This window comes from Lycium barbarum, chromosome 2, assembly GCF_019175385.1.
Source record: "Lycium barbarum isolate Lr01 chromosome 2, ASM1917538v2, whole genome shotgun sequence".
In the NCBI taxonomy this organism is placed as follows: domain Eukaryota; kingdom Viridiplantae; phylum Streptophyta; class Magnoliopsida; order Solanales; family Solanaceae; genus Lycium; species Lycium barbarum.
Genome location: NC_083338.1, coordinates 96326202 through 96398290, shown reverse-complemented (window position 1 = coordinate 96398290; position 72089 = coordinate 96326202). Strand labels below are relative to the sequence as shown.

The 72089-nt window shown below is 38.0% G+C and overlaps 2 protein-coding genes across 3 annotated transcripts; both read left to right on the top strand.

Annotated features, from left to right (window-relative positions):
* Positions 1-26490: 26490 nt before the first annotated feature.
* Positions 26491-48477, top strand: LOC132626672 (phospholipase D zeta 1). 2 transcript variants are annotated; one of them, XM_060341622.1, is made up of 20 exons: positions 26493-26895; positions 27950-28051; positions 28191-28306; positions 28410-28551; positions 30010-30180; positions 31258-31431; positions 31640-31882; positions 31974-32090; positions 32848-32987; positions 33086-33235; positions 40305-40461; positions 40539-41042; positions 43313-43423; positions 44793-44939; positions 45021-45218; positions 45606-45707; positions 46894-47025; positions 47101-47166; positions 47357-47418; positions 47509-48477. In XM_060341622.1, the coding sequence occupies exons 1-20, from the start codon at positions 26653-26655 to the stop codon at positions 47756-47758; spliced, it is 3327 nt and encodes a 1108-aa protein (XP_060197605.1). In that variant the 5' UTR covers positions 26493-26652; the 3' UTR covers positions 47759-48477. The 2 variants fall into 2 exon arrangements, with proteins under 2 accessions (XP_060197606.1, XP_060197605.1); XM_060341623.1 differs by lacking the exons at positions 47357-47418; positions 47509-48477 and having other exon boundaries at positions 26491-26895; positions 46875-47025.
* A 13803-nt stretch (positions 48478-62280) lies between these two features.
* LOC132626671 (CST complex subunit TEN1) lies at positions 62281-66552 on the top strand. Its single transcript, XM_060341619.1, has 5 exons — positions 62281-62435; positions 62528-62745; positions 64010-64148; positions 64628-64778; positions 65728-66552. The coding sequence occupies exons 3-5, from the start codon at positions 64051-64053 to the stop codon at positions 65827-65829; spliced, it is 351 nt and encodes a 116-aa protein (XP_060197602.1). The 5' UTR covers positions 62281-62435; positions 62528-62745; positions 64010-64050; the 3' UTR covers positions 65830-66552.
* The last annotated feature ends 5537 nt before the right edge of the window (positions 66553-72089 follow it).

The window sequence follows — 72089 nt, the reverse complement described above, 5'->3', positions numbered from 1 at the left end:
TACATCTTCTCCTATCGAGTTTCATGCCATCATCCATTTCTACTCAACAACACTGAAAAGCGCTTTCATGTGTCAGCATCTGCTGTAGTCTTATATTTTTAACTATAGACTAACTTCATCATTTTAAGAAAATATGTGTATACGTTTCTTGACCGTTTATATTTCGTCTTCTTGATGTTATTCCTCATTATTTGTGTAAGACGTATGTGTCTAAACTTATACCCAAAGGTATAAGTTTTAAATCTTTTGGTTTTATGACTTCTTTAGCGGTTTATATGTTCAATTTAAATTGTTTTTTTTCCTGAATTTCTCTTCTTTAAATTTTCTCTAAGCGTACCTTTACCATTTTCTGAACTTATTATCATTATTTAAATGTCTTTTTTTTTGTTGCAATTTTCTCCTACTTATTCACGTGGACCTCACCTTATTTTTTGGGGGGGGGCAATTGTCTTCTACATCTTCACGTGGGCCCCACCCATTTTGTTTTTGCAATTGTCTCCTAATTCTTCACGTAGACCCTACTTGTATTTTCTCCTAATTTTTCACGTGGACCCCACCTTAATTTTTTCCTACTTCTTCACGCGGACCCCACCGTATTTTGTTTTTGTGGCAATTGTCTTCTACATCTTCACGTGGGCCCCACCTTTTTTTTGCAATTGTCTCTTAATTCTTCACGTGGACCCCATCTTAATTTTTTTTATCTCTACTAATATAGAAGAGTGGGCCTCACCTTAATTTTTTTTTTTTTTAATTTCTACTATCATAGAAGAGTAAGCCTCACCTTAATTTTGTTTTTTAGTTTTCTACTATTATAGAAGAGTGAGACCCACTTTAATTTAATTTAATTTTATGATTTACTATACTATTATAGAAGACCGTTTATATTTCGTCTTCTTGATATTATTCCTCATTATTTGTATGAGACGTATGTGTCTAAACTTATACCCGAAGGTATAAGTTTTAAATGTTTTGGTTTTATGACTTCTGTAGCGGTTTTTGTGTTCAAATTTAAATCATTATTTTTTTTCCTGATCTTCTTTAAATTTTCTCAAAGTGTACCTTTACTATTTTCTGAACTTATTATCATTATTTAAATGTCCTATTTTTTTTTGTTGCAATTGTCTCGTACTTCTTCACGTGGAACCCACCTTATTTTTTTTTTTTTTTACAATTGTCTCCTAATTCGTCACGTGAGCCCCACCTTATTTTTTTTCTACTATTATTGATGCAATCCAAATTACCACGGTGACGACTAAAATGTTCAAGCCGAGGAGACCCAAATTGAAGCCCGAAAGGATGTGGATTGAAGCCCAAGATCTGAAAGAACAGGTCTAGCAGCCCAAATTAGGACTTCTAGAAGCTCTAGTGTGAACATGAGGGGCTGGACTAATGTGAACGATGGAAGCTTCCCTTTTTGTATTTTCTAGGCTTATCAAAGGCTATTTTGACTTTCAATATGTGTAGTGGCTTTCTAGGCTTCTAGGAGTATGCATTTTGTAGTCTTCTATGCACCTAGAAGACTACACTTCCATTTATTTCTTTTGACTAGTATATTTTAAGAACCTTATTTAAAGGTGCTTGTAATTCATTTTGAAAGGAGAAACCTATCCTTGAATATTGAATATTATTGAAACCCTTTAGTCTTGAATGACTAGTGTTAATTTGGTGGACTCCAAATTGTACAACCCCCGTTTGATCTAACAATTTGCTAGAGATGGCTATTCTCTTGAGGATTGTTCGAATAGGATAGGTGCCTTTTGATCCTTTTGGGAGGTAACTAGGACTAGTTCTTCTAGTTATTGTCCAATTGTTATTCAAATTGTGTCTTCTTTCTATCTTTGTTATTTTTCTTGCATCAATTATAGAAGAGTAGGCCCTTCATTTTTTTATTATAGAAGAGTGGGCCCTTAACTATTTTTTTTTTTAAATTTCTACTATATAGATACATGAGTTTCTATATAGGAAGTGGGTCCCTTGGGGTGGACGACGATCCTGTATAGAAACTCATGTTTCTATATAGTAGAAATATCTACTATAAGACGGCCTACCCAACACTTTAGATTATAGTGCATCTATGTGTATATAGTTGTCTTTGAATAGTGATTATATATATATATATATATATATATATATATATATATATATATATATATATATATATATTATGTTCAAAACACGATTAATATAACAGTGTACTTTGTGCTCCGTATCTAAAATTTTATTATATTAATGTTTGCTAAGAATACAAAATCGGCAAATCTATTAATATTTTTTAAAAGAGAAGACTTGTTTAAAAGGAAACTATTTTTTTCTCTTTGAGATAAAACAATAGCAATATTTAAGCATCAGTTGATACTTTCAATTTTAATTCGATTAATTTAAAGGTGTAAAATACTTATTATTTTTTTATCAAATTTTGATTGGGATAATTCTAATTTAAATTATTAAATTAATTTACATGTTTAAAACGAAACAAAGTAGAAATTGATTTTCTATTTAAACGAAGAAATACTATTTTTTAATTTTTGGTAAATATTCTCGGTTTAGCTCATTTTACTTGTCATGTTGTCTTTTGCATGGTTTTTTAAGAAAACGTCGATTAAAATTATAATTTGACTAATTTACCTTATTCATTATTTGATCTCCATTTGATATATTTTTTTACGACATTAATCTCTTTTCACATTTATTAGAGTAAGAATAAAAATAAAAAAAATAATTAAATTCTATCTTATTTTAAAATATTAATATTTTAAGTATATTTATTTTAGTGAAGATAACAAATAAATGACATGGCGGAATAGCAAATACAACAGTTTAATATCTAGATTAGATTTCAGGCTAATATAAAAAAAAAAAAACTGTAGGGTTTGAGTTTTGACTACTTAACTTTTTGAAGAAAAGCAATTTCATTTGCTCCCACTAATCGATTGATACGCACGTGGCAATGAATCCATCATTATTGACTTAATGAGATACTTTGGAAATTACATGAATATTGTTTGATTTTTTAATATGGAGCGCACTTTTTTTTTTTTGGACATTATTAATTTGCACTATTTTATGCATATATATATATATATATATATATATATATATATATATATATATATATATATACACACACACACACACTATGTTCAAAACACGATTAATATAACATTGTAGTTTGTACTCCGTATCTAAAACTTTAGTATATTAGTGTTTACTACGAATATAAAGTCTGCACTTTTTTTTGACATTATATTTTTTTTTAATATGAGGTTCACTTTTTCTTTTTTTTAATATTTCTTGATTTTGTTAATATGGGGTCCACTTTTTTTACAGTGAGTTTGGAGATGGTGTGTTCCACTTTTTTTTTTTTTTTATATATTATATATATTGCTTGATGTTGTTTAGTATGAGGTCCACCCTATATGCGGTGCACTTTTTTTTTTGGACATTGTTAGTTTGTATTATTTTTATGCATATAATATATATACATATACTATGTTCAAAACATGATTAATATAACATTGTAGTTTGTGCTCCGTATCTAAAATTTTATTATACTAGTGTTTGCTACGAATACAAAGCCAACACTTTTTTTTAATATTATATTTTTTTTAATATGGGGTTCATTTTTTTTATATATATTGTTTGATTTTGTCAATATGGGATACTATGTTCAAAACACGATTAATATAATATTATAGTTTGTGCTCCGTATTTAAAACTCTATTATATTAGTGTTTGCTACGAATACGCACGTGACAATGAATCCATCATTATACTTAATGAGATACTTTGGAAATTACATGAATATTGTTTGATTTTTTAATACGGGGTGCACTTTTTTTTTTGGACATTATTAATTTGCACTATTTTTTTAATATTAGCTGTTGTTTAATATATTAGGGGCCCACATTTTTTTTTATATATATTAGTTTTTGTTTTTTAATATCTATGGGTGGGGCCCACAATTTTATTTTTATTTTTTTTATATTGCTTGATGTTGTTTAGTATGAGGTCCACCCTTTATGGGGTGCACTTTTTTTTTTTTTTTGACATTATTAGTTTGTATTATTTTTATGCATATAATATATATACATATCCTATGTTCAAAATACGATTAATATAACATTATAGTTTGTGCTCTGTATCTAAAACTTTATTATATTAGTGTTTGCTACGGATACAAAGCCAGCACTTTTTTTTTAATATTATATTTTTTTTAATATGGGGTTCATTTTTTTTTTATATATTGTGTGATTTTGTCAATATGGGATACTATGTTCAAAACACGATTAATATAATATTGTAGTTTGTGCTCCGTATTTAAATTTTTATTATATTAGTGTTTGCTACGAATACGCACGTGGCAATGAATCCATCATTATTGACTTAATGAGATACTTTGGAAATTACATGAATATTGTTAGTTTGTATTATTTTTATGCATATAATATATATACATATACTATGTTCAAAACACGATTAATATAACATTATAGTTTGTGCTCTGTATCTAAAACTTTATTATATTAGTGTTTGCTACGAATACAAAACCAACACTTTTTTTTTAATATTATATTTTTTTTAATATGAGGTTCATTTTGTTTTATATTTTGTTTAATTTTGTCAATATGGGATACTATGTTCAAAACACGATTAATATAATATTGTAGTTTGTGCTCCGTATTTAAAACTTTATTATATTAGTGTTTGCTACGAATACGCACGTGACAATGAATCCATCATTATTGACTTAATGAGATACTTTGGAAATTACATGAATATTGTTTGATTTTTTAATACGGGGTGCACTTTTTTTTGGACATTATTAATTTGCACTATTTTTTTAATATTAGTTGTTGTTTAATATATATGGGGCCCACAATTTTTTTTTTATATTAGTTGTTTTTTTTTATATCTATGGGTGGGGCCCACAATTTTTTTTTAAAATTGGAAACGGACGACGAGAAAGTGAGCCCCAACCGGCTCTTCTTAATAGTAGAAATATATATCATAAAGCTAGGCATAGACAATCTTATGTGGCACGTGTCTATAACCTCCATTGACATTTATTTGTTTCTCCTTTTTTTGGATTTTTTTCCTCCTCCATCCTATAAGTTTAGCTTATATTAAATATTATAAAATTAAAAGTCTCTTTCCTCCATAAACATTTTTTAAAACTGAAAAATTAATATGTAATAATGACTATGCTTTTCATCTTCTCTTCATGTCCTACGGATTTTTTGGTTTTTCCCATTTATTTGCATTGAAAAAAAAACTATATCATTTATTTGTTTGTCTTATGGTCATGACCTTTCCAATTCCATTCAACAATTAAATATTCATTCCCTGTAAACAAAAGGTATTTTGGTGCCGGAGTAGTCTACTTGCTCCTCCTGTCCTTTTTTTTTTGGATAATGCTCCTCCTCTCTTTCAACTGCAAATGTTTATAATTGTAATCTCAATTGTGCTTTGGATCTTTGTTAGACTTTCTGTTAGTTTGTAATAATTCTTTTATCCTTTTTTGTTTATAACAATTTTCACGTTTTATTGACTTTAGATTTTTCTTTTTGCAGCTTGGTGATATTTGATGCATTAACCATAACTTTTTGAGAAGAGTAATTTGTTTCTTATTTCTCCTTGGTTTTTATTTTTATTTTTCCTTTCTTATTTCTTCCTGAATTTTCAAGCAGTAGAATTTTTGTGTATAAAATAATATTTTAGATGATGCATTGTTTGAAAAAAGAGAACCATTGAATGATTTCTTGTTGTGAATTATGGTCAATTGTTGTAGCTTGTGCAAAATAATAGAATATTAATAGAAAAATAAAATTGATAATTAACCATGATGTATTTTTCTTATAATCGTTCCTTTTCACTCATTAAACTCTTGATGTTCCCATGCATTCAAGAACTACATGTGAGAGATTTATTGATAGCTTCATTAAAGATTGTTTTTTTTTTTTGAAAAAAAAAAGTTTTATTATAATTTGGTACTTTTGATTTTGGAAGTATGTTTTTGTTGAAAGCCTTGAAATATTTATTTTTTGTGCGGCTAGAGACTTTAACATTTCTATAATAATATTGAGCTCTATATTTATGAATTCAGGGAATTTGAGATAATAACGTTTACTTCTTTAATAATGATGTGCATGTGCTGGAAAAAATTACTTGCAGGTGGCTAATACTAAAAGAATTAAGCAGGAGGACTTTTATAGATTTTTTTTGCAAATAACTTCCTTTTTTTTTTTTTGGTTTCCTACCCGGTGGCCCGATTTTATCCTGTCTTCCTACCAAGGTTTTTTTTATATATACACAAGGCTCGAACCTGAAACGTTTGGTTAAGGGAGGAGCAACCCCATCCGCTGCACCACATTTTTTTATGGTTCTATCTTCTTCATATAGCAAAAGTAAAACTACATGTTTGTTACTTTAACGTTTAGTGTGCAATAGCATGACACTGAAACTTATTCATCATTTCTTTTGTATTTATTAGTTGAAAATTTTAGGCAAGTAAATACGTTTAGTTGCTGGTTTTGTTGTTTGATATAAAATATATTATTTATGCTCCATTAATGTTTCATTGTTTGAAAAATGATGTATATTTGTCTAAACGGATTATCCTTCAAATCTAGCATTTTATTTTTCCCGACGAAAATTATAGCCATTTGAGATTATTAAAATTTAATTTATTCCAGAATTATTATGGACGTTCTTGAAAAATTAGGATCTTCCTCCATGAGTTTTAGTTATTGACATTGAAATGTTTATATATAATAATAACCAGAGCTAGATTATTCACAATTTTTTTAAATGTGTATGTAATTTAATTAACATCCAAAAATACTTTCATATTGCTTATTCATCTCCAGTTTTTTATATAATAATGACTTTCTTTTCATGAATGAATGACATTTGTGTATGAATTGATGGTAATACCTATATTTGAGTTACATTGGTTCCTCAATCTAAAACGTTAATTATTTTTCCTTTTGATCAATTTCTAGGGTCTTAACTTATTGTGAGAACTCCTTTTTTTTTTTTTTTTTTTAAGTAACTCTATTGTTGGTAAAAAATGTCTCGAGGCTAAGCAAAAAAATTTAGCATTTTATCCCCACTTAATTTATAAAAAGTTATTATACCCGCAAAGCGCGGTCACATTCACTAGTTGTAGTAATAAGAGGTACACCCGTGAAGTATTCATGGATTCATATAAAAAGGCTGAAATAATTGCTTGCAGAAAAAAAAATTACACAAAATAATTGTCTAGTCAATAATTCTAATCTTAGACGAAAAAAAGGTAAAAACACTTCGTACATAACCTAATTGTGTCCTACAAAGGAGAAAAGATCAACCTTAAATAGGTGACGAGTAGGGTGGAAAATATTTGGAGTGTCTTAGTCTTTAAGGGAGATACAAAATTGTCAGTACTATCAAGCTCTCGACCAATCCTTTTGGCTACTAAAAATCTGGTCGCAGATTGTTATGGAAATGCTTGGATGATTTTACCCTTCTACTTTGGAATTACCTTTTCACCCGAATGAAAGAATTGACCCTTTCACTATTATAGGTATGGTGAGCATCTCTTTTGAAATCTTAATTTGTTCTCAACTTGTTAAGATAAACGCAAGGTTACTAGGGAAGTAAGGTTGCCCACAAAGATCCTCGGGATGAGGAGAATGCGTGCTTTAAGGCGCTTGTTCCACAAGTAAAAAGAATTCAGGAAAAAAACTGATAAGCATATGTATTATGATATGCACATGAAGGTGAAAGGTAATGGCTTCAAGAACAAGAAGGTTCTTATGAAGAGCATCCATAAGTCCAAGGATGAAAAGGCAAGAGAGAAAACTCTATCTGTTTGAGGCAAAGCTGTCACGACCCAAAGTTCCATTTGTGCTGTGAGGGCACCTACCCTAAACCCGTAGGCGAACCCCAAATAAAAACAAGTTTCAAAACAATGTAAATGTGGAAAATAAAGGAAAACAACCCAAAATACTTAAAATAGTCTTGAATAACTTAAATAGAAATAAGTCTAAGTCAAACTACTCCCCAATATCTAGAAGTCACAAGTACAAGAGCTACAATCCGAATACAAGTCAAGAAATACTACACAGTACTGTTTGAAATGAAGAATAAAGATAGGAAGAAGTCTAGAGTTTTGGAACCATCATCGACTCATCATAGACTCCAAAAGTAGCTCGCCTTAATGATCTCCTGAACCTCGAACTCCACTCGTGCTCGTATCCGAACCTGCACACAAAAGGCGCAGCAAGTATAGAGTGAGTACGGGAAGTACATGTGCCCAGCAACATCGTTGACCAGCCAAAACTATAGCGATAATGAGGGTTGGTACTTCCGATACTCATCTCCTTGCTTTTTTAGTATCAAGATTCATAGTTTATAAGCAATCAAGTAGTTAAGGTAAGGAATCCACAACTCAACCGATTCATAAAGTTTGTCCCTTTTTAAGTGCAGTCATACAGATTCTAACCTTTTCAGCATTCCGAACAAGTATGACATGAAAACAAGTAATGATTGTATGAAATGCAAGTGAGTGGTATGCAATGAAATGGACATATGCACCGGTATACACACGTTCCTGCAGTGACCCATGGGGAACTCATGAGGTCTATATACCCACCCAGAACACTAGATTTCCCAGATTATATCGGGTACCAGCCAATAGGCTATAATATCATCATCACTCTGTCCTTGTACCATATCTAATATCCGGCCTCTAAGACCCTTTTTTTTTAATCTCATCGTTCAGATGTCAACAATATCATGAATGAATGTGATGGATATATGTATACCATGCCAATGCATAATATTAATGCAATTTATTAAGATCAAATCCTCTTTCATAATTTAGACGAGATGAGGCGTGATAAAAGCAAGACAAGTCGATATTCATAAGTATCAATCAAACATGGCTATCATAGCCCAAATAAGCAACAGCCATACCAACCCAGTGGATTTATCCACCACCTCCAAGGCCTGAAGGCTAAACGTACATTCTCCGTCACAAAACACAATTCTTCCATATTTTAGTTACCATATAGATACACGTGTACCCGCACACGTGCTCATAACCTCACGAGTACTGGACCCCCAATTCACCATTACACCCTTTAATTACATTAACCAACTCATAACACTACATAAAGGGTCTAAAAAGTCTCAACATGCCTGAATCTGAAGTCGAAGAGTCACTCCGCGGCCTTTCCTTTCATTTGAGCTTCCGAACGAGCCCAATATTTTCAAATGCGGTATCTACATAAGAATATGAATCTATTGATACCCATATTGTCATATAAAGAATTTCGGTTCAAAAAGTCAGCCTAAAACCCCATACCGAGCCCCGAAGGTCAAAACTAGAATTTTATCTTAAATTCATCGTACCCTTAGTCTAAATAGTCATAATCCTAAAAATCATGAAGCAATCATAATTGAACCCTCAATTTCATTAATTTCTGCTAAACCCTTATCTACCACTTGAAAGCATGGAAGAATTGATCAATAATGGATGAGATCATGAACAAATACTTGAATGATGGTTAGAAACTTACCCCTTTGAGGAATCTTGAAGGTAGCACTTGGAATCACTAAAATCCGATCTCTCTAGCTCCCAAAAAGTATTTAGAAAGATGAAATTTGGATTGGGAATTTACTTCTGTCCATGGCAGAAATTCGCGTCATGGCCGCAAGGCCCAGCTCGAGATTGCAGTCCGCCCTAGCCTAGCTCAGCGCTATCGTGGCAGGCCTATCACGACCGCGATGGGCCAGCCCAACTCGGCCTAGACCTGTCCCCTCTTCGCGAACGCAAGAGGTCGCGATCGCAGTCCTTCCTATACGATCGCGTAGAAGGACACCAGAACAGCTGAAACAAGATTTTTCTAGTTTTCCCAATTTTTTGATCCACACACGAAACTCATTCAGAACCCCCTGGACACAAACCAAATGAGCATTTCAGTCATAAAACACACCACAAACTCGCTCGCACACTCAAAATTCCCAAAAAAGGTCATCTTGACCAGGTGTTGACCAAGGTTAACTCCAATTCCTCAAAATAATATAATCTCAACCAACGACCCAAATCTCACCCGAACCAACAATCCAACTAAGTAAAAAATTACATTCCGGGGACCTAATGGAATCGACGAAACTTTGAAATAAAGCAATTACCCCTCGATGTTGACTTTGGTCAAACATCTTCATTTTCGTAACTTAGAAAACTCCAATTTCACTAAAAGCAATCCAAAACTCACCCGATTGCCTCGGGAACCACACCACCTATCCCCACAAGTCATAAATATCAAAATAAAACTACGGGAAGGGTACTTTGGGGAAAATAAAGCAAACAGTTCAAAACGACTAAATAAGTCGTTACAAAAGCGTACTAAGAATAAGGCAAGCTGAGAGAGGAAGATACTTTGGGGTATGAATTTTGCTTACACAAATTCTCTAACTATTCAGCAAGGAGTTTGGATGATGGTTAAAAAAATTGATTCAATGTTAGAGATCAATTTTTTTTTTTTTTGGCACATATGTTATCTAGTTTGCTCTTCTTGCCACGAAAAATATGGATTAAATTGTGTTTGAACTTTGCGAAGATTTCATGAAATGACTTCCCATTCTAAACTATATGGAGGATTCATCTGGAATTAATATGGTCATTTTGGACTTCACGTGTTTCTGACTTAAAAATGATCTATTGTATCAATTTCGTGTATGAAATTTGACTTATCAGTAATGACTTACACTTCTGGTAGTAAACAATATGGTTGGTAGTGTTTGTTTGTCTAGACTTTCTATTCAGTCATGTATTAAATGTCAGGACGGCTCTATGTATATAACTTACTACAAGAACTCTCATCCTTGCTCAGAATTGCTGGCATTCACAGTTCATTACATTAATTATCTGATGATATCTCTAACTTTTTGACTATATGTCTTGCATATGTATAGGGATTTGGGATGAAGGCACTATCAGCAACACTTTTGTCTGAAATTGCTCAGTAAGTGACGGGTCGTTAGTCTTTATTTTCTTCATATTTTTGCCGTGGGCTTGAAGGTGATTTTTATTTTCTTTCAGAATGGTAACAAATCGAAGAAGTAAACAGAGACATATGTAACTCTCTGAGAAGAGACTTCAAGAGTTGGTTTGACAAGAAAAATGTTCAACTGCTTGATGATTCGTATCATGAGGTTTTCAATCACATTATTATGACCGATTTTCTTCTCAAATGAGTTCAGATTCTTTTATAAATTCATCATTTTTAGTTTTTTGACCTTCCTCTTTGTGGATTAGTTTTCAGATCAGTTGAATCATTTGTTTCTTCCAGGAAATTTGGGCTGGAAGTTTGATTTGAATATTAGATGGCAACTAAAATGACTTTTCTTCCCCATATCACTATGTGCCTCATCTTAAGTATATGTGCTTTCGTTGTCTTATGGACAAATACAACATCTTGAATTTACATAGGATCTCCATGAGAGTGAATTTTTTTTCCTTATGGCCTAGCTAATTCGGACCTGTGATAGACTTTTCGAGCTCTTTGTCTCATTCCATGCAGAAGAAACTTAATGTGTTTGTGCAGGACGAAGGTTTGTGATATTGTCCAGCAAAATAAGTACATCCAGCAACATAGCCAAGTGCTTGTATATCAGAGTTTTTGAAAGCAAGACTGAAAATATTATTAGTCTTAAGTTTAATGTATATCTTTCTTTTACCTTTTTGGTGCAATATGTAAGATGTGAATGATGTGGAAGCATTATGACCTTCCATTAGTATTTCTTAAGGTCTATAAGCTGGTTTCTGCAAATTGCTGTATCATACTTCACAATCTTTGGGCATTCAACATTAATTTTTTTAAAGAAAATTAACGGGATTTTATTAATCTTTTAAATACCAATATGAGGGCTTTGAGGGAGTTGTTCTATAGTACTAACTCTGTTACTTACAAAATAAGAATAGGCATGCCTATTCATTTCTTGAAGAATAGGCCGCATTAATACAACCCATTTTACTTATCAACCCAAAAAAAGTGCCCACACAACTGATGACTTATTTAGACAGTAATTTTTGAACTCGAACCCATGGTTTGAATTATGATCTTTCTCCTCTTAGAGATTAGTGCATTCACCATCTCGATCGTGAACTTTTTGAACATGACTTCTAACCGTTAAGCAGGTGATTTATTATCTTCTTAAGTTGAGGTAGGCTTTACCTGTAAGATGCCTTCGGGCTAATAACATTCTTGTATACAGTATATTATTCAATTAATTACGCCTCAATTCTAGTTTAGCGATATAAGAGAAATCATAATAGTCAAACTTATTTTACCCCTAACATTTAAGGGTTGGAAAACGATACTCTCTCCACATATTGAAAGGCAACGATAACCCTCTATAACTCAAAAGTCTGAGTAACTGTTATAAAAAATAAAAATAAAAAAAGTAAAATGTTAGAATCTTTTTTTTTTTGGACGAAATATTTTTGGCGCTATTTGTTTTCCCATATTTTTAGAGCTACGTTAACTTCATCACTTAGAGAAATAAGCAAAACTTTCCCTTTGACGTTTGGAAAACCTAAGCCATCTGGAAATTAGACAAACTTTTGAGGGTGGGAATTATTTTCTTTAATATTATAGTGTTACTTACTTCATATTAGGGTGGGCGTTTGGTTCTTCGGTTTGGTTTTTTCGGTTTCGATTTTTTGAAAGTGGACACCGAACACCGCACCGAACTAATTCGGTTCGGTTCGGTTCGGTTTCGATTTTTCTAATTCGATTTTCTACTTGTAAAATGGACTTTCTTTTTAATTAAAAATGAGCTATTTCGATTCAGGAATTTCTCCATTTGAACCTCGGTGTGCAATGTTGTACGCTTGAAATGTTTGTAAAGGCTGTTTATTCCTATCTTTTCTTCTACAAGGAAGTGGATAGAGAGGTCTGGCCAAGCATCCAACAAGAAGTAGCAGAAACTTTCTGTGATGTAAGGGACAACTACCTTCAATCCCACGGTAGTTGGGTTGCCCACATTAATCCTTTATATTCCTTCTGTGATATAGTTAACCCCAGTTATATTATGCACCATCATTATATAATAAAAAAATTACTGCATCACAGCAATTGAAATAAGTAATATCTGGCTGAACTTTCAATTTTATCCAACTAAGAAGTAACTAATTAAGACTGCTCCCCTTTTGATTTGGAGCTAAGATTCCCTATTTGAATATGATACACAAAATTATAGCAGCATTTTCCAAATTTAAAAACTAGTCTTCTCTTCCCAATTAATACTAACAAACATGCATCTCCAAGTGTGCATTTAGAGTAGGCAGTAGCAGCAACAGTAGGCAGTAGCCTTAAAAAAATCATAACAAACATGCATCTCCAAGTGTGCATTTAGAGTAGGCAGTAGCAGCAACAGTAGGCAGTAGCCTTAAAAAAATCAGTAGCTAACAAACAGTAGCAAGGCAGCGAGTGGAGTGGGCTTAGGAATTAGGATAGTTGGATATATTAATTTGAGTCTTAGGGATGAGCTTCAGGGCTTGGATAATTGGACATATTAATTTGGGCCTGAGAGAGTGGAGTGGGCTGAGTGATATGAGGGTTGTAAAAATTATTTAGTAAATTTTCGGTTTAACCGAAGAACCGAAAAACCGGTGAACTGGAACCGAAAATCGAACCGAACACCGAATTTGCTATTAAAAAAAAATCGAAACTGAAAAACCAAATTAATTCGGTTTGGTCTGGTTTTTTCGTTTTCAGTGTTTATGCCCACCCCTACTTCATATCAATAGCTTAAGGCTTTGTATTCGTGCACCAATGTATATATGTAATTATACGCTTTCTATTAGTCTTGTAATATTATTTGTCCAATTTTATATATGTTTCAAAGGACAAAGTAAAATTATTAAAATAGTGGAATCTAGCATTGATTGTATCAACCTGTTTTGTTTAGAAACCATGAGTATTGCTGGGGGATGCCATATCTCTCTCAAAAACTATTTATAGTGCACGTTAGGGATTCTCGCATGTTCTATCTCACGGAATTATTCTTTACACTTTTTATTTTCACTCTTATATCTCATTCTGTGAAGTGATTTTACAAATGGGTATTTTTCAATTGTTTGATCCAATGTTTTCCCTTTTCATCGATGGCATGAATGAATCCATAATCCTTCAATCAAATAACAAGAAATTACACCTCAGAGCCTCACTTTTTTCGGTCTATGTTCTCTAAAGAGATAAGGATAAAACACAACTCAAGTATCATGTTTTTTTGAGTTTCCTATCTGAACTATCAGGTGTGAGAGTTTCCTACCTAAACTATCACCAACTAGTTTGCAAAACACACCTCATCTATCATTTGTTTACATTCCTACCTGAATTATCACCAACTAGTTTGCAAAACACATCTTAACTATTAGTTTTTCACTTTTAATGAGGTGTGTTTTGCAAACCAGTTGGTGATAGTTCAGGTAGGAAACTCTCACACCTGATAGTTTAGGTAGGAAAATAAAAAAATAAAAAAATGATACTTGAGGTGTGTTTTTCACCCTTAACTCTTCTCTAATCTTGGATTCTTAGGTTCCTTTTTATTTGCTTCAAATGGATGCAAATACGTACAAAAAGATTTCATCTGAAAAATTTTTATATTCCTCGAGCTTAACATGGCATTTCATTAAAAGGCGAAATATAATATGTTCATCCAAAACAATACTTTAGACTGTTGATGTATAATTAGAATCCAAAAGTTTAATGCACATATAGTAAAACGAATGCTACATAGCTTGAAATTTATTAACAGATTATTCCAAATAGTTGTTATATCCTAAAAGAACTACATTATTTTTAACGAAATAGGTGAATGGGACAAAAATAGGAATTATATATTTTTGTATTTTAATTCTAGAAAAAGGGAAAAAAAAGATCTCTATTCAAAAAAAGAAAGTTCTCTACGAAGAATATGTGAAGAGTTATGTATTGCTATTCTAGTCAATTCTTTATTGGTAATGCACAGCCAAAGTCTTTTTGTGGGTTCTTTTCCTTACTCATCTGTTCTCCTCTATGAAGTGCAAATGTCCCACATAGGTGGAGGAAAGTCTTTCTTTCCTCATTATATTGAATTGTGGATTATTGGGTTAGTAAATGGGCTAGAACAAGAGATGGGTCTCGCATACATGAGAATTGGGCTCAGTAGGCAAAAGAGATGAATTTGCACACCCCCCCCCCCCCCAACCTCGCGCGCGAGGTATACGTGAGGCCTAAATTAAATCTGATTTTGCAAAATATTATTTTTTGATATTTTGGGCTTATTCGAAATTGTCCAAATACATCCTTACCAGAAACTAACCAAATATATCCTTACCTTAATGTGTCTAGATTCATGCCATGGAATTGATTATTCAGATTTGTAACGTATACAATTATGTGAGCCATTATGGTCATAACCGTTGGTTGATTTATTTCCTTTTATTTGAACGGTCATTTTTTATACCTATATATTTGGAGGTCTACCTTTGGTGAGATATACAACAAAAAAAAATATATATCTTCTTCTCTTCTTCATACGTCTTTCTCCTTCTAGCTTCTGGGCAACAGTTTTTTGCAAGCTCTATACTTCCAACCACTAGTGCAGGTGTTCGGGAGTTGTTGTGGAACCTTGGGAGCATACCGGGCTAAACGATTTGCACCATGGTCGGTCCAGAAATCGCTTTCAAGGCAGTGGCTTGCCACGACACAACTGAGGTTTCATAATTTGTTTTCTTATTTTCCTTGTAACTGATCTATATTGTTCTTTATTTTTACTAACAATTTGAAAGAGATTTTTTACAATACTGATCAGATGGCTATTTCTTCAAAGAAAACTGTCACGACCCATTTTGACTAAGTCGTGCGGGCACTTAACTTTCCCACTTCGGTAAGCGAACCCTCAACCCAACGATAAGTAAAGACATGAATAAATAAATCAAGCAAGCGGAAAAACATAATTACGTAAGTCTAACAATAATATATAATAGACATAGTGCGGAAATAAGGAAACACCCCCGGGGTCTGATCTAGGTCATACAAGAGCATCTAAAAGAAATAAATACAAGTCTGGAATAATATAATAATACATCAATCAGTCTATGTCTCGGAGTAGAAAAGTAAGACATAATAATAAGAAGAGTCTTCAAGGCAGCGAACGACTCGTGCTCACCCAGGAAACTCGATGCTAAGCTGAAGACGACTGTCAGCCTCGGGAGACGGAGGAAAACCCAACCTGGTACTCTGCATTCATAAAAGAATGCCGCAAGTGCAGATCAGTACAAAACCACAGTACTTATAGGTATCATAGGCCGACTAAGTATAGCTAACATAATTCAGATATTAAAGCAAGATAGGAAGATAAATCAACAAGTATAAAACAACATAATCGAACCAAGTACACATCATCGCCTAAGTAGAGCATCTAATACCAAATATGCCAAGTCTCAATATGTCCAATCCAAACCCAACATCACAAGTAACAACACCAAATCATCTCAATATAAGTCATGATGCAACGCAATGCAATAATGTATGAATACAATGCAATGCCATGCAAATGCTGTGTACACATGTACTCCGGACGGAAATATCGACATCTCGGTAGCACAACCCAAGGTGACTCGCGAAGTCTAAGTGCCACTCGTCCCGGATCTTTGCCCAACAGACAGACGAGACCCGGATCTTTGCCCATGAGGGTTCTCACCGGCACCACCTGGGGGACTCGCGGAGTCCATGCACTCACTTAATCCACGATTTCGGGACTAACATTGGATATCGAACTTTCACATCACTCTCATTTAAAAACCGAGCCAAGCTCATCACAATGTTTCACCAAGTACCAACAGTGTCTCAACAGTATATCATGAAGAATGAGAATGAGTGAAATGTATGTGTCAACATCAAGAATCAGCTCAATATCAAAAGTACCAACATGGGTACGCCAACAATATATCAATGTCACAAGTACCAATATGGGTACGCCAACAATATCATCAACAGCTACACAGGTCATACGGAAATCTATCCTCATATCAACATCAAAAGTAAGGTACCACCATATCACAATCAAGATGTAACAACAGTTCCCAATATCTATTAACAACACGTGGCATCAAGCCAACACAATAGATCAATCACGTCACAACACAACGGGGTGGCTAGCCCCAATCACGCAACAGGGCCCAACCTAAGACAATATCCAACCCAACTTCATATCCGGATGTTTACATGCTTTCTCTGGCAATATAATCTAAATATATGCTTCACTATAAGAAGTTTCACCAAAGGCAAGTCATAACCTACCTGGATGGCCGAACAACAAACACCAATCAATCACTCTTTAGCCTTGCCTTTCCGCTGAGCCTTAATATCAAAGAAGTCTAGGCATATTCGAAATCTAGATTAGAAATCATGAAGAACGATACTAATATTGCTATCATTCAATTTAGGTCAAATCTAACCCCAGAATTTGGGAAAACGGGGCCCACAAAGTCAAAACGAAAAATTCAGGAGTAAATATCAAACTAAGCACTAGGTGATCATAACCCAACAACTGGTTGCTAATTTAATTCATAGATTCCCCTAATTTAGAAATTCAAGCAAAACCCCCAATTTTAGGTATAAACCCCATCTCTTTGATTCAAGAATTCAACGCTAATAATGGAAGATATATGATTAACAACCTTATATTCATCAAAATCTAGCATAAACTCCATCAATTTCATCATTAATAAGCCTAGATATAAAATCTATCAAAACCCACTTTTAATCTTCCATTACTAAGGAACTACTAAGCAAAGAGGAATTTATGATGATTAGGAACAAGCAATTAGTAAAGACGTTATCAAGACTTACCACCAAAAGTTTTCTCCAATAATCTTCTAAAACAATCCCCAAGAGCTCAATTTTCGTAATGGGAATAAATGATAGACTGAGGGCTTATTTAATACACACTTAATGAAATAACAGGCCCGATACTGCCACGGCGGCATCGGGCCCGCTACAGCGCCACCGCCCCAGCTTCTTCAAGGGACCGTCGGGGCGGCTTGGGAAGAAATAGGCTTAGCCACCCCAGCGGTGCCGCTGGGACAACACTGGTGCCGCTACGGCGGACATCGGGTACCAGAACCCAATAATTTTTCTAAGTCTCAACCAAAATCCCAAACCACTCCCGAGGCCATCTGCTCATAAACCACATACATAAACCCATACAAAAATGCGCTACGAACACACCCGTGGCCTCGAAATTTCCAACGGAGGTCTCGTTGACCGAGTCAACTCCCGATACCTCATTACTAACTTCCCAACCCAAGTTCCAAAATGCATTCGAGTGCATTGGGAACCGAACTAGATATACATACAAGATCTAAATGACCATCTGGACCTCTCAGTATCGACGGATTTCTGAAAAAGATATGTTTACCCAAAAGTCAACTTTAGTCAACATTTTTTTTGCATTAAGCCCAAATTTTACAAAAAGTTGCCCGAATAAAATCTAGACTCCTCGGGAAGTGCGTCAACGGTCCCCTCGGGTCAAAATAAGCTAACACAACTCGGAAAAGGGGCAGAAATGCCGAAAAGACTATAACAATTGGTCGTTACAAAAACTCTTTCAGATTTGTCAAAGCTTGAAACTTTGGATGGAAACAATTTTAAATGTTGGTTTCAAAAACTTTTGATTTTCTTTGAACAATTAGAAGTTGACTATGTTTTGTTTGACAAATCGCCTGTTGATGTTCCAAATGTTGTTACTGATGTTTCAAACACTGCTGATAGTTCTGCTACTGTTGTTGCTGATGATGCTACTAAAAAGAAATTTGAAAAAGATAACAAAACTATTAGAGGACATTAGCTGAGCTATATGACTAACCCTCTGTTTGATTTATTTGTTACTAACAAATCTGTTAAGGAAATATGGGACAGTTTGGAAAAGAAATATGGTGTTGATGATGCAGGGAAGAAAAAGTATGTTGTCGGCCAGTGGATTAAATTCCAGATGGTTGATAATAAGCCAATTATGGAACAGGTTCATGAACATGAGAACTTGACTACGGTTGTTCTAACCGAGGGCATGAAGATGTGTGAGGTTTTTCAAGCCAATATTCTGCTTGAGAAATTCCAGCCATCTTAGAGTGATTACAGGAACCAACTGAAGCATAAGAAGAAGGACTTGACCCTTCAGGAACTGATCAGTCACATGAGGACTGAGGAGGCAAACCGTCTCAAAGATAAGATGGAAGCTCTTTCCCTTAACTCTCCTAAATCTAACCTTATGGAAACTTTTGGTACTATTGTGAAAGACAGGTTCAAAGGCAAACAGAAGAAAGTCCCAAAAAAGGGAAATGGGAAGAAGAAGAATCACTTCAACAAGCCGGAGAGCCAAATTCAGAAGTTCAAGGGACCTTGTTTCGTCTATGGGAAACTTGGTCACAGGGCTGCTCAGTGTAATCAAAGACAAGGTCAAAACTCGAAGCAGGGAGGACAAGGTGTGGCCCAAGCTAATCTTGCTGAGGGGAATGAAGTTATTGTTGTTGTGGTAGTTGAGGAGAATATGGTGGCTAGTAAGACTGATTGGGTGTTGCACACGGGCGCTTCAAGGCATCTTTGAGCTAATAAGGAGTTGTTTCATAATTTTGAGGAGTCTACTGATGGCGAGTGTGTCTACATAGGTAACTCCACTTCTGTTGGAGTTATGAGTAAAGGAAAAATCCTACTTAAGTTAACTTCTGGAAAAACTTTAGCCTTGAACAATGTTCTGTATGTACCCTCCCTTCGTAGAAACTTAGTTTCTGGAGCACTTCTCAACAAAGCAGGCCTTAAACTTGTTTTTAAAGCTGATAAAATAATTATTTCTCGTGGAGGAGACTTTGTTGGGAAGGGGTATGTTAGTGGGGGTTTATTTGTACTGAACATTGTTCAAAAGATTATCAATAATGAAAATGTTTCTAGTTCTGCTTATATTGTTGAGTCTGTTGAATTATGGCATGGTAGACTAGGTCGTGTTAATATTGCTTCTATTAAAAGACTTAGAAAAATGGAATTAATCTCTGTGGTAAAAGTTGATGAATTTTCTAAGTGTCCTGTGTGTGTCGAAGCAAAACATGCTAAGAAACCATTTAAATCCGTTACTAGTAAAAAGACAGAATTACTTCAACTGATACATTCAGACTTAGCTGATTTCAAGAACACTGTTAGTAAAGGTGGAAAGAAGTATTACATTACTTTTTGTTGATGACCTTTCTAGATACACTAAGGTATATCTTCTTAAGGCTAAAGATGAAGCAGAAAACATGTTTTTGAAATTCAAAGCAGAAGTAGAAAACCAATTAGACAGAATAATCAAGAGACTTAGATCTGATAGGGGCGGTGAATATAGTACCAATACTCTGGAGGATTTTTGTGAGAAAAATGGTATTATACATGAATTTAGTGCTCCCTATACTCCCCAACAAAATGGTGTAGCAAAACGCAAAAACTGAATCCTTAAGGAAATGATGAACTCCATGCTTTTAAGATCGGGTCTGTCTGATAACATGTGGGGGGAAGTTGTTTAGTATGCATGTTATATTCTTAATAGAGTCCCTTATAAGAAGTTAGACAAGACTCCATATGAGTTGTGGAAAGGGTTTTCCCTTAACTTGAAATTTCTGAAAGTGTGGGGGTGTTTGGCTAAGGTTGGTCTACCTGATTTCAAACGATTAAATGTAGGATCTAAGACTTTTGACATTGTTAGTGTTGCTTATAGATTTATGTCTTTGAATGATTATTCTATTTGTGAATCTAGAGATGCAGAATTTTTTGAGCTTGTTTTTCCTTTGAAAAATAATGTGCTTAGTGATGTGCAAAATAATGCTTCTACATTTATGTTTGTTAATTCTCATGTTGTGCCTTCTTCTAATGTTCTTGATAATGAGCATGAAATTGAACTTAGAAGAAGTAAAAGACGTAAAATTGAGACTAGTTTTGGTCCTGATTTTATTACTGCTTTCTTGACTAAGAATTGTGATATTGATATTTTAAATGATGAATTACTGTCTATTTACTTAATGGAGGAAGACCCTAAAACTTATGACGAAGCAATGAGGTCAATAGATGCTATGTTTTGGAAAGAGGCTATTAAAAGTGAATTAAACTCTATAGTTTCTAATCACACTTGGGACTTGCATGATTTGACTAAAGGTTCTAGACCCATAAATATCAAGTGGATATTTAAAAAGAAATTGAGACCTGATGGTACAATTGATAAATATAAGGTTAGACTTGTAATTAGGGGCTTTACCCAAAAGCAAGGTGTTGATTATTTTGATACTTATTCTCCTGTGACTAAAATAGCGACCATTAGAACTCTTATTGCCTTAGCCTCTATTTATAATTTAGTGGTATACCAAAAGGATGTTAAAACAGCTTTTCTAAATGGTAATTTAGAGGAAGAGATCTATATGACTCAACCTGAAGATTTTGTGGTCCTAGGACAGGAAGATAAAGTATGCAAATTGAGAAAGTCCTCATATGGCCTAAAGCAGGCACCTAAGCAGTGGTATGAAAAGTTCAATGGCACATTAATGGTTGATGGTTTTGTTATTAATGCTTTTGATACCTGTGTTTATTCTAAAATGATAGGATCAGATTGTGTGATTATATGTTTATATGTGGATGACATGTTAATCTTTGGCCCTAATGTGAATGTTGTTAATGAGACTAAGATTTTTTGTATTTTAAGTTTGAATGAAAGACCTTGGAGAAGCAGATGTGATTTTAGGCATTAAAATTAAAAGAAGTGTTAATGGCTTTTCTTTGAGTCAGTCTCATTACATTGAGAAGATGTTGAAGAAGTTTGATTGTTTTGATATTGCTCCAGTAAGAACTCCTTATGATCCTAGCATACACTTGAAAAAGAATTAAGAATCCAGTGTTTCTTAAACTGAATATGCTAAAATAATTGGGAGTGTAATGTTTCTCATGAACTATACTCGGCCTGATATAGCTTATGCTGTTAGTAGATTGAGTTGATATACTCATAATCTAATAGTGAACATTGGAATGCTCTTCATCATTTGTTAAGGTATTTGAGAGGTACTATGGATTGGTGTTTGCATTTAAATAAGTTTTCTGCTGTTTTGGAAGTTTTTTGTGGTGCAAACTGGGTAACTGACTTATATGGTTATGTGTTTACTTTGGGTGCAGGTGCTATTTCATGGAAGTCTTCCAAACAGACTTGTATAGCACGTTCTACTATGGATTCTGAGTTTGTTGTTCTTGAGTTGTCAAGGCAAGAAACTGAGTGGTTGAGAAACCTTTTGGCAGATGTGCCGTTGTGAGGAGATAAGCTTCACCAGTCTCCTTACATTGTGACTCACATGTGGCAATTGGGATTGCTAAGAACAGTGTATACAATGGAAAAAAGAGACATATTCACATCAGACATGGTGTAGTTAAACAGTTGTTGAAGCATGATGTTATCTCATTGGAATATGTAAGGTCCAAAAGAAATTTGGTGGATCCTTTAACCAAGGGTTTAGCAAGGAAAATTATCCTTGAAACGTCGAGGGGGATGGGGCTAAAGCCTATGGATTGAGGTAATATGGTGAATACCCATTTGTGGTCACATGAAGCCACATAGGCCATCAATAAACACTAAATTTCCTATCCCTATGGTGTGTAGTAGTGCTTATAAGGTTGAGTTTTTTTTTTGCTTTTAATGATTGCATAGCCTTAAGGTGGTCTATGAGATAAACTTGATGGAATCACCTGTGTAAGTGTAAAGGTATGGTCACCTTTTATGAAAGACTTAGGCCATCTTTCTAAAGCACTCATTAGACCCAAGGTGTGTGCATGACCATAAAAGCACTTTTGTGAGTATCGCGGAGTTTACATAAAACTAAGGATATAGTATGTGTTGTGGGGGTCTCAACTCATGTCCATTTAGTTCAAGAGTACTTCACTTTTTGGATATTTGTTATTGCCTCATTTCACTACGTGTTAATTCAAATCAAAAGATATTGACACTTAAGTACATGTTCCTTCTTTTTCCCAGAAATTATTTCTATTATTTATCTTTGCATTAGTGGGGGATTGTGAGAGTTATGTATTGCTATTCTAGTCAATTCTTTGTTGGTACCAAAGCCAAAGTCTCTTTGTGGGTTCTTTTCCTTACTCATCTTTTCTCCTCTATGAAGTGCAAATGTCCTACATAAATGGAGGAAAGTCTTTCTTTCCTCCTTATATTGAATTGTGGGTTGTTAGTTAGTAAATGGGCTAAAACAAGAGATGGGCCTTGCGCACATCAGAATTGGGTTCAGTAGGCAAAAATGATAAATTTGCCCCCCCCCCCATGCGAGGTATACATGAGGCCCAAATTAAATCTGGTTTTACAAAATATTATTTTTTAATATTTCGGGCTTATCTGAAATTGCCCAAATACATCCTTACCTTAATGTGTCCAGATTCATGCCATGAAATTGATTATTCAGATTTGTAACCTATACAATTATGTGAGCCATTATTCAGCCATTATGGTCATAACTGTTGGCTGATTTATTTCCTTTTATCTGAACGGTCATTTTTTATACCTATATATTTGGAGGTCTGCCATTGGTGAGATACATAGTAAAAAAAAATCGGCAAAGGCTCAAATATGCCCCTGAACTATACGAAATTGCAAATATTTGCCCGTCATTAAAAGGTTGGTGCAAAGATGCCCCTAACGTTTTTTTTGCTATATATGCCCTTGAGTTAACGGAAAATATTGGAGGGCATATTTGTTCAGTTTCGCATAGTATAGGGGCATATTTGATCCATTGAAATTCGTGAATATTATGGCACAAATAGTTCTCAGATTTTTTTGTAGTGCACTTTATGCTAGCCAATGATTTATTGCAACTGCATTTTGAAACTCCACACTTATCGTACAACTCCTCACTTTTCTCTCTTTTTTTCACTTGTTTATGAAATGTCGGAAGCTTCGAGTTCTTTAAATAGTTGTGGAAGGGTTTGTGGATGTGGAGTTGTGGAAGGGTTTGTGGACGTGGAGTTACTGCACTCCATCTCACTTATGGACTTCAAATAATTCTACTAAATTTCGATTATGCGTGAAATTTGCGAAAGGGCCAAACCACATTGAATGTTATGTAAGAAATCGTATAAATGCTTAAAATGTGATACTCTTTCTATTATTATTATCAAAAAATTTAGCACTGCGGGAGACATTTTTTCATGTGTCATAAGTCTAATGTAAGTTATCTCCTATTTTATGTTTATGTTTTATTGCGGCAATTGTTGCATCCATTATCGTATAGATATTGGGACTGAGAAGACGAAAAATATCTAGAAAGAACTATCCAGATCATCAACGAATTGAAAAATAAAAATGGTATTATCATTAGTAAAAAAAAGCTTTTGAAAAGGGGAAATAGTGCTCTTGTTTGTGAAAACAGTCTTTAAAAGATGGTTGTAATTGCATCTGCTCTTTTAGTTGTATAATTTTGATGTAATGCAATGGTGAATGTATTGTAATTACAAATGTTTTTTTATATTTTGGAATGCAATGATATTTTGTACCATAATATTCACGAATTTCAATGGATCAAATATGCCCCTATACAATGCGAAACTGAACAAATATACCCTCCAATATTTTCCGTTAACTCAAGGGCATATATAGCAAAAAAAAAAAACGTTAGGGGCATCTTTGCACCAACCTTTTAATGACGGGCAAATATGTGTAATTTCATATAGTTCAGGGGCATATTTGAGCCTTTGCCGAAAAAAAATATATCTTCTCTTCTTCTTCATACGCCTTTCTCCTTTTAGTTTCTGGGCAACAGTTTTGTGCAAGCTCTATACTTCCAACCACTAGTGCAGGTGTTTGTGAGTTGTTGTGGAACCTTGGGGAGCGTACCGGGCTAAATGATTTGCACCGTGATCTGTCCGGAAATCTCTTTCAAGGCAGTGGCTTGCCACGACACAACTGTGATTTCATAATTTGTTTTCTTGTTTTCCTTGTAATTGATATATATTGTTCTTTATTTTTACTAACAGAATATTGCATAAGGAGGTTACCATTCCATTCAATATATAGAGGAGATATCATTTCGCAACCCTTCAGTGTTACGGGGTAAACTGGGATTGTTTTACTGTGCGGTATCCATAATTTTGTTATACTGGAGTTCTACGATGGGCAATCTGAAGTATTTGGTAATGCCAATGTTGCTTTTTACAGCATAGCGGTGGTGCATTTTTTTTGTCTTTTTGGCTCTGCGCGTGAAACATTTATATTTATAGTGATTAGACACTGAGGTTGTCTTTTCCCTTTGTTGAAACTTATTTAATTTGTATTCATTCTATTTCCTAATTAAAAAATTTAAAGGCCTGCACGCAACACTTTTTCCTTCTCAATTCGTGTAATTAATGTAAATGTATTCTCATTTCTCACAAGAAATATGGTTTTCTTGCACGTTGTTATCTCATACAAAATTAGTGGCTTTTGGATTAGTGAAATAGTGGTTTGAAATTTGAGTTTATACAATATACCGTAGTAGAAATTTGTTTGTCACTTTCAAGTAAGATGATTATTTGCTTCAAACAAATTCATATTTAGGTGAGCTATAAGCTTTATACCAAATGAGTAAAATCTATCTGGCATATCAGCAGGGCTATAAATCAAGCTGCATTTGCACTTGGCAGTACCAAATAGTTGTCACTATTATTAATACCTGATGATGACAAATCATCAATCTTTCTAGAAAATTCTTTCCGTAATCTTTCTAGATTAATTAAATTAATTAACCAACAAAACAAAACATACTTCCTCTAGCCGGATTATAATTCGGACTACCCAGATTCCACTACTCCCTCCGTGTTAAACAATTTGTTGTGTTTTTCTCTTACACAAATATTAATTGGAAGATATTTTAATTATCTTACTCTTATTTATACTTTAACATATAAATTTCTCTTCCTTTAATAATTACTTTATCTATGTGTCAATTTCTCCATAATTTTGTTTATAATTTTCAAGAATAATTACTACTTCACTACGAGCAAAATTGGAAAAGAATAACGAATTTTATCGTAAACTTTTAAAATGAAACTCTCTTTGTTTTAAAATATTTATCTGATTTTGACTTGATACGAAATTTAAGAAATGAAAGAAGATTTTTGAATCTTATAGTCTTAAATTAAAAATATATATAATGTACCGAAATGTCTTCTAATCATGTGGTCTTAAACAAGCTAAGTGGAAAGTTGGAACTAAAGAGAAGCAAAAAATGAAAAAAGTTATTTTTTTTTAAATGGATCTAAAAGAGAGTAAGACAAATATTTCGAAACAGAGGGAATAAATAATTTGAAATAAATATTTTTAATAATTTGAGATAACGACCAAAGTCAAAAAAAAAAAAAAAAAGAGAAATAATAATAAAAGGATTTCAAAATTGACCCATTGTTGCTTTTCTTAGAAGTCAGAAGAGAAGCTTGAATGAATCAAATCAAACACCAACGCCGTTTCTCACCTTCTCTCTAGAAAATAAAAATCCAATTATATCCTTTTGCCAAATCCTCGATCTCCAATATATATTTGACATTAAGATAACAATAATAATATTACATATCATCGGAAATGTCGTCGACGGAGCAGTTGATGATGGGCGATGGCGTCAGAGGACCACGTTACGTGCAGATGCAATCGGAACCACCGGAACCTTCTAGGCTGTCATATTCATTTCGCGAGGATAATAGTCATGAATCGACTCGAATATTCGATGAGTTGCCTCAGGCTACAATCATCCAAGTCTCTCGTCCCGATGCCGGTGACATTAGCCCTATGCTATTAACATACACAATTGAAGTCCAATACAAGCAGGCACTCTCCTTCCCTCCATTTTACTTTGGTTACCTTGTTTTTGATTCGCAATTAGGTTAATTCCCGTAGATTTGTTACAAAATACTTTTTTGTTTTAAGCTAGGCAATTAGGATAAATAGCAGTGTTTTGGCTATCCAATACAAGCAGGCATTATTATTCACTCGATTTTGACTTTGCTTAGCTTTTGATTTTTTTTTTTTTACTTCGCAATTAGGCTAATTCCTATAGATTTGTTACAAAATTATTGTAGGCAGTTTTTATTTTTTAATCAAGGAGTTTTTAATTGTCAGAAAATAGTTGTTGGCAGTTACTTTCGATATCTCTTTTTTTTTTTTTTGTGTGTGTGTGTGTGTGGATAAAACAGCTAAAATCAGCAAACATAACGGCAGTTAAACATCAATTTTATTCTTGATTACTAATGGAGATTCAAATTTCTACAATAAAAGATATCACTTTGAGGTGAGAAGGGCCAAAATTTGCGTAGCTAAAGGTATTGTGAGTAAACAAGGAACGGATATAGAGTACCCATATAGCTGAGTCCAACTAGTTTGGGTTTGAGACTTAGTTGAAGCTCTTGTCGTCATTGTTCTCGCTGAAAAAGGGTTTGCATTTGCTGCTAGAAATTGTTGCAGCTAAATAACCTTGACATCAGTTTCCCTTACATTTTCTACTCTGAGTGATAAATGACATGAAAGATTTAACTTGTGAAGTCTTAATATTGAAGTGTAGAATGTTGGTTAGAAATTCGTTTATGTTATCATTGTCAAAAAAATAAAATAAAAAATAAAAAAAAATTGGAGCTGAAAGAGCAATAACCTTACTTAGTAGCTATCCTGTATGCCGAAACATCTTGAACACCATTTGGTTGTTCCTGAGAATGATAGACTTAGTTTGTGTTAGTGGAGTTGTGATCCCCCATTCAAAACCATGTATTGGTCTTGATCTCCTTCTAGAAAGACCTTATTCCCTGAAATATTTTTCCTCCCTCTCTTTCAGTTGAGGCATTTTTGTTTAACAGTGCTACTTTTTTTTTTCTTTTCTTTTTTCCTGTAGTTCAAGTGGCAATTGGTGAAGAAAGCCTCGCATGTATTTTACTTACATTTTGCATTAAAGAAGCGTGCATTCATTGAGGAGATTCATGAGAAGCAAGAGCAGGTAAATTGCGCTTTTCCTGTGAAATATTGTTGGTTCCATATTGTTTAGTTGCTTGGTGCATCTGGCAGCAACACAATTCTGATTTGACGGCTGTGACTATGGTGTACTTTTCATGACATTCTACTGACACATTTTAAAGGTCAAAGAATGGCTTCAAAACTTGGGGATAGGAGACCATACAGCTGTAATTCAAGATGAGGATGAACCTGATGATGAGGCTAGTCCTCTGCGTGCTGAGGAAAGTGCCAAAAGCAGGTGCTTCTTCATCTCGAACCAGTTTTCATGATAAAAGGGAAGCATTAAATACATCTATTCCTGTTATAATAGTTATCGTTCTTACAGGTGGTTTTTTGTTCAGAGATGTTCCGTCTAGTGCTGCTTTGCCAATAATTCGGCCAACCATCGGAAGGCAACATTCAATGTCAGATCGAGCAAAGACTGCTATGCAGGGTTACTTGAATCACTTTCTTGGAGATATAGATTTTGTCAATTCCCAGGAGGTATCTTCAAGTGGTTTTACTCTTGCTTTGCTTTGCCCTCTTTACTTGAAGAATCCTTTGCAAGTCTTTTTTCTTCGCCTTAGCCATAGGTTTAGGTCACCGGGTGTTTCTTAGTACTACTTTTCACTTTTGCCTCACTCTACTGAGCTCTCCTGGGAATGACATTTAGCCTTGATGCCTAGTTCCTAGATATCTAATCTTGTGGGACTTCCCTCATCTCTCAAGATGTCTTTCCATGATTACTAGCTGATAAGTGTATTTCCCTGCTTAGTAGATGTTTCTATGTTGACATAATTGCATCTCTATGAAACAAACTTCAAAACGTAGTTTGATCCTTTATTTATGAAAATGCCGGAGAAAGAACTTCACTGACTTAACCATCTAAGAACTGTCTTGCTCCATGCCTTCTTTTATAGTCCGTTAGGAATTTAGATGGTTCTTGTAAAGTGATACAAATCAGCAAGAACATAAAAAGGACATTTTCATTTGCCTCGCACAATACCAGAAAAAGTTGTTCATCATGTACATTTGTAATAAATGAGAGTTCATATATTTGTGTTGAGGTGCCATGTGTGCTCCTCCATCAGGAAGTGATGTGTGTCTGTAAAAGATTACGAATCCTATGTTCAAGTTCCCAATGTTTTAGCTACCTTATAAGGTTATTGGTTTGAATCTTGAACGTCACTTCTAGGGAGAATGTTTTTGCTCTTCTAAGGGTAATATCTAAGAAAGAAAACCCAAATTTATGATCTTTCAACAGGTAGTTTAACACTTACATTCTGTAGGCACATATTGCCCTTCCCCCACCCGCAGCACCCACCCCTCAAAAATGAAAAAAAGGAGCGCCCTCCACAGAAATGAAGTTGATGGCTACTTATGGAAACAAAAAGAAAGAAATAAAGTGATGACTAAGAATGATGTTAGAGGATTCAGTTGGGTCACAACCAAATTCCTTGGTCATTATTGCAGTATAAGGAGTCACATAAACCAAATGCTGTCTGCCATCTTTGCGATATATATCTGTTCGTGCTACTAGCCGGCAGTCATAATAGGAATTAATTCTAATTTAAATAACATTTCTCGGCAGAGTCAACATCAAGTGTCATAGCTTTAATATTCTAGATTCTCGTTGAACATCTTGCAGGATTTCACCATTCAATTACTGACTAGTTCCCAGATATCCCTTTCCTGTATGTCGAAATATCTTCTAACATATACTTGGTGATAGTGTATTACCTTGGTTTTATACTTGAAGATGGCTCAACAGCTGTGCTTTTTCTCTACGTGTTACAATGAATTGTGATATAGCGCCAAATAAGCCATAGCTCTACTCCCGACTCGAAATCCATAAAGGACTTAATGCTAAAAACACTTTCCCCAAATTATATAATGTCAAGTGTGATAGCAAATATGTGTAGGCACTTGGCAACATCTTAGTTCACTGGAATGAAATTGCAGGTTTGCAGGTTTCTGGAAGTTTCAAGATTATCCTTTTCTCCAGAGTATGGTCCTAAGCTAAAAGAAGATTTTATTATGGTGAAGCACTTACCAAAAATTCAAGATGACGATGATATTCGGAAATGTTGTTCATGTCAGTGGTTTGGTTGCTGTAAAGACAACTGGCAGAAGGTAGCCTTACTTTCTGGTTCATACATATATGGTTATCTTGTTTTAGGTTGGTTACACGTATCAACTCAGTCTCGAAGCTGTCCATTTGTTGGATAATCTCCTACCTGCAAAAAGAACTTAGAGGGCACAATAATCGCTTAGTGAAAATTGAGAGTTCTTTATATAATTTCCAGATTTTACTTCTTCTTTTTTGATAATAAGTATTTTCCAGATTTTACTTTTATGTGAAAGTTTATTGCAAGGGTATGTCTGAACTCTGAAGCATTAGTTTGTCGTAGAGCATGAAAGCTTCAAATTTCTTTGGAGCATTCTACCGATTCCTGTATCTCTTAGTGTTAATGACTAAAATATAGGTGATTCTGCAAGAGTAGCCTTCACTTCGTCTAGAGTAACAATTTTGGGTCTCACAAATTGTAAAACCATTGATGAGGCAACTTTATTGAAATTTGTAAGTGGACATCTAGGTAATTTCTAGTTTAATTTTATGCTTGGTCTTGAAACAACGCCAAAATTAGTTGTGTTCTTTAGGCCTGAGGTTTTCAAGTAGAATATATTTGTTTACTATATAAATGAAGTTCTTGTTATGTTGTTATTGACATAATTCTTTTGGTTCACGGCCTTTCCGTGTGATATTTGAACTCTGGGCATGGTGCACGGGACTTGTGGGTGAACTGGAGGTAATTGATTTTGACATCTAAATTGGGCAATTTCCATTTGCTGGAAAAAGATTAGTGCAGTTTGATACTCTCTCTTTCAACCTTGTTTGTTTTGCTTGTTCGTGTGAATCCGACATTTCCTCCTTTTATGCTGGTTAGCTGTATTATGTATGCTATTCTACTGTTAGAGGGAGTGTTTTTTGGAGTTTTTTTTTTCCAAAGTTTTAAAATTGAGCTTATAAAGCAACGAAAATGACTTTTGACATGGAGTCATATCTGAATCTTTCAAGTTTTATGTATGGCTTAGGATTTTTGCCTTATTCTAATCTCCAAGTTATGTTTTCAATTTTTCTAGGGCTTTGAGTAATTGTCTAAATTTGATTTAGAGATCCTGTTTGATTCTTGGTTGGATTCTTTTCAGGTCTGGGCTGTATTAAAACCTGGATTCCTGGCTTTCCTCAAAGATCCATTTGACCCCGAACCGTTAGATATAATAGTGTTTGATGTGCTACCAGCCTCCGATGGCAATGGAGAGGGTCGTGTTTCTTTAGCAAAAGAAATAAAAGATGGAAACCCTTTACGCCACTATTTTAGGGTAAGCAGCTTATGAAACTATGATGCGTTTGAAGAACTCTGCTCTTTATTTTTTAGAGTGGCAATTCAGCCAATTCCTCTAGAGGCATGGAGATATTGTATTTAGTAAGTTGAACTAGTTTCTGTTACCTTCTAAAAAAAAAGTAAGTTGAACTAGTTAAAGAAGCTTGGGATTCCACCTTGTGTTTTACAATAGAATTTTTTCTTAGGTGTCTTGTGGTACAAGGTGTATCAAACTGAGGACCAAGAGCAATGCTAAGGTTAAAGACTGGGTAGCAGCAATTAATGATGCAGGGCTTAGGCCACCTGAGGGATGGTGTCATCCTCACAGGTTTGGTTCTTATGCTCCTCCTAGGGGTTTGACAGAGGATGACAGTCAGGCTCAGTGGTTTGTTGATGGTGAATCAGCATTTGAAGCTATAGCTTTGGCTATTGAAGAAGCAAAGTCAGAGGTCTGCGTTTAAGTTTGAATTTGTTACAGAAGTCAATTTTATCTAAATGAACAAAGTTAGAAAGGATTTGGGTGATTTGATGTTTCCACAGATCTTTATATGCGGCTGGTGGGTGTGCCCCGAACTTTATATGCGACGTCCCTTTCACACTAATGCATCCTTCCGTCTTGATGCTTTACTGGAAGCCAAAGCAAAACAAGGTGTTCAGGTTGGTGATTAAGCTTGTTTAAATTATTCATTAGGTTCTGATTGTTGAATATCTAATATGAAATGGAGAGAATTTCTTATCGTTTGGTTTTGCTCTTATGACTTTTCTTTCTTAATCTATAGTAAGGTAATGTGTTTTTAGAGAGAAAGGTTCTACAATTCTATTGTGAGAAATATTTGAACTTGTAAATCAGAGTTCACGTTTCTTTTCATAAACTCAGTGATGTGTCAGACTGTCAGTGTGAGTGTACTGATTATAACTAGCATCTCATCTTGTTAATGTATCAGTCCGGCCGGAATTCAGCTTGTGATTTATTTATTTATGAGTGGCACCACATGATGTGCCAGTCTCTTTTGCCCCCCCCCAAAAAAAAAAAAAAAACCCCCACCACACACAAAAAAAAGTGTTGAGATTTTGCAACGATTTATAAATATGCAGTGACTTGTGTGAAGCTCAATTCCTTTATTGATAACTGCTGTTCGATGTATTATGTTGTGTAAGGGATCTCTAGTTCTGATAGTGCTGTGGTCTTTCATTTCCTGTTTCTCTAACCCTTTTTTTTTGGGGGGGGGGGGGGGTGGTTAGTTAGTTGCTTCATTTCCTTAGGTTCAGGTAGATAGAGCCTGTCAAACGTGTGTCATCTCAAATATTTTACCAGATTAGGTGGTTTCTTATTTTCTTGTCCGTTTTCCATGTGATGTCATGTTTACTTCTGATTATTGAAGTCTAAAAAGCTTTAGTTCATCTTCTAATGCAGATCTACATCCTTCTGTACAAAGAGGTTGCTATTGCTTTAAAAATCAACAGTGTGTATAGCAAGAGAAAGCTGGTAGGCATCCATGAGAATGTCAGGGTGCTGCGTTATCCTGATCATTTCTCAAGCGGTGTGTATCTATGGTATGTGTTTCCTGAACATACTTATTGTCTTGTTTCGTTATTGTTATTGGCAATAGCTACTCTATTTACAACTAATGGTTATGTATGGTTACATATAGGTCCCATCATGAAAAAATTGTCATTGTTGACCACCAGATTTGCTTTATCGGAGGACTGGACCTGTGCTTTGGTCGTTATGACTCACCCGAACACAAAGTGGGTGATTGTCCACCTCTTATATGGCCTGGAAAAGATTATTATAATCCAAGGTGTTCTTCCGCACTAACTTTTTAAGAAAGTTATTTTTTAGTTTGTTTGGAACTAGTGATACGTTGCTTTGAATCATAAATAATCAAATGCGAGAATTGTGAACAGTGAAAACCATGACCAAACCAATTTAGTCGGTTATTGGTTAAAACCATGACCAAACCAATTTAGTCGGTTTTTAAATGTCTAAAACCATAACCAAACCAAGTAAAATAATAACCACCGGTTTGGTTATTATCGGTTTGGTTCGGTTTGGTTCGGTTTTTCGGTTTATGACTAGCTGTGACAATTCAAATATTCTCTCTCTACATTCTTCAAATTTCTTATGAAACTCTTTTTTCCTCATAGCTCACAAGGGTGAACTTTGCTGCATATTGAGGGAAAGACACGCTGTTGCAAATCAGGTGGACCAAACTTGCAACGCAGTTTAGATTCAAAAGAACAAGTCAAACTGAGGTTTCAAAATACAAATAACCCTTATGCTTACGACTTATTAGAGTTGGGCTTCGATTGTTGGACATATTCTTTTAAGACATGGGCCTTAAAAATAAGTAGACCAAAATTAAATTAATAATTAAAAGGTATAAAATATCTTTAATTATTTATGAAAAGCTAATATTAGACATATAAATAATTATAAATTTTATGTATATAATTATCGGTTTGGTTCGGTTATTTATTCGGTTATTTTTTACTATAACCACAACCAAACCAAATATTATCGGTTTTTCAAATTTAAAACCAAACCAAACCAAACTAAACCAAGTGTCGGTTATTTTATTCGGTTTGGTTAAATTTTCGGTTTGGTTTTGGTTTTAACCAAAACTGTGAACAGCCCTAAGTAAATCCCATTTTATTTTAAAGGAAAATTAACTTTCTGTGGGTTATACTAAAACAATTTTCCCTAGAATATTGATCATCTTCAGGTGCACATAATTAAAACATTATTGTATAAAATTCGGATATACTTGTAGCTAAAGTATAAGCATAGGAAAAATGTTGAAATACTCTGTACTACTGACAGCAGTTTAATTTAATTCGTTTGGTTCCTTCGTTCAGATAACCCCCTATCTGGTATCTTTTTTTGCCTTGGACTTGAAGAAATGAAGTGTAACCTCTATACCTGTGTAGTCAACAACAGAAAGAGATGGTTGTGTGACAAAATAACAGAAGGCAAGAAAATAAATAGATAACTTGATAAAGGAATGCAAGAGAAACTCTACATAAAAATTTGAGATACAGTTCACATCTTATATTCATTCAATGAGGGAGTAATTTAATGTCAGCTCTAACACACCGATATGCTGACGTTCTAACACCTCCTCCGCTTAAACTCAAGTTGGGGAAAGGAACCCATCTTGTGTCTTCATGTTTTGAAGAACACAAGAAGAATAAACTCATTGGAAGGTTGGTATTGATAGTGTCGCTAAATACCCGGGAGAAAAGTTTTGATCACCAGAAACTCTCCTGAAAAGTTGGTAGGAATAATGACTGAAGAAATGGTTGAAATGTTGGTTTGATATGCATAGAGCCAATGGAAGGGTCTTCATAAAGAGGCATTATGCCGCGAGAGAAGTTACTATAAAGAGCAAGAACAGTAAAACTACAAAACGAGGGAAATTTTTGGGGGTAATGACATAAGGCCGCTTGCTGATTGGCAGAAGCTACTTAAAGCTTTACCAAATCATAGAGGTTCCAATACCATATGAGAAAATTGAGAGGAGTAAATAAATAACTTGATAAATGTAATACAAGCAGGGTGGATCTAAGGTATCAGGTGTGGATTCCCGGAATCCAGTAACTTTTGTTCAAACCCTATATTTATTTTGAGAAATCTATCAACAACAACAACAACAACAACATACCCAGTGAAATCCCACAGTGCGGGGTCTGGGGAGGGTAAAATGTACGCAGACCTTACCTCCATCTCGGAAGATAGAGAGACTGTTTTCGGAAGACCCTCGGTTCAAGAGAAAACATGATGAGGAAAGGTCAGATAAGCAGGAACAGTTCAAAGCAATACGAGAATGAAACTAACGAAAGCGAAAAAGCCATGATAAAGCAGTATGAGAAAACAGAAACATTAGCTATCTCGGATAAATATGATAATCGTGGTACACGAACTAACATATAGTTGCACGAATCAAAGGACAAGAAAATGAAGATCAAAACTGCGACTACTAGTACGACGGGATACTAGCCTTCTACCCTAATCTGAGTCCTCCATAGACTCCTATCTAAGGTCATGTTCTCGGTAAGCTGGAACTGCGTCATGTCCTGTCTAAGCACCTCTCCCCAATACTTCTTCGGCCTACCTCTACCTCTTCTGACACCGTCTATAGCCAACCTTTCACACCTCCGTACTGGGGCATCTGTGTCTCTCCTCCTCACATGCCCAATTCATCTCAGCTGCGCTTCCCGCATTTTTTCCTCCACTGATGCCACTCCCACCTTATCTCGGATATCTTCATTCCTAATCCTATCTCGCCTGGTATGCCCACACATCCATTGCAACATTTTGATTTTCGCAACTTTCATCTTCTGGACATGCGAGTTCTTGACTGCCTAGCACTCCGCCCCGTACAACAAAGTCGGTCTCACTACCACTTTGTAGAACTTGCCTTTAAGCTTTAGTGGCACCTTCTTATCACACAACACTCCTGAAGCGAGTCTCCATTTCGTCCACCCTGCACCAATACGATGCGTGACATCCTCGTCAATATCCCCGTCTCCTTGTATAATAGACCCAAGATACTTAAAGCTTCCTTTCTTTTGGATGGCCTGGGTACCCAGCCTCACTTCCACGCTAGCCTCACGTGTCTCGTCACTAAACTTACACTCCATGTACTCTGTCTTGGTTCTACTCAACTTGAACCCTTTAGACTCCAGAGTTTGTCTCCAAACCTCCAGCTTAGCATTCACTCCGTTGCGAGTCTCGTCAATCAGGACTATGTCATCCGCGAATAGCATGCACCATGGCACCTTACCTTGAATTTGCCGCGTCAAACCATCCATCACCAAGACAAATAAAAAAGGGCTAAGAGCTGATCCCTGATGCAACCCCATCTCCACTGGGAAGTGTTCCGAGTCTCCTCCCACTGTTCTAACCCTAGTTTTGGCTCCCTCATACATCGCCCTAATGTACGCCACAGGTACACCTCTAACCTCCAAGCATCTCCATAAAACCTCTCTTGACACTTTATTGTAAGCCTTTTCTAGGTCGATGAAAACCATGTGTAAGTCTCTCTTCCTCTCCCTATACTGCTCCACCAGTCTCCTCACAAGATGAATGGCTTCTGTAGTCGAGCGCCCCGGCATGAATCCGAACTGGTTCTCTGAAATGGACACGCCTCTCCTCACCCTCATCTCCACCACCCTTTTTCACACTTTCATAGTGTGACTTAGCAGCTTGATACCTCTATAGTTGTTGCAACTTTGAATGTCGCCCTTGTTCTTGTATAAAGGAACCATCGTACTCCACCTCCATTCCTCGGGCATCTTCGTCGTCTTAAAAATGACATTAAACAACCCAGTTAGCCACTCCAAACCTGCCCTGCCTGCACTCTTCCAAAACTCCCCAGGAATCTCGTCAGGCCCGTCGCTCTTCCTCTACGCATCCTACGGACAGCTCCCTTAACCTCCTCTACTTTTATACTCCTACAATACCCAAAATCGCGCCGCCTCTCAGAGTACTTCAAATCTCCCAACACAATGTCTCTGTCACCTTCTTCGTTCAAGAGTTTATGGAAGTATGACTGCCATCTCCGTCTAATAAGAGCATCCTCCACCAATACTTTGCTATCCTCGTCCTTGACGCACTTTACTTGATCCAGATCCCGTGTCTTCCTCTCCCTTACCTTGGCTAGCCTAAACAACTTCTTATCCCCGCCTTTGTCCTCTAGTTCTGTAGGCGTTCAAAAGCTGCCGTTTTTGCCGCCGAAACTGCCAACTTCGCTTCCTTTCTCGCAATCTTATACCTTTCCCTATTCGTCCGCTTTTCCTCCTCGTCTTTGCTATCTTCCAACTTCGCATACGCCACTTTCTTTGCTTCCACCTTCCCTTGGACTTCTCCATTCCACCACCAGTCCCCTCGGTGCCCACCACGATGACCTCTTGAGACCCCCAGTACATCTCTAGCTGCTTCCCTAATACAGTTGGCCGTCCTCTCCCACATACTGCTCGCGTCCCCCCTACTCTCCCAAGCACCCATATCCATCAACTTCTCTCCCATCTCCTGGGCACTAGACAAAGTCAGACTCCCCCACCTGATCCTCTGTCGGCCATCCACGACCCTCTTTTTCTTCTTCCTCTTAATCTCCAAATCCATCACTAAGAGCTTATGCTGGGTCGTAAGGTTCTCACTCGGAATGACCTTGCAGTCTTTACAAAGACCTTTATCATCCTTCCTAAGCAGCAAAAAGTCTATCTGCGTCGCAGCCGTCGAACTACGGAAGGTTATCAGGTGCTGCTCCCTCTTCAGAAAACTCGAGTTGGCTACCACTAATCCAAAAGCTTTTGCAAAATCCAGGAGTGCGACCCCTCCTTTGTTTCTGTCCCCGAAGCCAAAACCACCATGCTCATCGTTATAGCCCCCCGAAGATGACCCAATATGTCCATTGAAATCTCCTCCAATAAATAACTTTTCGGTGACCGGTATACCTCCCACCACTTCATCCAAATCCTCCCAAAAACGCCTCTTCTCTTCCTCGTCCAAGCCTGCCTGTGGCGCGTAGGCACTAATAATGTTCAATGTAAACCCTCCCACGACCAACTTAATCGCCATCATCTGATCATTGGCTCTCCCAACCTCTACCACCTGGTCCCTTAGCTCACTATCTACTAAAATGCCTACCCATTCCTATACATCGACTTACCCGAAAACCATAACTTATACCCATCCACCTCCTTAGCTTTAGATCCTACCCATTTGGTCTTGGACGCAAGCTATATTAATCCTCCTTTTCTTAAGAATCTTAACTAGCTCTATGGACTTCCCCGTCAAAGTCCCAATGTTCCAAGACCCTACTGTCAATCTAGACGTTCCCTGAACCCACTTACCACCCCTAACCCTAGCCCCCGTCCCCGACCGAGAACATGACCCTAGTCTACCATCGCTCACTAAAGCCACTAAGGCAAAATAAGTTGCTCAAAAATTTATCTAAAACAAATAGGAATAAACACTAAAGCAAAAGTTAGAAAGAAACTATAGGCAAGTCGGGCCGCTACGCCAAGAATGATAGCACTATAAGTGAGAGGAATAAAGGGAAGAATGCAAGTCAAGAGGCAAAGAGAGCAGGCAAAAAAATTCAAGGCTAAAGGACAGAATTTTCATGGGCCACTGGAGGTACCAACTCCAGGTGAAAGAAACCTGTTCGCAGCAAAAAATACTGTTCACCGCCGGAATCTGTTGGAGAAATTGGGTACCTGTGCTGAACCGACCAGAAACCTACTGGAGATGGGTTTCCGGTTGCAGAAACGAAAAAAAGGAGCAAAAAAGCAAAGAAAAGAGAAGAGGGGAGGGGAGAGATCTGGCCGGAAAACTGCCGCTGCCGGTGCTCGTCGGTCAAAGAGAGGGTGGGAGAGAGAGGTACCTGGTTGGTAATGCCGTTAGGGGCGGAGGGAGGGGGTGGGGTGGGGTGGAGTGGGGGTGGGGTGGAAGTTACCGTTGGGGAGAAGGGGTAAGAGAGAGAGAGAGGAGAGAGAAACAGTCAGCCCAGGCAAAGAAATCCCAGAAATCTATCAAGTATATAAGAAATATGTGTTGACAACCCACTAACAAAGTAGTCTCTTGGTCCAGCGGCAGAAATGGAACCTGCTTAAGCTTACTTGCCCTCCTCGAGGGGGGTTCGATTCGCCTTGGGCACTTACAGTGAAGTTTTCTTTTTAATTTGAGAATTGTTTTGAACCCATGAACTTCAAATCCTTGATCCGCTTATACAAGATACACCTACAAATAGGTATGAGATACAATTCACACGTTATATTTATTTCGGGAGGAAATAACTTAACACTAACTCCAACTTTCAACATTTTAAGACACTAACGATTCACAGTTTTTTTTTTTTTTTTTGAGAAGGTAACATATTTGTATATTTATATATATAGAGACTACACAAAACTGTGTAGTGCCCCTAATTACAGATTACAAAAGGGTAAGCATCTGATCCTGTGTCCTCTCACAAGGATTCTAAAACATCAGAGATTGATTCATTATCTTCTAAACCTATTCCTTTACACCAAAAGTAGAACAGCCCTAAACACTTCATGTTAATCTTCTGGAAATGGTTGGCTTTGTCTTCAAAACATCTTTGGTTTCTCTCTTCCCAAATTGTCCACCAAATGCAAGCTGGAATAATCTTCCATCTCATTTCCTGAATTGCATTACTGCCTTCTCTGTTCCAGCATGCTAACACATCGACTATCTTACTTGGCATGGTCCAGAGAATCCCCCTATAATTGAGGAACATCCTCCATAGTTGTTCAGTCAGTTTACAGTGCAAGAACAGATGATTAATTGTCTCAGGTTCCTCACCGCATAGAAAACAACTGGAACATAGATTATGGCCTCTCTTACAAAGATTGTCCAGTGTGAGTGCTTTTCCTCTAGCTAGTAGCCATGTAAAACAAGATACTTTATAGGGAACTTCGACTTTCCATATCATCTTCCAAGGCCAACACCCGATTCACAGTTTAACAGCCTCTATTAAAAAGCTTGGAACGGCTTTTGAGATAAAGTTTCAGTTAATCTAAACAAATATATGGAAGTTACTATAGAGGATGGGCATATTTTTGGGTAATTCCTTTTCAGGTCAACGTCAATGCTATACTGCTCTATGGTACGTGATGAAAGTTGTATGATTGATTGATCCCTTTAGATGAATGCTTCTCCCACTTAAAAATCTAGTCAATGAGTTCCTCATATTCATTCACCTTTTCCTTTAAGAACCAAACTGTAAGTTGATCATCTAGGTAGTCCTCCTCAAAAAAAGAGTTGATAATCTGTGTAGTCCAGCCGTAAGAAGTTACTTCTGTTTGAAAGTTTGCTAGCTGCTCATGTAATACAACATTCAGGGAATCTGAACCAAATTCCTGGGAAGACACCATGAAGGATGAATTAGATCGGAAAAAGTATCCACGTATGCCATGGCATGATGTCCATTGTGCCCTCTGGGGACCGCCGTGCCGTGATGTTGCTCGACACTTTGTTCAGCGCTGGAACTATGCAAAGGTTCATATTTGTTGTAAGCATATTCTTCTTTCACGGTTATGACTGTTGTTATATTGACATTTTCTATTATTCCTCAGAGGAACAAAGCTCCTCATGAGCAAGCAATTCCGCTACTTATGCCTCAGCATCACATGGTTATTCCTCATTACATGGGAATGAATGGTGAGATAGACAATGGAAGTAATGGTGTTGCACGTCCTCATAAAAGTATCAAAAGACATGATTCGTTTTCTTCAAGATCTTCTTCCCAAGATATTCCTTTGCTTATGCCTCAGGAAGCTGAAGGGGGGGAAAGTTTTAAGGAGGAACTAAAAATAAATGGCTTCCATACAGGGCATAGTTTTCATGATCAGCGGAGCAGGTCTAGCAGAATCCCATTCTCTTTCCGGAAGTCCCGAGTAGAACCTCTAGTTCCAGATTTGCCAATGAAAGGATTTGTGGACGAGTTGGATCAGAATCTGGTGCAGCCTGGCATGAAGAAGTTGGACAAAGATTGGTGGGAAAAACAAGAGAGAGGTGATCAAGTTGTTTCACCTGAAGAAAATGGGCAAGTAGGTCCTCGTGTTTCGTGTCGTTGCCAGGTGAGTTATAATCATCCCATCCCTACATCTCTATGCGTGTCAATTTATTCAGTTTCTTCAAGCTTCTATTTCTTTGTTTATCTCTGCTGTTTTCTGGTATAATGAGCATCTGTTTAAACCGCTAAAACCGAAACTGCCAATAAAGTTGATTTTAGAATTCACCAAATAATGCTGGAAGAGGAATCTCATGAATTTCTTGTTTAAAAAATTTCTCCGTACATTTTGGTTGACTGAATCAGAAAATGGAGGTTCGGATCAAGGTAGACGGTTAATAGGTAGTCGAGCGTTGTCTCACTTTCCTAGTATTAGTATTATTACCATAGGTCCTTGTGCTTTGATTTCTATTATTATCTGTTGTTTCTTGTGCTTTGGTTATCGTATTATTCAGCTGTTGTTAGTGTTCCTTTCTTTTAGAATGCTATATCATGCTTCCCATATTATTTGTCATGGCTTCTTTACTGTCGTATTTCCTTTCTCTAAAACTGCTTTGAATTGCTTTCCTTAAGCTGAGGGTCTATTAGAAACAACCTCTACCCACAAGGTAGTAAGGTCTGTGTACACACTATCCTCCCCAGACCCCACTTGTGGGATGTCAACTGGGTATGTTTTTGTTGTTTGTATGAGAAAATGACAAAAAGTGGCCCTTTGATTAGAGGTAAGCTGAAAATAGTCCTAATAATCCTGTGGATATAGACCTTTCAGCTTTCCCAAGTACACAATTTGAAATGTCCTTTGTATCTCTTTTTTCGGTTGAAAATAGAAGAGTGTTCTGTAACTCATTGATGATTCATATAACTAAGAAAAGTAGGATTGTCCAACTCTGGATTCTTCTTGAGAGAGACACTTGAGTGGTAGAAACACATCTCCAGAATCTAAGTTTTGTCAACCTAGAGAAAGATATATTGGAACTATTGGCCCTAGGGCTTGGTTTAGAGGTAAGAGTGCAGTGCCTGATGTGTAGGTTAGGCGCACGTTGCGGTTTTGAACCTTGCCGCAGACAAAATCATGGTAGTTAAGTAGAGAAGAGAAGAGGGGTGGGCCCATTATGCACCAACTGAACTATGCGCTACTGGCCCTCGGGAATTTCTCGTTGTAAAAACATCTACAATGAAACTATTGAACTTTTGATGTCATAAATACCTATTAGTGGGTTGAGTACTGATGGAAATGGTAGAGGTATTTCCTTTGATGCCTGACCTGCTTAGACTCGCTCAGTATCTTTTTGTATAGATACAAAAACTTTTTGGTCAAATTCCGATTAGAAATGTTTGAATGAAAATTCTTTTAGAGAAAAAGCTTCATTCCTTGGTTTTATTAGGATATCCCGATAGAAATGGTAGATCTATTCTCTTCTTTCTTGTGTGAATACAGCCGTACATTGTTATGCATAGGAGTTAGGACCAGAATGTTAGGCAAAATTAAATTATAGTTCAAGTAACATACAGGGTGTTTTATGGTCTAACAATTGACGACATTTTAATCAAAGAAGTGCTGCAGTAATGAGAATGTGAAGTGCTCTGCAATCGTTACCCAAAAAGGTTGGTGAAAAATAAAATAAGCGACAAAAGACTTGATTGATGCTGTAAGGATTGGGACAGGCTTGAGTCATCTATCTTCTATCCGCAATGCTCCATCTGCATTCCTAGCTGCATCCTTGTTTTATCAACTAGATGAGTTTTGGCTCGTGCTTAGCATGGGCCCAACAATTGAATTTGTGATATAGTTTTGCTTACAAATCAGTTTGCTTAATCTTGAAGAGACACACACAAAAAACCCTTGTCCGTCCCTTGCTTCACTCTTCTAGGTAGTAGAAATGTCGAACGTCTTCTCTTTTTCCATTGGCTAATAAACGGATGAAACTGGAACATTCCGTGTTAAAGTGTTGTGATCGGAGACTCTGCTCATATACCAGATACTAGTTAATATTGAATAACATGCCTAGGTAGATGTCATAAAAGTTAAAATTCTTCTGTCCATAATTTCTCTTGATTTTTGTAACATCTTTGCTTAATATTTTTGGAAGTTTGCTTTGTGCGCCGCTGGATGTGATATTTTATTCTTTGTATAAGTAATATCTCTGAACCTTTGTGGTTACAAATATAATTGAGCCAAATTGGATGGCACTTTTTTAGTTTGTAGTTTGCTTCTATAATGTAAATTGAATATTCAATTGTCGTTGGTTGACTCCCCCTTATATAATTGCTTGTGGTGTTCTATATCTAATTGGGTCTTTGATTGTCATATAGTTGATATAAGCTCTTTGCTTTCAGGTTATAAGGAGCGTCAGTCAATGGTCAGCTGGAACAAGCCAAACTGAAGAAAGCATACACAATGCTTACTGCTCCCTTATCGAAAAGGCTGAACATTTTGTTTACATAGAGGTATGCATTCTTTTTTATGAAATCGTCATTTAGCTGGTGCCCGTTAGCTGAATTAGGACGTCAAGTTTGTTGGTTCCCCAGAAAAATTGTCCTTGCTGATGGTTGTTTGGCAATAATCTCTTAAAAACTAGAGCCACATGAATTATATAAGCTTGGCTCTGTTGAACTACTGGCACCACTTCTCCACCCTAACTTGTCCTTAAAAAGGATTATATCTGAGCCTTCTAGTTATAAAGTAGCGGGAGGGGTTTTGTTTGAACATTTTCTTCTTTTAGCGTACAACATAAGTTGTTTATATTGTGATATTGTGCAAACATTAATTGGTGTCTTTGTTTGGCATTCTTTTCAAAGATCTATTGGTTTAATAGTTAATACTGTTTATTATAGTGTTAATCTATGCATGAATCTGAACTTCTCTTTCTGTTTTAAGTATTCATTTCTATTTCCTTGTGTATCGCTGTCTTTGCCTGTGGGTGGACGCTATAGCAAGTTGATGGTTTTTCATACTCTGGATATCTTGCTGCAATCCAAGCCTGGGAGCTGTTCATTGAGAAAATTTAATTTTGACATATGTAGTAGTCTGGTGGAAGTTCAAGTCATCTCTTTTTTTTTTTTTTTTTTTTTTTTTTAAACTTGAAAGCTTAACTTCTTTTGATGATTGTTTCGAATTATTTATGTACCGGGGACTATGCAATTTTTAGTTAACATGCTAATATCTTTATGACATGACTTCCTGTTTTGCCTTTTAGACTCTTACTCTTAAGTAAATTTTCCTGGATCAGTTAGTGAATAGTGACTATGTCCCAGATCCTTACGTACCTAGTTGTAGTGTTTTTTTCCACCCTTTCGCCCATGTCATTGTAATCAATTTCAGATTGCGATAGCAATGGAAGTACATTTTAGGACATAGCATGGTTAGCAAGCCATATATGTAGTTTGAAAACCATTCTCTATGATTTAGCACATTATATTCTGTTAACTGGTACTGTGGACGCCTTCTATGGTAGGAGTTTAATTTTTTATTTTTTTTTGAACTGGAATGCTCAGTAATTTAAAGGTCTTTTTCTATTAAAAAGAATCAGCATTAAAGGTCTATTGACTACTTAACTAGGACTATTACAATATACTTTTAATATGTGGAAGATGACTCAGCTATCATAGTCCTATAGTGATGCTGAATTTTGAATCAGATGTGTTGTTAGATCAACTATGAAGCGTCTTGTACTTTTGCTTTCTATTTCTTTCTCCTAATGATGAAATTTTCATTTTCAGGTAATTTTGTTCAACCTTGTATTATTGATTTACTGATTATGAGCAACCATTCAATGTGCCTGATATCTGACACAGCTGTAATGATTCTTTTTTCCAGAATCAATTTTTCATTTCTGGTCTATCTGGGGATGACATTATAAAAAATCGTGTTTTGGAAGCACTGTACAGGCGTATTATGCGAGCTTATAATGAAAAGAAGTCCTTCAGGGTTATCGTTGTGATACCACTTCTACCTGGCTTCCAGGTAACAGTACTACTAGACTGACCTACATCTTTTCTTGTGGATAGTTTTCTATATTTTCCACTAAGGATTAAGGTAAAACAGGGTGGTTTGGATGATAATGGTGCTGCTTCAGTTAGAGCTATTATGCATTGGCAATACAGAACTATATGCAGAGGATCTAATTCAATATTACATAATCTTAATGATCTCATGGGCTCTAGAACGCACGACTATATATCATTTTATGGTCTCAGAGCTTATGGAAGACTCTTTGATGGTGGTCCTATTGCATCTAGCCAGGTATTTTCCATCCTTCCTCAATTTTTACGACATACTCGATGAATTGTTAAGACTTCCCTTTCCATGTCCTAATATTTAGTGGACGTCTTCCTAGAAGTTTAGGCTGTCATGTCATTTTGTTTGTTAACTCTTATCTTCTATGGTTGGGAAATTGATGCTTGCAACATTGAAACTTTACTTACAACTGGGTGGTGTCACTGGTGTGGATGAGTTTCACCTCTATGTCATGTGTCAAGGCTTCAGAACTGCTGCTTAGTGTTTTAGGGCTAAGGCTTGTAGCCATGTACTCTGTGCATTTTCTATATGATTTTCCTTATTCAAGTACAACAAATCTAGACGTGTGTAAATCTAGACGTACATTCACTTGATACCACTTGGTTTCTCCAGATATATGTGCATAGCAAGATCATGATAGTTGATGACCACACAGCCTTGATTGGATCTGGAAATATAAATGACAGAAGCTTGCTTGGTTCAAGAGACTCTGAGGTATTGCTGCTCAGTTTCGATCCTAAAAGACCATAACTCTTTTAAACGAGTGGAACCTTCAATTTTTGATAGAAGTATATCAACTAACTGAAACTGCCTGCATAATGTGGTTACTTTGCATATACTCTGCATGTTGCTGCTCTGATATTCGCGGTGGGTCGAAAAGCGGATTTTTTCCTTTCCTTGTTTGCTCAATCCCCGATCTGATCTGTACCTAACCTTTCTTGCTAATTGCACTGACAAATGATATTGGAATATCTTTTTTTTTTTTTTGGGTAGTTACTGTATATTAATTTGACTTGTCATTTATCTTCTCAAGAATCTTAGAAGGCAGCAACATGTCTCTCATGCTACCAAAAGAGGCTACTGAACTGCTATATAAAGCATCCCCCTTGGCTGGTTGAGTTCATAGGCTAATTAATGTTGTTCCACTTTCTGCTCAGTCCAATCACATACATGCAAAATCCCAGCAAAATACTTTGATATCACTCTTTTTCTTGTGGGGGAGACGGGACTGAGGACTGAAATTTGATATTATTGTGACTTTCACTTTGATTATGTATACATTGTGGGATGTGATTTTAAATGTGGTAACTATCTTTTATCAAGTGTTTGATGTCAAAATGGCTGTTATAAGAATTGAGTCTGCTTCACAGCCAAAGTTAGTCAATCAACCATGCCTGGATCTCAAACAGCTGGGCAAGCTATATGAAATCTCTGTAACCATTACGCGCTATTGCGCCAATTTGGTTCTAACTTCACTACCAAATTAATTCTTCAAAATACCATGTTTGAACCTCACATCAATAAAAAGCATCAATAGGCAAGTCCTATTGATATATTTAACCAAAAAAAAAAAAAACTCACATGTTGTTGCCTCTTTGAGTTAGTAGTAGCAAATTGATTGATATTCCGTTTTAAACAGTCCTACAAAAGGATGATCAGCTTAATATTAATATATGTTAACATTCTTTATATTGCATCATACCTGCAGAAGACGGCATCATATGTATTCATTTATTCTATGCACTCTTTTGACAGTTTTACTGACAGTTCCACCTCTGACTTATTTATGAGTCACTGTAGCTGTCTGGAGTCGTGTCCAGTGACAAGTTATACTCATGGTATTATGTTTTATTACCCAACCTCTTTTTTAATGATCAGCAGGATTGTGATTTTGTTGCAGATTGGTGTACTTATCGAGGACAAGGAGTTTGTCGATTCATTCATGGGAGGCAAGCCAAGAAAGGCCGGAAAATTTGCATTAAGTCTTCGCCTTTCGCTATGGTCTGAGCACCTTGGTCTTCGTACTGCCGAGGTGCTAACTTACTCTTAGGCTTTTCTGTTCCAGGCTATGTGAGTTTTCAGCTGACTAATCATTGTTCCTTGCTAGGTTGGTCAAATTAAGGACCCTGTGGTTGATCCAACGTACAAGGATATTTGGATGGCAACTGCTAAGGTGTGTGTGGTAAAATGCTTCTTTAAAGTTTTCATGTTAAGTCCTTTTTTTTTCACAGAAAAAATATTATATTGGTTTAAAATCAACTGAGTTATCATTTGCAAACCGAATTATTGACACTCAAAATTTTTTGCATGTGCGCTTTAACATGTCAACCTTTCTAATGCTTGAGTGTCGGTATTATTGTCAGACAAATACCATGATATACCAAGATGTTTTTTCTTGCATACCCAACGATCTGATGCAGTCCAGGTATAGCTAGCTGGCATCATTTTCTCACTCCATTTTGTCTTTCTTCTCCTTTCTTTTTTTGATCTCGTATTCTCCTCTGATGTCATGCAGGGCTTCACTCCGACAATGCATGGCATTCTCGAAAGAAAAACTTGGTCATACGACTATTGATTTAGGGATAGCTCCAAGCAAGCTAGAATCTTATCAGGATGGAGATATCGAGGGTATAGATCCCATGGAGAGATTAAAAGCTGTGAAAGGTCATCTTGTTTCCTTCCCTTTGGATTTTATGTGCAAAGAAGATTTAAGACCTGTGTTTAATGAAAGTGAGTACTATGCATCAGCTCAAGTTTTTCATTAAATCTTTTCCTCTAATGGACCGTGAAAATCAGAAAAATTATCAATTGTCTCAGTGAGCGATGCTTTCTACAGAAAATATATAGGACGCCATTTCAGAGCATATAATTTTCTGCTTTCTTATTTTACTGTGTTCTGTATCATAACATTGTACAAAAGCGGCAACACACTTCAGGAGCTATTTGTTGAATACTGAGGAAGGTGCAAACATACTAAGATAAGCTTATGTAACTAGCAAACGTGGATAGAATTGTGGATACTGTGTTCACTTAGGCCAATGGGTTCACACTTCACAAGCTCAGAGGTCAATTTGACTGTTGGATTTGGACCTGTGACGCATGGTTCATGGCGGAGTGCTTTGAGCTACTATTGGCACCGTGTCTCCATAGGATCTTTTCCAATTGTTTCAGTTCTAACTGGACATTTTGGGTAGATGAGGTCTCTATTGCCTCTATAGTAAATAGTTTTTTTGGCTACATTCTCCATACCCGCGCATTTGTGATTGGACACTATAGAAGCTGTTTCATGTTCACTTATATTCATGCAATGTACAGAGATAATGCAGACTCTGCATTACTCTCTTCTCAGCAATTTCTATTTATGAGTCCCGGGTTTTGCTTTGGGAAGCACTTTAGGTTGTATAATCAATTCGTATAATTTGTTTGATACTATTCTTGTATCTTTTAATTGTAAGGAATAAGGATCATGGTTGTGCAGTATTCATATCTTAGTGTTGGATATAACTATGATTAATATTAGAAACAGCAACAAAGTTAAATCAGAATTCCAAATCAGTTAGGTCAGTTATTTAATCTTGATACCAATTTATTCATGTCTATTTCATCCCAAAATACAATAGTATGATTAGAGGAAAGATTTCCAATTCTCATTCTATGTAGGCGTTTTGACATGCGATTTGAAACCATGAGATGAAATCAACGTTTGGACATGCATTTCATCTCATGGTTTCAATCAAACCATGGTTTCAAAAATTTTAAATATAAAATTTGACACATAAGTTTATATTTTATAAAAAAAGACCTATGAGTTGGTAAATATTTTTAATAATTAGTCTCACCAATTTTTTATCAATTTCATTAACTTTCACCAATCTTTATTTATGTCTACCATGTGGGAGGATTATATTAAAGAGTAGTTACATTACTATTTATGTTAAATTTTCGTTTTTATTGAACTAAAGTTTGATCAATTGATGTTGTATTTTTCAAGGCCTTCTAGTAGTGTATTAATTTTGTTACAAACTATGACTTGCTCATTTGGTAAGATTGTATGAAAATTGGGAATGTTTTGATAGTTTTCATAACTTGTGGGGTTTTTATGTCTATAAGAGAAAATAAAACTTAGGATATCCAAATTATATGTCCAAATATGATTTCAAATCATGGTTTGAAACCATGATTTCAAATCATATCCAAACAGCTCGTATGTATACTGGTAATAAGGGTAATCAAAATTATGTTGTTGATTACTGCTGATGACAATATAATAATGATTAAAACTATCAAACCTCATTTTCACTCATTTATTTCCATTTAACGAGTCACCGTCTCATTCGCATGAATGATAGCTCTTACTAGCATATTCTATTTCATTCCGCTATGACGTTGAGCATATAAAAATGTAACCCGTTATGTTAGTATTGTGCTTGTTATCTCTTTAGGTCTTTTGGCAGGGTTTGTAAGAATAGTATTGGATAGCGTGTATCAGTAATTATTTCTTATCGACTGTTTGGAGTAGTGTATTAAAAATAACATGCATTTCATAATTTCTTGAAAAAAAAAATTATTTACAAAAATATTCTGTACATTCTTCAGCTTTGAGGGACTTCGAGGGCATCTTTTGTCTTTAACCATGCTTATGCATATATCAATAGTCTTGGAATTGTTAATAGCATGGTTTTGCTATGTATTTACTTGTACATAGGATGTATAACTAATACTTATTGGAGTTATGCATAGGTTGAAAAAGTGTACCAAACAAGGGACTAGCAATATCAAAGCTAATATGAATATTATTTTCTCTAATATATCCTTGTATACGGTAAAAATCAGACTTATGTTAGACCGGTGAGACCTGGAATCGAGGGAAGAAAGAAACAAGCACGAGCATGAAGACTTTCTTTCGGACCGGAGGTATCGCACTAGAAGTGGCTAATCCGAAGAAAGCGAAGGAAATCGTTTGGTCCGGTTTCTCCATAGCCGAGTTTATCGTGGCCGTTAGTTCGGTTGATCGTGGCCGTTGGTCCGGGTGATCCGTTGCATAAATGCCACGCGTCAAGATCGTTCTGCCACATTGTACTGCCAATCGTACGGGTGTCAGACCGTACGATCCAACCTTATCCTTTTAAGGTTTTCTTTATTCAAAAGGGCTTTATATTGTATAAGGCCCATAAGGCAAAACTATAAATAGGAGGCATTTCCCTACTTTGAAGGATTAGCTTTTTCAGATCTAAAACATTGTAATAGCGAAATATATAAAATCTCTCCCTCTCATTCTCTGATATTGGTCCGGATTTGTGTGTTCTTCTTTAGCTTTATTTAATCAAACAATATTCATATATTATTTAATACATATATTTAGTGTAAATCACCGATTACTATTCGCTTGCTCACAGCAGATCCATATATATCTTCTTCCACCAAATAGATTAAAGCTCAACCACATATCCTATACCTCATTCATAAATTTAATTGATTACCTAAATTCGGGGTAAACAGTTTGGCGCCCACCGTGGGGCTAGGATAATAGTGGTCTTTGATCTTGGTTTCTATCTCCTACCCGTTAGGATCGAAAAAATCTTTTGTTCGTCTCTGTGAAAACGAACCAAATGGCAAACAGTGGACAATCTGGTCACGTCAACAACAATGAGATTGTGGCCGAAAATGAAGACAGTGGGCCACGGGGATTACCAGCAAATCCCGTCGACCCAAACCCTGTTAATTCAAGGGAGGGCCTCAACCGGCAAAACACCGTGAATCAGGAGAATGCCGCCCTGCCGGCCACCGATCCTTTAAATACTCACAATTCAATCACTTTGTCCCGAACACAAGGACGGAAAGTACCGGATACCCCGGATGATAATATTGACTTACGTTTAATTTTTAAAATGTTGCAAGAACAGAGGGCAGCTATTGCCGAACAAGGAGTCGTAATAGCCCAGTTGCAAAGCAAAAATGATAAAACGACCCCGGAGAGGACGAAAGGTGTTGCCAAACCCAGAAGGGACGAGACACGGATGGTCGAGAGTAATGGGTCCAGAGCTGGTTCATCCATCGAAGTTCTGAGGATGCTCGAAACATTGGCGAAGCGGGTAAACTCGACTGAGAAGAGGGTGGAAATATATAACTCTCGGGTGGACCAGATCTCGGGGGCTCCGCCTATTATGAAAGGACCGAATTCGAAGAGGTACATTCAGAGGCCTTTTCCTCCGAGTGCGGCTCCGAAATTGATCCCGAAGAGGTTCAAAATGCCGGATATCCAGAAATATGACGGCACAACGGACCCTCAGGAACACGTGACTTCATACACTTGTGCCATAAAAGGCAATGATGTTGAAGAAGATGAAATTGAATCCGTGTTGTTGAAAAAGTTTGGGGAAACTCTGTCGAAGGGAGCATTGACTTGGTACGATCATCTGCCCGAGCACTCAATCACTTCTTTCGAAATGCTCACTGATGCGTTCATAAAAGCTTATGCCGGTGCCAAAAAGGTGCAGGCCCGTAAGGCGGATGTTTTTCGTATAGCCCAAAGGGATGACGGGTTATTGCGTGAATTTGTCAACCGATTCTAAAGGGAACGAATGGAGCTCCCTCCAGTTCCAGAGGAATGGGCTGCACAAGCTTTCACCAAAGGGCTCAATCCTCGGAGCTCGACGACCTCGTTCAAACTAAAGTAAAACTTGCTGGAATACGAGGCTGTGACCTGGGCGGATGTCCATAACAGATACGAATCAAAGATTCAGGTAGAGGATGACCAACTCGAGCCCCCCCGGGGCCCGTGAATATCAACAAAAGCTCAGAGAGATCGCGAAAAAATTACGAGCCGGAGTCCAGACCATCGAGGGAAAGGTATCGGCCATACTCTCATTCGGAAAGGCCAAGTTTCAGGTTGGAGAAATCTAGGGTTGGCCCGAGTCAATTCTCCGGTCGGAGTGATAAACGGGCCGAGCGCCCGTCGAACAGTCGAGGTCTCTCATTTAGGAGCGATGCCGGAAGCTCGGCCAGCAACAAAGACTTGCCGAGGATATCAGAGTACAACTTCAAGATGATCGAGACCACTAAGGTCAGACCCGGGCCACTAAGGTCAGACCCGGGCCAACGGGACTCGAGCGTGATGTGTGAATATCATGGAACCCATGGACACAGAACTGAGGACTGTCGCCAACTAAGAGAGGAGGTGGCTCGGTTACTGAAGAATGGCCATCTCTGAGAATCGCTAAGTGAACGAGCTAAAGGTCACTACAAGGTAAAGGAATCGCATAATCGGGCCGAACCAGTAGAACCTCAGCATATAATCAACATGATAATCGGGGGTACCGATACCCCACGAGGGCCGGTGATGAAACAGACGAAGGTTTCTATTGTGCGTGAGAAGCGCAATCGGGATTACTTACCCGAGGGTTCCATCTCTTTCAACAACGAGGATGCAGAAGGCATCATTCAATCGCACAATGATGCATTGGTAATTTCTATACTTATTTTTAAATCACAAGTTAAACGTATTTTGATTGACCCAGGTAGCTCGACCAACATCATCCGGTGGAGAGTGGTCGAACAGCTAAGGCTACTCGATCAAATCGTACCGGTAGCCCGGGTGCTCAGCGGGTTCAACATGGCGAGCGCAACCACGAAGGGGGAGATCTCTTTGCCGGTGACCATTGATGGCACTATCCAGCAAACAGTGTTCTATGTAATCGTAGGAGATATGAAGTATAATGCATTGTTGGGTAGACCTTGGATACATAGCATGAGGGCCGTGCCGTCGACATTATATCAGCTGCTGAAATTCCCGACACCGGAGGGGATAAAAACCATCCGAGGTGAACAGCCCGCTGCAAGGGAGATGTTCGCGGTCGAGGAAGCGACACCTCTTCCCAAAAAATCGAATCGAAAGGAAGATGATTCAACCGGGGGCAAGGACACCAAATAGCAACTAAAGTACACGGGTTCGACAACGGAAAAGAAGGGGTTGGATCCGGGGTATGAAGAGGACGATTTCGGTGTACCCAGATCATTCGTCTTACCGGATGACTCGGATGCAACCAAGTCAACAGTAGAGGAGTTGGAGCAAATCACCTTGTCTGAATGTCTACCAGACAGAAAGGTATACCTGGGCACGGGGTTAACCTCGGAGCTCAGGAACAAGTTAATTAAATTTCTTCGAGCTAATACCGATTGCTTCACATGGTCCCATATAGATATGACAGGTGTGCCACCGGAAGTAACAACTCACAAGCTCAGCCTAGACGGGAGGTTTCCCCCGGTGAAGCAGAAGAGAAGGCCCATGGCAGAGGCAAAACACGCCTTCGTAAAGGATGAGGTAACGAAGCTTTTGAAAATTAGTTCTATCCGGGAGGTAAAGTACCCGGACTGGCTAGCTACCGTAGTAGTGGTGCCGAAAAAAGGTAATAAATTTCGAATGTGCGTTGATTATAAGGATCTAAACAAAACATATCCGAAGGATTCATTTCCGTTGCCTCACATCGATAGAATGATCGATGCGACGGCCGGGCATGAGATGTTAAGTTTTCTCGATGCCTACTCCGGGTATAACCAAATCCGTATGCACCCGTAGGATCAAGAGAAAACATCCTTTATTACCCGGTATGGTACTTACTGTTATAACGTCATGCCTTTCGGATTAAAAAATGTTGGTGCAACTTACCAACGCCTAGTTAACGGAATGGTCGAAGAACAAATAGGGAAAACAATAGAAGTTTATATTGACGACATGATGGTCAAGTCCCTGGAAACAGAGAACTATTTAAAGCATTTGCAGGAAACCTTCGATGTACTCCGCAAGTACAACATAAAGCTTAACCCGGAAAAATGTGCCTTCGGTGTCCGTTCTGGTAAATTTTTGGGTTTCATGGTGTCAAACCGGGGGATTGAAATCAACCTGGATAAGATCAAAGCCATCGAGGATATCGAGGTGGTGAATAACGTCAAAGAAATGCAGAGGCTCACCGGAAGGATAGCGGCACTGAGTCACTTCATATCGAGGTCCTCCGATAAGAGTCACCGCTTTTTCTCCCTACTAAGGAAGAAAAATGACTTCGTTTGGACACCGGAGTGTCAAAGAGCTTTGCAAGAATTGAAAAGGTACTTGTCCAGCCCGCCGCTACTGCACACACCGAAAGCGGACGATCGGCTTTTTCTCTACCTTGCCGTCTCCGAGGTAGCGGTAAGTGGTGTTTTGGTCCGAGAAGAATCAGGTACGCAATTCCCTATATATTATGTGAGTAGAACTTTAGGGGATGCGGAGACCCGTTATCCCCACTTGGAAAAGCTGGCATTGGCATTGGTAAGTGCTTCTAGAAAGCTCAAGCCTTATTTTCAATGCCTTCCGATATGTGTAGTTACTACTTACCCCCTAAAAAACATCATGCATAAACCAGAATTATCGGGTAGACTAACTAAATGGGCCGTAGAGATTAGCAGATATGATATCGAATACAAGCCTCGAACGACCATCAAGTCCCAGATCTTGGCCGATTTTGTGGCGGACTTTACCACAGCTATGGTCCCTGAGGTTGAGAAAGAACTTCTGCTAACCTCGGGGAAGGCTCCGAGTATTTGGTCGCTGCACACGAAGGGGGCCTCAAACCTTAAAGGTTCCGGGCTAGGAATTGTCCTTAGAACCCCCGCCGGGGACGCCGTTCGACAATCCATTAGAACTGTTAACTTGACTAACAATGAAGCCGAGTATGAGGCTATGATTGCAGGTTTGGAATTAGCCCGGAGTATGGGGGCCGAAATAATTGAAGCAAAGTGCGATTCTCTCTTGGTCGTTAACCAGGTGAATGGCGTCTTCGAGGTCAAGGACGAACGGATGCAAAGGTATCTGGAAAAAATCCAAGTGATACTACACCGGTTTAAAGAATGGACCATGCAGCATGTACCGAGGGAGCAGAACAGCGAAGCCGATGCATTGGCCAATTTGGGATCTTCAGTCGAAGGGGAAGAAATCAACCCCGGGACTATGGTGCACTTGATGAATTCAGCGATAAAAAACGGACATGCTGAAATAAACACAATAGGTTTAACTTGGGATTGGCGCAACAAGTACATCGACTACTTGCGAGATGGAAAGCTTTCGAGTGACCCAAAAGAATCACAGTCACTAAGGACAAAAGCTGCGCGTTTCTGCTTGGTAGACGGCCAATTGTATCGACGGTCTTTCTTCGGACCCCTGGAAAGTGTTTGGGTCCCGGAGAAATCGAGTATGTGATGAGAGAAGTGCACGAGGGGACCTGCGGCAATCACTCCGGTGTTGAAGCCTTGGTCCGAAAAATTATCAGAGCCGATTACTACTGGAACTGGATGGAGGAAGATTCGAAGAATTTTGTCCGGAAATATGACGGGTGTCAAAAACATGCCCCGATGATTCATCAGCCCGGGGAGTTGCTGTATTCGGTGATGTTACCTTGGCCCTTCATGAAGTGGGGAATGGACATTGTTGGTCCATTGCTGTGGCACCAGGTAAGGCCCGTTTTATTTTGTTTATGACTGACTATTTCTCCAAATGGGTTGAAGCGTAGGCCTTCGAAAAAATTAGAGAGAAGAAAGTTATTGACTTCATATGGGACCACATTATTTGTCGTTTCGGCATCCCGGCCGAGATAACTTGTGATAATGGTCCTCAGTTCGTTGGCGGCAAAGTCAATGATTTCCTTGAAGGGTTGAAGATCAAGAAAATCGTATCAACTCCATATCACCCGTGTGCGAACGGACAGGCGGAATCCACGAATAAAACAATAATTCAAAATCTGAGGAAAAGGATTGAGACGTCAAAGCATCACTGGAGGGAAGTACTTCCGGAGGTATTGTGGGCTTACATAACCACATCGAAATCGAGCACAGGAGAAACACCTTTTTCGTTGGTCTACGAGGCCGAAGCCCTCATTCCCATAGAAGTTGGTGAACCGAGCCTCCGGTTCAGGTACACTACCGAGGAGTCAAATGAGGAGGCCATGGCCGTAAAACTCGATCTCACGAATGAACTTCGCGAAAACGCGTTGGTCCGTATTGCAGCCAGAAGCAGAGAATGGAAAGGTACTACAACCGGAGGGCTAATTTTTGACATTTCCAAGTTGGGGACTTGGTGCTTCGGAAAGTTACCTCAAATGCTAAGAATCCCAATGATGGAAAATTGGGTCCGAACTGGGAAGGGCCGTACAGGATAACCGAGGTAACAGGAAAAGGATCGTATCAGCTGGAATCCATGGACGGGCAGCGGTTGCGCAATAACTGGAATGTGGCTCATTTGAAGAGATACTACTGCTAAGGTATATACACCTCGTGTTTATTTATTAACCTTTTATTTTTTGCAGGAAGTTAAGTACCAGATAAAGTTAGGAGCTAGGTCTGAAAACACGCGTTACACTCTTTTCCTTAGTACGATTTTGTCCCAAAATGGGTTTTCCGACAAGGTTTTTAATGAGGCAAAAAGTACAACATGTTACTTGATAAAGACGAGGACAAACGCCTGGAAACTCGGGGCCACACCCTACGAATGGGGACTTGATAGTACTTACCCCATCTTGCAACTCGGATAAGCACTAGGGGACTATTATACCCACATCGAGGTTTACCCCGGTTAGTCGAAAACGGAGGAGCTCAACAAACCAAAACTGGACCTTCTGTATTAGGTTTCGATGTAAGGACCAAACGATCAGAATGAATCGTGTCCACTTAGTATTTGCTACGGCAAAACCAAAACCGGACCTTTTATATTAGGTTTCGATGTAAGGACCAAACGATGAGAATGAATCGTGTCTATTTAGTATTTGCTGCGGCAAAAAACAGAAGGAAACGTAAAAAATTCTCATATCATGTACATACAAATACTTGCAATACAAAGATTACCGAAAGATGGGATTATTGTATTTCGGATATGTCTTCTTGGTGAAAACACCCTACCCCGGCGATTACCGCCGTATTTCGACATCACTTTCTTCATATACCCTATTCCGGGCACTACAGTCGAAATTCTTCAAAGGCAACAAGGTCACAATGAACCGAGCCAAAAGCTTTAACACCCTCAAATGGGGACTGCTACTATCAGAATTTGCTAAGGCTGGGATTCAAGTATCTGAACCTAATCTATGACAAGTGAATAGTCGAAAAATATCAGCCCTAAAAAATGCCTAACGTGATTCGAAGACGTCTGTATTCACAAAGTATTAGATAAGTCCCATGGGCAAACAACTTGATCAAATTCCCGGACAAAACATACCGGATGAAGAGAAAAGCCAATATTCAGGCACAGTCCGAAATAATGACTCCGAGTCTCTGCTTGTCCTCAAAACAGACCGACAATTCGGGAAAAAATCATAACAAACATTCAAGCAAAAGAATAAAGAAAATCAAGAAAAGTGCATGTTCCATTTATATAAGGTTTTTTACACCAGAAACCCCTACGAAGTCGAAAAACAAAAATCAACCCAAAGGCAAAAAACAAAATAAAGGCTAAATACAGGCCCTGGTCTATCCGGTATGGCTGGATCCGGAATGTTTGGACACTGTCCGCTCGGAATCTTCGGAGTTAGTATCGAGGGCTCTCTTAGCTTCTTCCTCGACCCTTTTAGCTTCGAGTATCAGGGCCGGGAGATCCGCAAAGCCACGCCCGGCTTGCTCAAGGGTGACCCTCTGAGACTTCCACGGTTCATACTCCACCGCAATCGTGGTATGAGCCTCGGCAACCTCCACACTCCTAAGGGCTTCTGCCAAATCGGCCTCAGCCTGGGCTAGCTTTCCCACTAGTTCATCCCGCTCTTCATCAAAGACTCTTTGATTTGAGTGGCCGACTCGAGCTCGGCCTTGAGAAGGTCATTAGCCTCGGCCGTCTCCTCGAGTTCGGTTTTCAGCTCGTTACATATCCGGCCCCTGTCTTCGGCTTTTTGCTCGAACACCCTCATCCTCTCCTTGTACTTAGCACTCTCAGATTCAAGTAGCCGATGCCTCTCGGCCATGTTCACGGCATGAGACTTGACCGAGTCAATCTCCCCCCGGAGTTGAGAGATAGTGGTTTCGAGCTCACCAAGCCTCGAAGAAAAACGAGCGTTGTCTTGCCTAAGGTCGACCTTGTCCGCTTCTAGAAGCCGGTTCTTCTCGACCATCTCGGCCAACTCATTTTTTAATCGAAGGTTTTCGGCTTTCGCCGCGTTGAGGTCGGGTTGAAGGTTGGAAAAGGCAACAGCTCGGTTCAACTCATCCTCCTTCACCCGCAAAAGGTGCTGGAACTTCTCCGTTTCTCGACCTTGGGCATCCAGCTGGCCCTTAAGATCGTCAACTTCTTGCTGAGCGCGGATGGAGGCTTCATTAACAAGCACCACACTCTGTAAAAGAAACAAGAAGTTAAAACTCGGATAAACGAGAAACTAAAATTCCCAATGAATTATGCAAGGGTAGCTGATAAACTTACTCGATTGCCCGCGTGCATGCCCTCGTTAATGAGACTCTGCCAGGGGACCCCGTTCATCTTCCGTTTGTCCGAGTCCGAGACGAGGGGCCTCAGGTAGCTTGCTACTCCCACCGAACGAGATAAAAAGCTGCAGTCCTCGGGGACTATGATCACGGCCGATCTTGTCCTCCTAGGTTCCACACTTGGGGCAGAGAAGATGCGCACCAGGCTATCCCTAGCCCCAGTCTCGGTGGACCGGCTAGCAGCCCTCGTGACTTGAGGGATAGGGAGATGTCCAAAACCGGCAGCTTCCCCCGTAGCAGGAGGAGTATCCGAGAACATGTCATCAAAATTATCCGATCTTAAAGCTGGAGTTGGAGAACTCGGAGGGGCCTCAGCAGCCTCGGTAGAGGCAGGGATCTCGGAAGTTGCAGTAGTCTCATAGTCGGGCAGTGGACCAACATCCACTGGAACTTCGGTCTTGGGGACCGGCTCAGCCCTCTAATCGGCTTCGGCAGATGGTGCATGCCCGGACCTTCTGGTCCTTTGCAGGGGGGTTTCCTCAGATGAAGCATCACCTGAAATATCATCAAATTCAATCGACCTTAGAGAAGTCGGGTAATGAACTTCTTCCCTACCTGTGTGCAATGCCGAAGCTGACGGTCCTTCCCCGGCTGAAGGAAGTGATGAAATAGTGGTACCCTCCTCCGGAATAGAAGCAATGGAAGGGGTCACACCGATCCTCCGAACGAGGAAATCGGGCTCTGTCTCATCTCTTAGAGTCCGAACGACGCTCCTCGCCCTCGTTTTCAGTTTCTGCCCTTTGTCCGAGGGCTTTTTCTCTTGTTGGCGGCATCAATAATACGGGATGTACCCGCTGAATCAAATTCGGGTGCCGACACAGCGGGTTCAGCAGCTGGCTCCGGTCTTGGGTCCACCGAGCCCTTGGGTAAACCTGAATGCCGAAGATGTTACAAAAAGGGAAAGGTATAAAATGCAATGAATACCGATCGAAGCAAAGTATTACCGTGGTTTTAAGCAACCAATCGGCCACCCGACAGGAGTCCCCATGTCCGTGCTTCATGGGTGTGTTGTCTAAGGAGAGCACCAACCCATTCGTTCATGTTCCGGACAGCCGGAGGTATCCATGCCACGACTGGTATAAAGAAGGGGACAAGTAGTGAGAATGTGAAAGGACTAGTGTTTGACAAAGCATTCAGAAGTAACTATTAAAAGAACTGAGACACTTACGATTATCGTTCCACCTCTCCGGAAAGGGCATATAGTTGGCCGGAATAATGTCCGCGGTCCTCACCCGGACGTAGCGCTCTAGCCAACCCCGGTCTCTATCTTCGTCCATCTTCGAAATGATTGGATTCCGGCTTCGCTTGGCGAGCTTTATTACACCCCCCTCCCCCGGAACAACCTCGGGGAATATAACCGGATAAAGTGAGCCAGCGTGAACTCCTTTTTCAAGTTATTGGCTAAAAGCCGGAGGCAGGCCACGGTCTTCCAGACAATCAGACCAATCTGGGCCAGGGTTACATTGTATGTCCGGCATATATCTAAAATAACCGGGTCCATTGGGGGGTAGAGCTTGAGTGTGAAAGGATATGTGTAAACGTATAAGAAGCCCTCCCGATGATCGGTGATTGATTCATCAGGTCCGGGGGCAAACACTTGCACCGGACGGTTATCCCATCCGCAGTCAGCCCGGACTTGATCAAGTTTGTCCTCGGTAATTGACGACGGGTATCGTCTTACATCAAACCCTCTATCAGAAACCAGAGAAGGCTTCTCAACTTCAAAATCCTTGTTATAGTTGGGTTTGGACGGTACAATGTCCAAAGCAGTGGGCACAAAGGCGATTTTTCCCTTAGGTTGAGAAGTTGGCTCGGTTCCTTGAGAAGAAACCGAGGGAACATCATGGGAGGTGGTTTCGGTGTTGTCAGACATTTAGAAGTTATGGAAAAGGAGATTGGCGAATTCGAAAAGGGAGAAGTTAAATAATAGGAGTAAAGGAGCAGTCGAAAAAATTCGAAATGGCAAAGTGAAGAAGCAAAGCAGCAATTTCGAAACAAAAACAGCAAATGAAGAAGTTGGCGAAGTTAGTTTTCTTTCACACGATATGAGCAGTGAATCAAGAGGATAAAACGGTTGAATCAGTAAGAAATATGAGATGGAAGATGATTAGAAGTGGAGAAGTGGAAGAAAAGTAAAATGAAGAAGTGAAGAAGTAAAATGGAGGAGTAAAGGGGTTGAAGGCTTTATATAGGCATGGGAACCGAGGTGGTTACCGATCCCAGCCAACCGGGGGATGCCACGTGTCCCACAATTAATGAGAAGTGATTTGAAACGACGTGCGTTACGGCGGTTGCCAGAGCTGGCCGTTCGGAATGAGACACGTGGCTGATGACAGAGGGACGTGGTGCAACTGTTCCCGCCAAAATGAAAAGATAATAACGAGCTTATGGAACCACCAGTTTCGTGATTCATCCACTTTCCGTTACTCCGGTAAAACTACGGTCCGGAAAGTGTGGGGACTATCTGTATACGGTAAAAACCGGACTTATGCTAGACCGGTGAGACCGGGAATCGAGGGAAGAAAGAAACAAGCACGAGCATGAAGACTTTCTTTCGGACCGGAGGTATCGCACTAGAAGTGGCTAATCCGAAGAAAGCGAAGGAAATCGTTTGGTCTGGTTTCTCCATAGCCGAGTTTATCGTGGCCGTTAGTTCGGTTGATCGTGGCCGTTGGTCCGGGTGATCCGTTGCATAAATGCCACGCGTCAAGATCGTTCTGCCACATTGTACTGCCAATCGTACGGGTGTCAGACCGTACGACCCAACCTTATCCTTTTAGGGTTTTCTTTATTCAAAAGGGTTTTACGTTGTATAAGGCCCATAAGGCAAAACTATAAATAGGAGACATTTCCCTACTTTGAAGGGTTAGCTTTTTCAGATCTAGAACATTGTAATAGCGAAATATATAAAATCTCTCCCTCTCATTCTCTGATATTGGTCCGGATTTGTGTGTTCTTCTTTAGCTTTATTTAATCAAACAATATTCATTTATTATTTAATACATATATTTAGTGTAAATCACCGATTACTATTCGCTTGCTCACAGCAGATCCATATATATCTTCTTCCAACCAAATAGATTAAAGCTCAACCACATATCCTATACCTCACTCATAAATTTAATTGATTACTTAGATTCGGGGTAAACAATCTTACCAAACTACATTAATTGTATACTAAATTAATTGTATACTAAACGCAAACTTTACGTGTCACTAAGAGCCTGAGACATTGGGAATTGTTTAACGCTAAATCACTTATAAACTGGTAATTGTAGTGTGAGTTATTCGACACTTAATAATAGTAAGAAAGATCATAGATCATGCTTAATTGAATAGGTTGTTACTTGAATTGTCACGCTTAATATTTATTTTGACCCATTTCTCAAACTTCGAAGGTTTAGGTATATACTATCTTATGAGTATGGCACCACTATATTTAACTGCAATATTAGTTATCCGAATTTAATATGTAAGTTGAATTTAAGAAAATAAAAGTTTAACATTTAATGAGATTAAGGGCTTGTTTGGTACGAAGGATAAGGATAACTAATCCCGAAATTATATTTGAAATGAGTTTATCCCACGTTTTGTTAGAATAAAATCGCGATATAACTAATTCCGGAATTAGTTATCCCGAAATTGTAGTGTTATTTTATTCCCGTAGGAGGATGGAATAACTAATCCCGGAATAAGTTATCCTAGTATAACTTGTTTCCAACCAAACGACCCCTAATAATTAAATGAAGTTGTACACAGTATAGATCGTCTTTTCCTTTGCGATGAAGCAATATTTGTAATTGAAATAGCTTACTTAAAATCATAGGTAACCTGTAACCATGTCACAGAACTGTACACCGGGAGAAATAATTATTTATTTTTATGATCAGTTTTCAAGAGATCTTCATTTATTACACGTAGAATCTGAAAAAATTATTTTCTTTTATGTAAATGGTAAGAGACCAAGAAATCTTATTTGCTCATCTATGTTAAGTTGTTAGTGGAATCAAAATCTAATCTGATTCCTCTTTTTGTATCTGTGATAGGCTATGAACTTAAGATGGTTTTTACGTTTGGTGGGCAAAATAAAGAATGCATAAAATTGGTGGGTGACTTGAACAGTAAAAGAAAAGTGGTTGGGGGGGGGGGGGGGGGGGAATTGTAAATATAGAGTATTTGTTATAAGCAGAGGAGAAAACAAAAGCCCTGTGGAAGTGGAAGGTTAGGCGGTGCCGGATTTCGTCATCACAGTCCTCTCATTGAGGTTAGCCATTTTCTGCGCCCACAGTTTTCCACTTTCACATTTTTGTACTTGCAAATTGATTCCCATTTCGAAATATCTCGGAACCCCCATTTTGCTTTTTCTTGTAATTCATTTTCTGTTATAACAATACTAGAATATTTGCTACTTCGAAAGAATGGTTGGCTACTTAGAGTTGGCTCTCAGCCACATTACTCATTCAATTTGATATAATGCTTTCGATCTAATGAGAATAATATGATGATTTTAGTATTGAATTGTGACTACCTACGACAACAACATACCCAGTGTAAGTCCCACAAAAGAGGGTCTAGGGAGGGTAGAGTACTCCTACCTTGAGAGGTAGGGAGGCTGTTTTCAAAAGACCCTCGGCTCAAGAAAAGCATAGCAAAGTAAGCATCAAAAAGTAACAGAAATCGAAATACTATCGATAGTCCTCATGATGAAAAGTAACAGTAACTGTAGCAAACTAACAAGATAATCAAAGTACAAGAGAGGAGCAAATATTAACAGAAATCGAAAGACAAGAAAGTACAAGGCTCCTACTACTCCTATAGTATGAAAGGATACACGGAATGAGGCTCTACCACCTACCAACCTTCTACCCTAATGCGTGTCCTCCACAACCTCCTATCTAAAGGTCATGTTCTCAGTAAGTTGTAACTGCGTCGTGTCCTGTCTAATCACTTCTCCCCAATACTTCTTCGGCCTAACTCTACCCCTCCTGAAACCATCCATAGCCAACCTCTCACACCTCCGTACTGGAGCCTCTGTGCCTCTCCGTTGCACATGTCCGAACCATCTCAGCCTTGCCTCCTGCATCTTGGTCTCTACCAAGGCCACCCACACCTTATCCCGGATAACTTCATATATAATCCTATCTTTCCTAGTATGCCCCCACATCCATTGCAACATCCTCATTTCCTTCACCTTTATCTTTTGGACGTGAGATTTCTTGACTTGCCAACACTCCGCTCAATAGAACATAGTTGTAGAACTTGCCTTTAAGTTTTTGTGGCACCTTCTTATCACATAAGACTCCGAAGGCGAGCTTCCATTTCATCCACCTGCACTAATACGGTCTGTGACGTCATTGTCAACTCCAAGTATTGTGACTACCTAGAGTTATATAATTACACCCAGTCAGTGCTTATCTTTTTTGGAAAAAAAAAAAAGGGACGTATATTTACTCAGGTTAGCCTGTAATGGGGTGGTTCAAAATATGAAATCCTTGTTATATGTTCATCATACATGATACAATTTGTAGGAAGGAATAGGAGCTGGGTTTTCCTTGTTCCAGTTGCTTGAATGGCGACAATAGCTTCTGGTGCTTTGGTTACTCTAGAAGAGCTGGCTCCGTCTTTGCCACACTTTAAGCATGGCATCTCTCTTCGCGTAACTGGAAAGTGAGTATTCTATTTCAGTATTTCTGATAATGTATGCTTCAGTCTGTGCCTTGCCTTTTTGCCATCTGCTTTAGTCTTTTTATCTACAATCACCAATACAACTGAACTGCCAAGCCTATGTAGTAGTTGTTGTTCATGAGAATAATGAGCAGGCAAAATTTTGTCCAAAACAAATGAAGAGAATATTATCTGTAGGGTATTCTTGTGATTATGAAATGCCGGTCTTCATAATTTTTTAGGCAGGTCAAGTGTTACTCTTAAGTCCGGTCATTTAGGGTATCGCTTGTTCATAACAAGCTTTGAGACAACGCAAACCCCATTTCAACATCTTCTTACATCGTTGTTACGTATGGAACTTATACGCAAAAACGTTGTTACAAATGAAATGCATGTGCATAAATCATACTTTGGTTTTGCTCGTCAAGCATAAGGAAGCTAATAGAAACTCAAGGCTTGACTATTCTTTGTGTTCCCTGTAGGCTCCAAGATTATGATGTGGAGACTGCTATTGCTGTGATCGTTGATAGAAATGCATCATTAAAAGTTGACACACAGCACTTGAATCTCAATCTTCGCATTGGTTCCATCTTCCAGTTTATTGGGGAATTGCTTCTTGAACCTGATCAGGAGGTATGACAACTTGATTATTCATTTTGAAGCAGAAGCCGCTTTACTTGCTTATGGTCTGCATATATGCCTTGCTCTGGTCTTCATATTACCCATTCTAATTTCTAGTTACTACCAGTGTTATCAAAAGCGAAAAGCTCAAAAAAGCTCTAAGGTCAGCCTGGGGCTTTAAGCGCAAAGCGCAAATAAAGCATGGGCTTTAATGAAAAAAGGCGCAATGGTGCAAAAATACAAATATATATGTTTAGTCCAAGACTAATAATAATAAGCATGAATAACAAATATATGGATAAAGAAATTGTAAAAACATTACGATAAAGTGAAATATCAATTATCTAGTGTCACGTCTTCAAGAAAGGCTCACGGGCAAGGAAAAGTTGTCTTAGAGCCTTGATGATAACACTGAAGCGCACATAAAGCAAGGCAAAGCGCTCAACATGTTTTGAGCCTCGCTTCAGGGCTTAAGCGCGCCTTTGACAACACTGGTTACTACCCACTTCCAATCCCGGAAAAAGGAATACAAAATGTGAAGTAAATGTTGCAATTACATGATCTTTCTGATGCACTGAGAAAATAGTTAAAGGTTGAGGGACTTGTGTTTTAGGTCACAGGTTCGAGCACTACGACAAGCGACTAAGTCCATTATTTAAGTGGAGAAGGGTGTGTGTGTGTGTTGTGGGGGGGGGGGGGGGGGGGGGCATCATCCCCTAGTTTTGAGGGATGCGGCAGATGGATTTCTCGGTCATTAAAAAAAAAAAAAAAAAACGAAAATTATAGAATATGACTTGACAATTAGATAACTATAACACTGTTGTTTTAGTGTCTATTTATATAAGCTGATTAGTTGTTGTCTTTTGCCCTTAAGCCGTAAGAGGAGCATTAGCTATTGTGGCTAAGATTGTTATTTGTGACGTGTGATACAAAATTTCAGCACATTGATTTCTGATTTCAGGCAATTCTGAAGGCACGAGTTGGACGAAATGTAGATGGAATGGATCTCAATCTCTATCGTCAATCTCTGCAGCTCTTGAGAGATTTTCAAGCTGGTCGTTGAATAGTTCATCCCCTAGTTTTGAGGGATGCGGCAGATGGATTTCTCAGTCATTAAAAAAAAAAAAAATGAAAATTATAGAATATGACTTGACAATTAGATAACTATAACACTGTTGTTTTAGTGTCTATTTATATAAGCTGATTAGTTGTTGTCTTTTGCCCTTAAGCCGTAAGAGGAGCATTAGCTATTGTGGCTAAGATTGTTATTTGTGACGTGTGATACAAAATTTCAGCACATTGATTTCTGATTTCAGGCAATTCTGAAGGCACGAGTTGGACGAAATGTAGATGGAATGGATCTCAATCTCTATCGTCAATCTCTGCAGCTCTTGAGAGATTTTCAAGCTGGTCGTTGAATAGTTACACCCCTTACTGAAGGAATTATCATTGAAAATTTACCAAGAGTAAGTAGCTAGATACCATTTTGGAAACATAGTAAAGGGCATTCTTGTCATATTCATGGGATTTACTCTTTAAGATTATGCCGGGCTAGTAGTCATACAGCATGATGTTGCACAGCTAGAAAATGTGTTCCTGAAAGGCATTCTTATACAATTTGCAAAATGCAGTCTTCTTTTTATCTCTTGTTGAAAGGCATTTCCAATGGTGATGTTGGAAGTAGTATAGTATCAGTTGTCTATTTGCAACTTCTGGATCTGTTTTTGTTACTGTATAACTAGTGACATAGTATGGGAGATAAGAGGGTACTATATATTTTTGAGGACCGACAGGGTGTTTCCAAAAACATGTCTCCATCAGCAAAACCAGCAAAATGGAGAACTCTCTACACCTTTGTCCTCCTTTCTTTTTGGCCCCTCAGTTCTTTCAAAAATTGTTGGACCCTGAATATTTTATTTTTCTTTTTGACAAAAAGTGATCCTTTTCTTGTATTTTGTTAAATCAAGTTATTCTTGGTTGTAAACATAGGTGAATTTAATATCTAGGTATGTTAAGTTGGTTTTAAACTATTAACTGTACCCATGTCGAAGCACGTGTTCATATTATTTTTTTGGAGTCCGGAACTTTTTTAACCCAAAAAATAACGTTTGGAATCAAACTAACCCTTTAAAAAAAAAAAATCAAACTAGGCTTCACGCACAGAATCTGTGCATGAAATCCTCTTTTCCTGACCCCAATCTTTGTTCTTTGGAAATCAAACTCAAAATTAAGCTTTTTTCCGCACTTTGACCGAAGATTAGTCACATTTCAAAATACTGGAATATAAATATTTTATATAGAACTTTTTTTTTTAACGTAAAATAATGTCGGCTCATTACATCAAGTATACATTATTGTTTGGATCGTCGTTTTAGGGGTTGTAAAGTGTCTCGAAGTAAGTTTGGAATCTTGTTATCTTTAAGTTTTTTTTCGTACTTTGACTGAAGATTAGTCATGTTTCAAAACGTCGGAAATATGTGTGTTAAGAGACCACGAGAACGATATTGAGGACTTCTATTCTGATGACGATCAGAGTTTATTTAGGCTCACTGTCTTAGGTTATAGGTCATTTAAGTTTCAAACTAAGACTGTTAATTTGTATTTTTATTTTATGATGAAGTCATCAATTTGAATTAGTTTGGCATGTTTTTAAATGCTTTTATTGTTAAAGTCTATTATTAATTTATATAAGCACCTTAGAGTTAATAGTACATAAAAAGTTCAACAATTGACAATTTAACAAAGAAACACAAATAAATTAGTACATAAAGGGTGCGGATTACGTTATACGGGGAAAGGTACAACTAGTAAAAAAACATAATCCATAGAAATATTAAACTTAATAAACAAAATACATATAAATAATAAACAACAACAAGATAGCACAAATAATCTTTCACAATTTAATTTTTTTCTTTCAAAGTTATTTCTCGTGAGCGTCTCTAAGGTTAGCCTTGAGCAAAATTCATTTTTTTTTCCGGAACCAGTGAGCAAGACCTCCAAAAGTTCAATTTTTTCTTTAGCTTCCACAAGCTTAAATTGCGAGTCCAACTTAGGGTATCTCTAGAGATACGTGAAGTTGCGGTATCTCTATCAAAAAGTGAATTTTTAAACTTCGCCGCCACCGTTTTATCCCCGTGAATGCTATCTTCCCACCGAAAGTGTTTGCAACCGCCCATATCCTATAAACATTACAAGAAAATTAGTTTTTTAAAGTAAAATATGTGGATAACATGAAACAAAAAAATACTAAAAAGTGTAAAAACACTTACTTCGGGCACTTTACAACGCCAAAAATGACGACCCAGATTGTCTTAGGTCTTTGATGTTTTTAGTTTACAGTAATAACCGCATTCACAAATATCGGGTTGTATAGTAAACTTTGAAGTTTTGGAACTTTGAGACATGTTTTGGGAGTGCAAAAGTGTGTTAAAAAGGTAAAAATGGAGGAATTGAAAGAGAAGAGTATGCTAGAAATAAGAGGCTTCTGGTGGGTTTTTGTTACGCCTTTCACGCACAGATTCGGTGCGTGAAAGGACCATTTACACTTTGGCCCTTTCACGCACATATTCTGTGCGTGAAGCCTAGTTTGGTTCTTTTTTTTTTTAAAAGGTTAGTTTCGTTCCAAAAGTTATTTTTTGGGTTAAAAAAGTTCCGGACTCTATTTTTCTGATACTTTTTTTTTTCTTAAAATACAAACCCAACATAAATTCTTCAAAAATAAACCCCATGCTCCCAAATTCAGATCCAAACACTGAAATAGGTTTCTTCATTCAGCTAGACTTTGATTTGATTGGTAAGTTCACATTGTCCCGCAAAAAAATAAAATGAATAAATTAATTTAGCTACTCATCGTAATTTAGCTGGTGATATCTGGGCAAAGCCAAATCCAGTTGAGGAGTTGAATAGCATTTACAGATGTTGAAACAGTTGGGCGTGCAGAAATAATAGTAGTATATAATAAGGCTGCTGCTTTTCTTCTTACCTTGAATATAACACTTGCATTTTGTTTAGGAAGATAGTAGAACTGGCATGGCTAGGGCTCCTAAATAGGGCTCTAGCCAAGCCACTCATCCCCGAACCCCTCGAATTAGGGTAACTTCTTTTAGTTCTGCAGGAGAATCAATAATGTTATCACTTACCATTCACATGATTTATACATGTATACGATGAAAATCGGACCAGCTTGTGTCCGATAAGAACGGAGTAAGAGATAGTTCAGAATGGGCACGAGCACGATCGACCTTGCCTCAGCATCGAGGGTGTTTTCCCGGACAAGTCAGATCCGACCCTAAATAAGCATATCCGATTTTTGGTCTGGACAATCAGTTATGGAGCTGCCACGCGTCGTCAGACCGTTTCGCCATTTGCGCTAACAACGATACGGGTGTCAGACTATACAGTTGAGCCTTATCCATTTTAAGTTTTTTTAGAAAGGCTTTTTAACATTGTACTAAAGGGCCCATTTAGGATTACCTATAAATAGAGGGCAACCCTTTCCTTTTTCAAGTTAGCTTTTTCTCATTCCATAGCATTGTAATCACCAAAAATATTATAAAGATCTCTTCAAGTATTTTGGTCCGGATCGGTGAAGTTCCTCCAAATCAAGCCAATCTTATACACTGATCGGCACATCCTGTTCAGTCCATTACAATCACAGATATATATATTATATGCCCACTGTATACGTTACTTATATATATAAATATAAACCTATACACATCCACTAAGATTTCATATTAACTAAAAAGATTAAGTTCACCCACATATCCTATACCCCACTTACAAATCTAATTGTTACCCGTAATTCGGGGTAAACAGTTTGGCGCCCACCGTGGGACATAGGATAATAGTGGTGTTTTAATCTTTTGTTGCTTTTTTACTCACTCGCTTTTAAGAATTTGCAGATTTGCACAAACAATGTACGAAATGGCAAGCAGCGGTCATTCCGGACATGTGAACAACAACGAGATTGTTGCTAAGAATGAAAACAACAGCGAGTTACGGAACCCGCCTGCTGATCCGGCCGACCCAAACGCTAACAATTCAAGAGAAGGCCTTGACCGACAAAACACCATTAATCAAGAGAATGCCGCCCTTCCGGCCACAGACCCACTGAATAGCCATAACTCAACTACTTTACTCCGGGCGCAAGCCCGAAAAGTGCCAGATATACCTGATGAGATTAACTTGCACTTAATTTTTGAAATGTTGCAGGACCAGGCAATCGCCATAGCTCAGCTTCAGAGCATAAATGACAAAGCAGATTTGGCAAAGCCAAAAGAGGTTACCAAGCCAAAGCGAGAGGAAGCACGGGTAGTCGAAGGATCTGGGGCCAGGTCGTCTACTGAGGTTTTGAAAATGCTCGAGACTTTGGCAAAATGGGTCGATTCAATAGAGAAAAGGGTGGAAACGTATCGGGTGGAACAGATCCCGGGGGCACCACCGATTTTGAAAGGACCGGATTCGAAGAGATACTTTCAAAGGCCTTTCCCTCTGAGTGCGGCTCCGAAGCTGATTGAAGAGGTTCAAGATGTCGGATATTCCGAAATACGATGGTACGACGGACCCACAGGAACACATGACTTCGTACACTTGTGCCATAAAAGGCAACGATGTCGAAGAAGATGAAATTGAGTCGGTGTTGTTGAAAAAGTTTGGAGAAACACTCTCAAAAGGGGCGTTAACTTGGTACGATCACCTGCCCGAGCATTCTATCACTTTTTTCGAAATGCTGGCTGATGCGTTTATCAAAGATCATGTCGGGGCCAAAAAGGTGTGGGCAGAAAGGCGGATATCTTTAGAATCGCCCAAAGAGACGATGAATTACTACGTGAGTTTGTCAACCGTTTCCAAAGGGAACGGATGGAACTACCCCCGATTCCGGAGGAATGGGCAGCGCAAGGTTTCACCAAGGGACTCAATCCCCGAAGCTCAACTGCCTCATTCAAACTGAAGGAGAATTTGTTGGAATACGAGGCTGTAACCTGGGCAGATGTCCATAGCAGGTACGAATATAAGATTCGGGTTGAGGATGATCAGCTCAAGCTTCCCCCAGGCCCAATAAATGTGAGAAAAAACTCTGAGAGATCGAGAAAAAATTATGAACTGGAAACAAGACCATTGAGGGAAAGGTACCGACCATATTCTCAATCAGAGAAGCCCAGCTTCAGATCGGATAAATCGAGGAGCGGCCCTAACCACTTCTCTAGTAGGGGTGATAAACAAGCTGATCGTCCATCGAACAGCCGAGGGTTGTCATTTAGAAGTGATGCCGGCAGTGCAACTAGCAATAAAGACATACCGAGGTTGTCGGAATACAACTTCAACATCAATACCTCGAACATTGTCTCAGCCATCGGTCGTATCACGGAAGCTAGGTGGCCAAGGCAATTGAGATCCGACCCGAACCAACGAGACCTGAGTGTGATGTATGAGTATCATGAGACCCATAGGCATAGAACTGAAGATTGTCGTCAATTAAGGGAGGAGGTGGCTCAGCTATTGAAAAATGACCACCTTCGAGAATTCCTGAGCGAGCGAGCCAAAAGCCATAACAAAAGAAGGGAGAATTACAAACGAGCCGAGCCCGTGGAACCTCAACATGTGATCAATATGATAATCGGGGGAACGGATGGACCACGAGGACCGGTGATGAAAAGAACAAAGGTCTCAATTGTACGAGAAAAGAGGACCTGGGAATACGTGCCCGAGGGCTCCATCTCCTTCAGTGATGAGGATAGATGTTCAACCAAAAATGCATATATTTACCCATTGATTGTCTCACGTTTTAATACTTTTAATCGTCATTTGAGTATTAAATATAGTGATTTGTGCTTAATAGTATATTTGTACTTCGTAGGTACATTGGAGATGAAATCTAAAGAAAATTGGATAAAAGACGTGAAATTGAGAAGAGAAAAGAATTTACGTGGGAAGGCTTACTTCAAGAATTATGTTTAGAACCTTTGAAGCAAGAGGAAAAAAATAAGGAAAGCCTAATTACTAGCAGAACAGGGAGCAAATTTGGATGACAATGTTACCGGAAAGGGAAAGAGAGGAGACAAGAAAGGGACATCGTGATTGATGCAATGATTGGCTCAAGAATATTTCAAAGTCAAAATATGCAAATTGAATTTAAGTCATTCTACGTGGCAGCAAATAAGCATACAAGATTATTGGCTTCAGTTAATTTGTTTTGTCCTTCAGCGAGCCATACTTCCGGAATTAAAATTATTCCTTTTTTATTTTGGACTCAGTTATTTTATTTAGGATTTTTTCTACACCTATAAATATTTTATAAGCCACAATTTCTAAACATCT

What these genes read in the sequence shown, in the direction of transcription:
- LOC132626671 (XM_060341619.1), top strand. Translation starts at nt 64,051, where the DNA reads ATGGCGACAATAGCTTCTGGTGCTTTGGTTACTCTAGAAGAGCTGGCT. An exon ending in TCTCTTCGCGTAACTGGAAA is followed by an intron (nt 64,149 to 64,627) that starts GTGAGTATTCTA and finishes TGTTCCCTGTAG; the next exon opens with GCTCCAAGATTATGATGTGG. An exon ending in TTCTTGAACCTGATCAGGAG is followed by an intron (nt 64,779 to 65,727) that starts GTATGACAACTT and finishes TTCTGATTTCAG; the next exon opens with GCAATTCTGAAGGCACGAGT.
- LOC132626672 (XM_060341622.1), top strand. Translation starts at nt 26,653, where the DNA reads ATGTCGTCGACGGAGCAGTTGATGATGGGCGATGGCGTCAGAGGACCA. An exon ending in AACATTTTGTTTACATAGAG is followed by an intron (nt 43,424 to 44,792) that starts GTATGCATTCTT and finishes TCTTTTTTCCAG; the next exon opens with AATCAATTTTTCATTTCTGG. An exon ending in TTGGTCTTCGTACTGCCGAG is followed by an intron (nt 47,026 to 47,100) that starts GTGCTAACTTAC and finishes GTTCCTTGCTAG; the next exon opens with GTTGGTCAAATTAAGGACCC.